At 45.8% G+C, this 72,089-nt stretch overlaps 1 protein-coding gene across 1 annotated transcript; it reads left to right on the top strand.

Moving 5' to 3' along the window:
- Positions 1–31,763: 31,763 nt before the first annotated feature.
- On the top strand, positions 31,764–58,112 carry LOC125461376 (large ribosomal subunit protein P1-like). The gene is made up of 4 exons (XM_059652707.1): positions 31,764–31,888; positions 50,697–50,771; positions 52,932–53,052; positions 56,237–58,112. Exons 1-4 carry the CDS (start codon positions 31,817–31,819, stop codon positions 56,314–56,316), a joined length of 348 nt encoding a protein of 115 aa, XP_059508690.1. The 5' UTR covers positions 31,764–31,816; the 3' UTR covers positions 56,317–58,112.
- The last annotated feature ends 13,977 nt before the right edge of the window (positions 58,113–72,089 follow it).

The following is a 72,089-nucleotide window of genomic DNA, read 5'->3' as shown; positions in this document are numbered from 1 at the left end:
TTTTAAAACAGCACCTTTCCCATTTCAGACCCCAATCAAAAACAAAATTATATGGTCTTTAAAATACAAATAAGCAGATATCATAATTAGGTAACACTGTAATTACCTTATCTTTCTGTTTGACACCATTTGCCATTTTCCATTTTTCTGTTAAACACATACAAAGGGAAAATAGTCAATAGCAGACGGATGAGAAATTCTGTTTAAAAGGCAAAGTTTGCTTAACATTAAATTACATTATCACTTCTGTCAGAAACAATTGAACCATAAATGTCAGACTTTGTGCCTTAACTAAAGGGGAAGTAGAAAATAAATAGAAATTTCAACTCTGAGAAACAAAAGCAAATAAGCTTGAATCAGAAATATACACTTTGTAGCAGAAGAGTTAATTTCGTGGAATATTCCATTTCCTGAAACATCAAAACTTGATTTTCAGTTGTTGCTTTGGTATTTTTACGTACTTTTCTTGCACAATTTAAAGTCATGTTAAAACTCTGTCAGTAATGTTGCTAAAAATATCTTCAGGTGTTTAGAAAGAGGGTTATGATGTGGAATTCTTGGTGATAAAGTGATAATTAAGTTTTTTGTGTTCTGATGATGCACTTGGACGAGATTAGGAACACAAGTTCAACAGTGCAATGTGTCAGCAGCACCTGAGTGAGTAGTTAGGGTCTGCTTTGCTAGTATATGTGCCAACAGCTCATAATTGTTTACGTCTATTTAATTGTAAAGAGTAGTAATCATAGTTCAGTACAGATACCTGGTCTTCGCTGTCTGTCAACTTGTGTCTGAAAGACAGGCAAATTGGCGAATTTTGCGTCCTTCTATAAAATCTTTAACTTTTGTGACAACTTCGAGATAGTGCAGCTTGGTTTCCAGGGGCTACACAAGTGGTGAGAAACAAATGTTTTGTTTTGATATTAAACCAATAATTATGTTGATAAGAAATTTGGTTGATGGGTCTTGTTGTTTAAAATCTGATTTGGATAAAGTGCTTAATTTATCATCTTGGTAACTGGAAAATGTTCTTTCATTTCACACCGTGGATCAGTGGGATTGGAGCAATGGTGAGACTTGGTCATTATAGCTTTTTCTAAAACAAAATCAATTAATTAATTTTATTTCAAAATATTGAATGCACTCAAATTTTCCTTCCTGTTCCACCATCCTTATAACCTGTGGGGAAAAAAAGAGATTGGATATTAGAAAGACATTCTGTGCCTTTGTAACATTTCAGTGTTATGTGATGGGAAATTCCAAGCCTATCCAGGTGTACGTAGTGTGCCTCTGAACTTCTCCAAAATTATCTGTTTGTCATGTAATGTCAACCTGATCTTTTCCTTTATCATTCCAATATCATGTACTTAAATTCAATGCTATACTAAACAGGACAGTATTCATTCTCAACGAGGAATTAATGGACTGATGAACAAAAATCTGAACAAAGTAGCCCCCTGCTGCCACCTTCCAACCAAAACACCACAGATCAATTTGACCCATCCAGAGGTCCACCCAGTTGAACTCATCATGATTGGGAAGGAGTGTATCAAAGGCAATTAAACAATTTTGACTGTTTTCTTGAATGCTGATTTACGTCTAGAACCAATCGGACTGCCTTCCTCCCCCTCGGTCTCGTCTCCCTTGAGGCTAGGCGCCAGCATGGACTGGGTCATAAAGACTGATATTCCGGACTTTTTATTTCTGTATTCACTGCTTAAGGGAAGTGAAAGCCTTGTGGTATTATCACCGGACTGTTAATCCAGAGATCCAAGCAATGTTCTCGGGACCCAGATTCAAATTACCCTGGCAATGGTGGAATTTGACTTCAATTAAAATAATTTGGAATTAGGATTCTAATGATGACATGAACCCATTGCTGACTGTTGGAAAACCCCATCTGGTTCACTAATGTCCTTTAGGGAAGGAAACTGCCATCCTTACCTGGTCCGGCCTACATGTGACTCCAGGCCCACAGCAATGGGGTTGACACTGGACAATTAAGGATGGGCAATAAATGCTGCCCTAGCCAGCAACCCCCACATCCCATGAATGAATTAAAACAAAATGATAATTTATTCCTATGGCCTTTCATCCTGGACTACTTTATTTTATTACTTCTCTAATTTTTGTTTGATCTTTAAGTGTCTGTATCCAGGTACCTTTGAACCTTTGCTCTGATGAAGGGTCTAGGCCCGAAACGTCAGCTTTTGTGCTCCTGAGATGCTGCTTGGCCTGCTGTGTTCATCCAGCCTCACATTTTATTATCTTGGAATTCTCCAGCATCTGCAGTTCCCATTATCTCTGATACCTTTGAACCTAAGATGGTATTGTAATGCAGTGACTGTAAACTTTTCACTGTATTCATTTGAGTACATGTGACAGTAAAGCTAATTCAATTCAATTCACATACAACTTGAAGATTCTTAATTCTGGGGTTTATTAATGAGATTAGGAAATGACTGAAGAGGTGTCTTAGTGTGGGACACCAGGATGGAAACTCTGTGAAACTTCATTCAATCCACCCCAGCCTCAAGGGGAAAACAAACCATTCATCAAAACCACCATCAGTTCACAATCCAACCAAATAACTTCTCATTAGTATCTGAACATTTTTCTCCCTCAAGGCCATGTAAGGAGAATCTAAATTAAAATCTGAACATCTGTGTGAATTGTATTTGGCATTGCATTTATGTAACACCTTCCCACATCTGTCAGTGACCTTCAGAAGTTCCACTCATAACACGAATTACTCTAGAGGAATGGAGTTAATTTAAAAAAGGCAAATTACACAATCAATTAATGCACAACAATCATCCCACACAAAAGAACTCTGAAGGACTTAACAATCTGTTTTGGTTGTGATAATGAGGACATAAATAACCAACTCCTTCTCTCACAGATGTATCAACACTTCATTGCCATCCAATTGCACGCAATTTTGTTCAGTCTGATTCTTTGCAATCTGTGTTCCAATCTGCAGCCCCAGGGCCAACCTGTTCAACGTCCAAACAATCTATGAGAGTCTTCACTGCCGTCCCCAACTCCCACTTCCCTTCTTGACTATTCTAGTACTTTCTACACTGCCAAGTACTCCACGTTTTCACAAACACCATTTCATTAAGTACTTCTCCTGTACTGCTACCACTTTTTTAAGGGAGGCAATGGTCAAGTGGTATTATTGCTGGACCATTAATCTAAAGACCCAAGTAATGTTCTGAGAACCTGGGTTCAAATCCTGCCACGGTATATTGTGGAATTTAAATTCACTAAAAGTATGGAATTAAAAGCCTAATGATGACCAATGTTGATTGTCAGGGGCAAATAAAAACCCACCTGGCTCACTAATGCCCTTTACGGAAGGAAACTGCCACCCTTACCTGGTCTGGCCTCCATGTGACTCCAGGCCCACAGCAATGTGGTTGACTCTTAACTGCCCTCTATGCAAGTGGGAATGGGCAATAACTGCTGCCTGACCAGCAACTAGACCATCCCATGAATGAATAGAAGTTAATTTCACACTATTAGCTTTTCTTTCCGTGCTTCTCTAGCTTCTGCTTAATGCCTGAAACATTCTCTCTGGCTATGTGTTCTACTTTCTAACACTCTCATAAAAAGAAAGAAATTTGCATTTACAATGCACACCTCAACCACAGGGAGGGCCAGAATTCTTCACAGTAAATTTGAAGGGCATTGTTGTAATGTAATGTACAACATTAAAGCTCAAAATTGGATTTCTTTTTGACTATCGTACATTTGTGTTTCCTTTCTATTTTTTATTCTCTTCCATTCAAACACTAATCCTCCTCTTAAACATATCTGGATGAGCACATAACATTGTAACATTCAGGGCTATGGGACAAGTGCTGGTAAATGGGATCAGGTTGAAGGTCAGGTGTTTCTGAAAAGTTGGTGCAGACCCGATGGGCTGAAGGGCCTCTTTTGCATTGTATGATTCTATGATTCATCATCTGGAGGCAATTTCATGGCAATATCTTTTGTAAATCGGGGTTTCAGCCACCACATAGAACCCATGACACCTAGTATGCCTTTTCTGCTGTCACCAATGATTCTGCAACTATTACAGCTCTTTGTCTAACTATCAGAAATAAATCAACATGTCCAATGTCTCCAACTCAAAAACCATTCTGTTAGCACTTTACCAGATTTACATGCTACAGCCCACTATTCACACTCCTGAGACAGTTCATTCTCACGGTACAGGATATCACATTCCCTCTAATCTTGAATTAAGTATTTTATCCCACAAATGAACCAATTCCGAATCTCCAGTTTTTCCTTTCTGCCACATTACGATTTAATGGGTCAATTTCACCTCTTTCCCTGTTGACATCTTCACCCAGTAGCTCAACAATCACATATTCAAACGCTTTCCTCACTAGCCTACGTTAATAAACATCAGCTGATGCAGAAGCCTGCAATGGAAATCCATCCCACACAAACCATTGGAAATCGATCCCACACAAAGCATTGGAAATCCATCCCACACAAAGTATTGGAAATCCATCCCACACAAACCATTGGAAATCGATCCCACACAAAGTATTGGAAATCCATCCCACACAAACCATTGGAAATCCATCCCACACAAAGCATTGAAAATCGATCCCACACAAACCATTGGAAATCCATCCCACACAAAGCATTGGAAATCCATCCCACACAAAGCATTAGAAATCCATCCCACACAAAGTATTGGAAATCCATCCCAAACAAACCATTGGAAATCGATCCCACACAAAGTATTGGAAATCGATCCCACACAAAGCATTGGAAATCGATCACACACAAAGCATTGGAAATCCATCCCACACAAACCATTGGAAATCCATCCCACACAAAGCATTGGAAATCGATCCCACACAAAGTATTGGAAATCGATCCCACACAAAGCATTGGAAATCCATCCCACACAAAGCATTGGAAATCCATCCCACACAAAGCATTGGAAATCGATCCCACACAAACCATTGGAAATCCATCCCACACAAAGCATTGGAAATCGATCCCACACAAACCATTGGAAATCCATCCCACACAAAGCATTGGAAATCGATCCCACACAAAGCATTGGAAATCCATCCCACACAAAGCATTGGAAATCCATCCCACACAAAGCATTGGAAATCGATCCCACACAAACCATTGGAAATCCATCCCACACAAAGCATTGGAAATCCATCCCACACAAAGCATTGGAAATCCATCCCACACAAACCATTGGAAATCGATCCCACACAAAGTATTGGAAATGCATCCCACACAAACCATTGGAAATCCATCCCACACAAAGCATTGGAAATCGATCCCACACAAACCATTGGAAATCCATCCCACACAAAGCATTGGAAATCCATCCCACACAAAGTATTGGAAATCCATCCCACACAAAGCATTGGAAATCGATCCCACACAAAGCATTGGAAATCCATCCCACACAAAGCATTGGAAATCGATCCCACACAAAGTATTAGAAATCGATCCCACACAAACCATTGGAAATCCATCCCACACAAAGCATTGGAAATCCATCCCACACAAAGCATTGGAAATCGATCCCACACAAACCATTGGAAATCTATCCCACGCAAAGCATTGGAAATCCATCCCACACAAACCATTGGAAATCGATCCCACACAAACCATTGGAAATCGATCCCACACAAAGCATTGGAAATCCATCCCACACAAAGCATTGGAAATCGATCCCACACAAAGTATTGGAAATCCATCCCACACAAAGTATTGGAAATCGATCCCACACAAACCATTGGAAATCGATCCCACACAAAGCATTGGAAATCCATCCCACACAAAGTATTGGAAATCGATCCCACACAAAGTATTGGAAATCCATCCCACACAAAGTATTGGAAATCCATCCCACACAAACCATTGGAAATCGATCCCACACAAAGCATTGTAAATCGATCCCACACAAAGTATTGGAAATCGATCCCACACAAAGTATTGGAAATCGATCCCACACAAAGTATTGGAAATCGATCCCACACAAACCATTGGAAATCGATCCCACACAAAGCATTGGAAATCTATCCCACACAAAGCATTGGAAATCGATCCCACACAAAGTATTGGAAATCGATCCCACACAAAGCACTGGAAATCAATCCCACACAAAGCATTGGAAATCCATCCCACACAAAGCATTGGAAATCGATCCCACACAAAGTATTGGAAATCGATCCCACACAAACCATTGGAAATCGATCCCACACAAAGCATTGGAAATCTATCCCATACAAAGCATTGGAAATCGATCCCACACAAAGTATTGGAAATCCATCCTTTCAGTTGGTTCCAGTCTTTGCAAGAAAATTCCCACAGAACTGCGGTACTTTAGTTTAAAAATCCTCTTCAGCCTCGTCTCACAAACTGCATGGTGAACTCCCAACAAAAGCCTGGCCCCAACTTCTTCCCGATCCCTCGCTGTTCACCGTTGGATATCAATCATTCACCCATGATACACCTATCCTTCAACATTTCTCCATTCTGCTATATTTCTCTTCACTGTAGGAAAGTATAATTCTGGACCAGTTTTATGCGCTTAGATGTTGTGAGAATGTTGTGTTGAATGTTGGGTCTTGAGTACAAATCACTGGTGGCTTGTTGTTGAGGATGTTCATTAGTATTCATTACTGCCAATGCTCCTTGTGATGCTGAGCCAAGGCATCTGTCTTATTAGTAGTGATGGAGGATATGCTACCAGAGAGTCTTCACATGGGGAAGAAATTTTCTGTTTACTACAAAAAATACAAAGAACTGTGAATGCTAGAAATCAGAAACAAAAACAGTAATTGCTGGAAAAACTCAGCATGTCTGGCAGGATCTGTAGAGTGAAAGAGGGTTAGCATTTCAGGTCTGTTCTGAAGAAGCATCACTGGACCCGAAATGTTAATTCTGCTGCCAGGCCTGCTGAGTTCCTCCAGCAATTTTCATTTTTATTTCTGAAGTTTATTGCATTTTAACAAGAGATACAAATAATATCGACATTTAAGGGAGAACTTTTACTATCAGGCGCCAGAGATGACATGCCTATCCCCATTGGAACCTTGTACTGTACTCTCTGATTGTCCTCCTGAAGATGTGTCGCATTGTCAGGTTGGGTGGAGCTAATGCAACCTCTACATTACCTCTTTTAGTACTATTTACCTTATACCACAGGGGTCATTAAGTACCAGGCTAGGTTGCACAGTCATGCCTCCGTGGTTCCAATAGCTGGTGAATACTCAGGCCTCCAGCTTCCACACAACCACTGCCCAAATATCTGTTTAATCTGAGCAAGATAAAATGAGATCACACGAAATGAGCTGTGTCTATAAGTGAAATACAATGGAGCATCTGCCTTCTTTTCCATGACTTCAATTGTCCATTCAGGAAAAGTAGTCTCCATCCAAATTACTGCTGGGTCAAAATGGCGACTATCCACCAAATGCACTCGATCATGGATCTTCTTAGTGTTGCTCCCTGAAACTCAGGCACAAGGGCATGATGGGCTCACAATTTCAGCCCTGCCTCCAGCGACCATTAGCCAACTCTGTCTGACCCAGACCTCACTCTCCTCTGGCTGCTGCAATTACATTAACTTCAATCAATTGATCTGATCACCTCTGCTGGAGATCAATTAGTCTGAAAAATGCCTCATTTCCTGGCAATCCCACCTGGGCATGTGATGCTGGGCGATGTCATCCTCCAGTCACACATTGATTACATTCAATTATTTTGCTTCTTAGTGCTGATTCATAGAAGATTTTATGTTCATGCTGATCGACATTGTGCAAAATAGAACCAAAACTTCAGAGTTAACTTCACCTCGACAATGCTAGCATCCTGCCCTGTATGTTCTGTGTGAACCACGCTGAGTACAGACCAAGCAGCTCACAAAATTATAGCTCAGGATGAGTTTGGGTTGAGAAACCGCTTGGGTACTGTAGATTAAGGAACAGTCCTCAGGACAAACTAATCACTTCAGGGACGACAGCAGTCAGATAGAAACTAGCAACTATCATCAATTGTACTGTCATAGAGAAATTGATCCTGCAGTCCAACTCATCCATGTCAACCAGGTCCCTTTTTTTATTCAGTCACAGGATGTGGGCATCGCTGGCCGGGCCCATCCCTAACTGTCAATCACAATGCTGTGGGTCTGGAATCACACATAAACCAGAATGGCAATTTCCTTCCTTAAAGAGCATTAGTGAGCCAGACAGATTATTCTCCTGACAATCAGCAATAGATTCACGGTCATCATTAGACTCTTAACTCCAGATATTTTCTTGAATTCAAATTCCACTATTTGCTGTGCTGGGATTCAAACCCAGGCCCCCAGAACATTACCAGGGTCTCTGGATTAACAGTCCAGTGATAATACCACTAGGCCATTGCCTCCCTTGTGATATGTCCAATATAAATCTAGACCGATTTGCCAGCATATGGCCCATATCCCTCTAAACCCTCTCTGTTCATACACCCATCCCAATGCCTTTTAAATGTTGTAATTGTACCAGCCTCCACCACTTCCTCTGGCAGCTCATTCCATGCGTGCACCATCCTGTGTGAAAAACCTGCCCTCAGGTCCCTTTTAAGTCTTTCCCCTCTCACCTTAAACCTATGCCCTCTAGTTTTGAACTCCCCTACCCTGGGGAAAAGATCTTGTCCATTCACCCTATCCATGTCCCTTATGCTTTTATAAGCCTCTATAAGGTCACCCCTCATCCTCCGGCACTCCAGGGAAAATAGCCCCAGCCTATTCAGCCTCTCCCTATTGCTCAAACCCTCCGACCCTGGCAACATCCTTGTAAATCTTTTCTGAACCCTTTCAAGTTTCACAACATCCTTCCTATAGGAGGGAGAACACAATGGCACTTGTAATCCAAAGATAATGTTCAGAAATTGGATCTAAATGTTTTTTGATTGTGTCATTTCACCACAGTCTGAAAAGTATCCTCTAATGTTTTACCATTGAGATAAAGAAACTTAAAGATCTGTAATCATAGCAAACCTTTCACAACCTCCAGACATTCCAAAGAATTTTAAAGACAATGATATACTTTAGAAGTGCGATCACTGTTGTAACGTAGGGAACATGGCAGTAAATTTCTGCCAGGAAGCTCCTGTAGTCAGCACAATGAACTGTTTTGGTAATATTGGATGAGGGATTATGATTACCCCAACCACTAGATGAATGTCCTTCAAACAGTGCTGTTTTGAGTCCACTTGCAAGGGTAGACTAGGCCATGGTTCAACATTTCACCAAGAGGTGGCACCTCTGGCATGCAGCACTCACTCAGCACTGGGTATCAGGCTCAAAACACTACAATAGACCATGTCCCCTCAATACGCTGACTCAGAGTGGACCCCACTGAGTCTCAGATAGGACACATTTTCACTGACGTTGTCACACACACCCAAAGCACAACAGGTATAGCTCAGTAGTAGAGCATTTAACAGCACATCAAGAGGTCCCTGGCTCGGATATGGAGGAGGCCCTGTTGTGGTGAGGTGGTAGTGCTCCTACCCCCGAGATCAAGAGGTGTGGGCTGATGTTCCACCAGCCCCAGAGGGTATAATAACATCCCTGATTAGGAAAAATAGATTAATTTTTAAAAAAATGCAAATCCAACTGTGTCAATCATTGTAATATAATGCATCACAGTCAACAATTAACTAAAACAGTGATATTATGTTTGGAGACAACGGAGTGCGGAGCTGGAGGAACACAGCAGGACAGGCAGCATCAGATGAGCAGGAAAGTTAACATTTTGGGTCAGGATCCTTCTTCAGAGATGGGGCGGGGGGAAGGGAGCTCTGAAATAAATAGAGAGGAGGGGTGAGACTGGGGAAAGTAGGAGGGTTGGTGATTGGTGAGTGCAGGGAGGCAGTTGAGGGGATTGGTCAGTGAGGTGGGAGGAGCGAATAGGTGGGAGAGGAGATGGGCAGGCTGTGTCAGGTCAAGAAGACTGGGGTGAGAGGGAGGGTTGGACATGGGATGAGGCCAGGGGTGGGGAGATTTTAAAACTGGAGAATTCAATGTTTAGGCCATTGGGCTGTAGGCTGCTCAGGTAGAATACAAGGTGCTGCTCCTCCAGTTTGTGGTTTGTGTCATTGTGGCACTGGAGGAGGCCCAGGATGGCCATGCTGCCCGTGGAGTGGGAGGGGGAGTTAAATTGGTTGGCGACTGGATGGTGTTGTCGTTTATCATGAACAGAGCGTAGATACTCTACGAAATGGTTTCTGAGTCTGTGCTTGGTCTCACCGATGTAGAGGAGGCCACATTGGGAACAAGAAATACAGTAGACCACATTGCGGATGTGTAGGTGAACCCCTGTCTAATGTGGAAGGTTTGTTTTGTGCCTTGAATAGAGGTGAGGGGGGAGGGGTAGTACTTCCTGTGGTTGCAGGGGAAGGTGCCGGGGGTTGGGGGCTAGGGGGGTGTATGGAGCAGATGAGAGAGTCATGGAGAGAGCAGTCCCTCTGGAAGGCAGATAGGGGTGGGGAGGGAAATATACCCTTGGTTGTGGGGTCGGATTGTTGGTAGCAGAAGGGGCAGAGAATGATACACTGAATCCGAAGGTTAGTGGAGTGGTATGTGAGGATTGGGGGATGTTTTTATTGCAGGGAGGGTCTGTGAGGGCAGAGATGCGGGAAACACAAGAGATGCAGTCGTGAGTGTTTTCAACCACTGAGGGGGGAGAAGTTGCGGTCCTTGAAATAAGAGGGCATCTGGGATGTGTGGGAGTGGAAGGCCCCATCTGGAAGCAGCTGCAGTGGAGGAAGAGGAATTGGGAATGGGGAATGGCATTCTTGCAGGAGGGTAAGTGAGAGGAGGCGATGTTCCAGGTAGCTGTGGGAGTCGGTTGGCTTGAAATAGATATCTGTTTCAAGCTCCCTTCCCCCTCCCCATTTCTGAAGAAGGGTCCTGACTTGAAATGTCAACTTTCCTGCTCCTCTGATGCTGCTCGGCCTGCTGCGTTCCTCCAGCTCCACACTGTGTTATCTCTGACTCCAGCATCGGTAGCTCTCACTGTCTCTGAGTGATATTATGACTGGAATTGCTTCTCAGTTGCAGAACAACCCCAGTGTCAACAGCCATCTATCATCAGACGTCAAATATATTGTATTTTTTACTGATCTCTGAAGTAAGTGTGAAAACACTCTCAGTACAACACATCAATGAATCCAATGTGTTCATTGCTGGATAAATGGGAACACGTTCAAACAGTTAACTGCACTGTGGGACATTACATTGAGCTGCCTAACTCTCTTAAAGATAGTGGAATCAAGGGTTATGGGGATAAGGCAGGAACAGGATACTGATTGTGGATGATCAGCCATGATCATAATGAATGGTGGTGCTGGCTCGAACGGCCGAATGGCCTACTCCAGCACCTATGGTCTATTGTCTATTGTCTTTCCCAATACAATAAACAAACCTATAACCCTGTACACAAAAGGAGCACACTGCGGAAGCTGGGAATCTGAAACAGCACAAAACACTGGAAATACTCAGCTGGTCTGGCAGCATCTGTGGAGAGAGAAACAGAGTTAACGTTTCAGATCAATGATCTTTCAGAAACTCATTCTGATGAGATGGCATGACCTGAAATGTTAACTCACTTCCTCTCCTCCATCGATTCTTCCAGAACTGCTATTTCCAGCACCTTTATTTTTATTTTATAACAGAACATAACTTTTCTTTAGTTACTTCAGGCGACATGATTTGAAACAGTTTGAAGCCTTGCATTTGCAGACGGTCTTTGGGGAGCTGATGTTGTGGCATTTTTGGAGTTATTAATGGACTTAGTGAAAATATTTCTCACTTGCAGAACAAATGAGGACTAATCCCTACAGAAAGTGTCCCTAGAGAACATTACTGGGACATTTCTGCATTCAGTCTGGTCTCTAATAAATGTAGCTATTTATCCTGGGCCCCTGAAGACACACACACTCACACTCTCTCTCACACGCTCACACATACTCTCACAAACACTCTCTCTCACCCTCACAAACACTCTCACACTCTCTCAAAGCACTCTCTAACTCACTCACACACACTCTTACGCATGTATACACTCTTTCACTCTCTCCTCACTATCACACTCACCATCACATGCACTCACTCTCTCTCTCAACCTTTCTCTGACACTCGTACTCTCTCTCTCGCTCTCACACAAGATGGTGCTGTCAGCACAGTAGGTAGTGTTAGGGCTGAGCCCATCTGCTCCAGGCTGGCCACATTCTTTTTCTCTCTCTCCTTTTCATCTTTTTCTTTCTTCTTTTCTTCATCTTCCTGACATGCCAGGTAGGCCAGAGCAGTGTCGGTGGCGACTCCTGGTTCGAGGGCCCAATGCGTGGGACAACAACTGCATCAAAGGTGGGTTGGGGGCTCCTGGGCCTGCCACAGCCAGAACAGGGACCTTGCAGAAGACTAGAGCTGTGTTTGGGGACCCCAGCTGATAAAGATGAACTCGAAGTACTTCCCTTTTATTTCTCTTGTTACCTCAAAATGGTGCCAGAATGTGGTGACAGAACACTCTCTGTATCTCCCAAGATATATGTGACAACAAACCATTCACACACTCTGTCACTTTCACACACACTCTAACATTCACTCTCTCTCGTGCTCACACTCTCTCTCACTCATACATACTCTCATTCTCTTTTTCTCTCTCTCTCACACACACACACACACACACACACACATCCACACACACACACACACACACACACACACACTCACACACACACACACACACACACAATTAGCAGATCTCACTGGAGTAGACAGGTAGAGCTGACAAACACAGATGATATAGAAAAGTTGGCTTCAGCAGTGAATTTAAACCCAAATCTGAGTATGTTTATTCATTTCAGACTACAACCATTTGGCCAAGAGGAGATAGTCTAAGTGCAGTGACTCAGGAAGCTTTCAGTTATGAAATAATATTAATCAAAGCAGGGTACTGACAGTTCTTGCTTTCCAGCTCAGCTCAGGGCTACCAGGCACACTCAGTCCTTGTTCTCTCCCCAACATTCCAGGGTGTCTTTCTTTCAGCTCCACAGCAGACCCCTGCCCCCCGCCGACTCCAGGTTCAAACTTGGCGCAAATGTCAGCATCTGAAAGCTACTGCTCCTTAACTCTTTCCACTCTTGTAAATGAAGGGTGTAAACAGAAAAAAAACCAAGAACCCCTCCACACTGGCACTACTAGACACTCCCAGGTTAGGGGCAGCACAGGGTAAAACACACAGTAAAGCCCACTCTTCTCTTTCCAGACAGAAAATAACCACAGCCCATTGATCAATGGCATTACTAAATTCTGATTGGCCTTAGTGAGGCTCATTTCTCATTGGTTCAAGGGGTGTGCGATCATTCTGTTATTGCCCTTGTGAGTGATGGACATGATCTGGTGTTAACACGCTCCCATATTTCCTGGTTGGCTGAGTAAGGAGTCACTTGTCCATTGGCCTGTGATCTTCATTGCGGTCTCTTTTTTTATTTCTATGATTCCTTGCTAAGGTAGCAGTATATTTTATGATGTCTTCCTTACCTATTTCTTCAGAACGGGGGGGTTAAATGCTGCCATAGAACATAGAACATAGAACAGTACAGCACAGAACAGGCCCTTCAGCCCACAATGTTGTGCCGACCATTGATCCTCATGTATGCACCCTCAAATTTCTGTGACCATATGCATGTCCAGCAGTCTCTTAAAAGACCCCAATGACCTTGCTTCCACAACTGCTGCTGGCAACGCATTCCATGCTCTCACAACTCTCTGTGTAAAGAACCCGCCTCTGACATCCCCTCTATACTTTCCTCCAACCAGCTTAAAACTATGACCCCTCGTGCTAGCCATTTCTGCCCTGGGAAATAGTCTCTGGCTATCAACTCTATCTATGCCTCTCATTATCTTGTATACCTCAATTAGGTCCCCTCTCCTCCTCATTTTCTCCAATGAAAAGAGACCGAGCTCAGTCAACCTCTCTTCATAAGATAAGCCCTCCAGTCCAGGCAGCATCCTGGTAAACCTCCTCTGAACCCTCTCCAAAGCATCCACATCTTTCCTATAATAGGGCGACCACAACTGGATGCAGTATTCCAAGAGCGGTCTAACCAAAGTTTTATAGAGCTGCAACAAGATCTCACGACTCTTAAACTCAATCCCCCTGTTAATGAAAGCCAAAACACCATATGCTTTCTTAACAACCCTGTCCTCTTGGGTGGCCATTTTAAGGGATCTATGTATCTGCACACCAAGATCCCTCTGTTCCTCCACACTGCCAAGAATCCTATCCTTAATCCTGTACTCAGCTTTCAAATTCGACCTTCCAAAATGCATCACCTCGCATTTATCCAGGTTGAACTCCATCTGCCACTTCTCAGCCCATCTCTGCATCCTGTCAATGTCCCGCTGCAGCCTACGATAGCCCTCTATACGGTCAATGACACATCCGACCTTTGTGTCGTCTGCAAACTTGCTGACCTATCCTTCAATCCCCTCATCCAAGTCATTAATAAAAATTACAAACAGTAGAGGCCCAAGGACAGAGCCCTGTGGAATCTCACTCACCATTCACTTCCAGGCAGAATATTTTCCTTCTACTACCACTCGCTGTCTTCTGTTGGCCAGCCAATTCTGTATCCAGGCAGCTAAGTTCCCCTGTATCCCATTCCTCCTGACCTTCTGAATGAGCCTACCATGGGGAACCTTATCAAATGCCTTACTGAAGTCCATATACACCACATCCACAGCTCGACCCTCATCAACTTTTCTAGTCACATCCTCAAAGAACTCGATAAAGTTTGTTTGGCATGACCTGCCCCTCACAAGGCCGTGTTGACTGCATTTGATCAAGCCATGTTCTTCTAGATGGTCATAAATCCTATCCCTCAGAATCCTTTCTAACACCTTACAGACGACAGACGTGAGACTTACTGGTCTGTAATTGCCGGGGATTTCTCTATTTCCTTTCTTGAAGAGAGGAATTACATTTGCCTCTCTCCAGTCCTCAGGTATGACTCCAGTGGAAAGCGAGGATGCAAAGATCTTCGCAAGTGGCGAAGCAATTGCATTTCTCGCTTCCCAAAGCAGCCGAGGACAAATCTGGTCCGGGCCTGGCAACTTGTCAATCTTAATGTTTGACAAAATTTTCAGTACATCAGCTTCCTCTATCTCTATCCATTCCAGCATGCACACCTGCTCTTCAAAGGTTTCATTCACTACAAAGTTCGTTTCTTTCGTAAAGACAGAAGCAAAAAACTCATTTAGGGCTTCCCCTACCTCCTCAGGCTCCACACACAAGTTCCCTATGCTATCCCTGATCGGCCCTACTCTTTCTTTGACCATTCTCTTATTCCTCACATAAGTGTAAAATGCCTTTGTGTTCTCCCTAATTCGTTCTGCCAAGCCTTTCTCGTGCCCCCTCCTGGCTCTCCTCAGACCATTTTTGAGCTCCTTCCTTGCCTGCGTGTAATCCTCTCTAGCTGAACTTGACCCTAGCTTCCTCCACCTTATGTAAGCTACCTTCTTCCTTTTCACAAGAAGCTCCACCGCTCTCGTCATCCAAGGTTCCTTTATCTTACCCCTTCTTGCCTGTCTCAGAGGGACATATTTACTCATCACTCGCAACAACTGTTCCTTAAACAGTCTCCACATGTCTATAGTTCCTTTACCATGGAACAATTGCTCCCAGTCCGTGCTTTCTAACTCATGTCCAATCGCATCATAGTTTCCTCTTCCCCAATTAAATATCCTCCCATTTTGCCTATTCCTCTCCTTCTCCATAGCTATGTAGAATGTGAGGCAGTTATGGTCACTATCACCAAAATGCTCTCCCACCACAAGATCTGATACCTGCCCCGGCTCGTTTCCGAGCACCAAGTCTAGAATGGCCTCTCCCCTCGTCGGCCTGTCAACGTACTGCGTTAGGAAACCCTCCTGAACACACCTTACAAAAACAGCTCCATTCAAATCTTCTGCTCGAAGGAGGTTCCAATCAATATTGGGAAAGTTAAAGTCACCCATTACAACAACCCGACTGCCATGTTCCTGCGATTGACACCCTGAGCTCACCATCTCAGTTTGTGATTAATTGATACAAGTTCCTTGTTAAATCAAACACCTTATTAGAGATAACGAAGTGTGGAGCTGGATGAACACAGCAGGCCAAGCAGCATCTTAGGAGCACAAAAGCTGACATTTCGGGCCTAGATTTCTGATGAAGGGTCTAGGCCCGAAACGTCAGCTTTTGTGCTCCTAAGATGCTGCTCGGCCTGCTGTGTTCATCCAGCTCCACACTTTGTTATCTCGGATTCTCCAGCATCTGCAGTTCCCATTATCTCTGATCACCATTTTAACCTTATCAGGGATAGTTTGTTTTTGGAGGCATTTCATAGTCCACCCTCTTTCTGCAGAAATTAGTGCCTGGACTGGGTTCCTTCAATTTTATAACAGGATCTAATCTGGTGAAAAAGTTGTTTACAAATTTAAAACTATCTGAAACTAAAACAGAAGATCACAATACCAATATAAAAGATTACGAAGTGGATAGTGTATAGAGTGTTTGCAAAACATAAACGAATAATGAACAATGTCTGAATTGTGAGGTATTGAGATAATCTTGTACATTCAGACAATAAATAGCCTTGCATGATGAAAATCTAGAGGAGTATACATCACAAACTTAAAGACACCTTGCTACAAAGTTAAATCGAAGACAAAGAATGCATATGGTCAAACATCATCACTTCTGTTAAGTGAAGTCCATAAAAGAACAAACACAGAAAGGCCATTCAGCCCATCAAGTCTGCTCCACCATTTAATGAGATCAGGCTGATCTGATCATCCCCAACTCCACTTTCCTGTCATTTTCCCATCATCTTGAATTTCCTTCCTGATTAAAATCTGTCTCAGCCTTGAATATACTTAATGACCAGCCTCCACAGCCTTCTGCAGTAAAGAATTCCACAGATTCTCACCTCAGAGAAAAAAATCCTCCTCTTGTCTGTCTTAAGTTATCAGGACACAATGTCGAATGCAGCTGATTCCTTACTCTATTCCTACAGAGTACCCTGCTAGCTTTCCTTTATTGATAACATCACCTTTCAGTTCAGAGTTCCCTTGCTGAGAGGATGTGAGCTGGTGGTATGGAACTGGCTTGGTCATAGAAGACGGAGAGCAGCGGTGGAAAGGTGCTTTTCTGACTAGAGATCAGTGACCAGCGGTGTTCAGCAGGGATCGATTCTGGGAAGCCTGTTGAAATGATTTGGACGAGTGTTCAAGTAGTTTGATTGGTAAACTTGCAGACAACACATAGATTGGTGTTGCTGCAGATAGTGAGGAGGATTGCCAGAGAATACAGCGGGATAGGCTAGAGACTTGGACAGAGAAATGGCAGATGTAACTTAATCCAGAAAAATGCGCGCTGATGTATTTTGAAGGTCTAATGCAGGAGGGAAGGAGATAGTGAATAGCAGAACCCTTAGTTGCATTAATGTAGAGAAGAATTTAAATGTACAGGTCCACAGTTGCCTGAAAGTGGTAAGTGGGTAAGGTGGTAAAGAAGGCATATGACATGCATACCTTCATCAGTCCGGGGGTAGAGTGTAAAAATTGGCAAGTCATGTTGCAGCTGTACGGAACATCATGTAGACCACACATTTGGAATATTGTGTACAGTTCTGGTCACCACACCACCTGAAGAATGTGGAGAATGTAGAGACGATACAGAAAAGGTTTACCTGGATATTGCCTGGTTTTGGAGGGTATCAGCTATGAGGAGAGATTGGAAAAACTTGGTTGGTTTTCACTTGAATGTCAGAGACTGAGGGTCAGAACTGATGCAAGTTTACAAAATTATGAGAGGCAGGGATAGAATGGATAGTCAGAGTCTTTTTCCCAGGATGGAATTATCAATTACTAGGGGACATAGGTTTAAGGTAAAGTGCACAAGTTTAAAGGAGATGTAAGAGGCATGTTTTTTACACAGAGGGTGGTATGTGTCTGGAATATGCTGCTAGAAGAGGTGGTGGAAGCAGATACAATAAGAAACATGTTGACAGATACATGAATAGGCAGGAATTCAGGGATACGGATAGAAGCAAATGGTTTTTAGTTTAGAAAGGCATCATGTGTGAGTGCAGTCTTATTGTCAAAGGTCCTGTCCCTGTGCTGTCCTGCCCCTTGTACATATACACAAGGACTCAAACCCCATAGCTCTCTGTGGCAACACATTCTATAGACTCACAACCCTCTGAGAGAGGAAATTTAACCTCATCTCAGTCTTAAATTGGAGCCCTTTTATTCTGAGACTACGTCCTTTGGTCCTAGAATCTTCCCACGAGGGGAAACATCCTCTCAGCATTTACCCTGTCAAGCCCCTTAAGAATTCTGTATGTCTCAACGAGATCACCTCTCACTCTTCTAAACCCAGGCAGTAGAGTCCCAAACTTTTAGCCTTTGCTCAAAAGACAATCCCTCCATACTAGGGATCATCCCAGTGAACCTTCTCTGAATTGCTTCCAATGAAATGATATCTTTCCTTAAATCAGGGACCAAAACTGCTCACAGTACTCCAGATGTGGTCTCTAAGTTTTGGAGAGAGGGGATGATTTATAGAAAACTGTGTCCACTTGTCAGTGTGTTCACTCAGTGAACAGCATTTACTTACACAACAGAGTCTATTGTATACTGGTCTAACTAAACAGAGAACCATATTAGTCCATTGAAGGCCAGGCAGCATCAGAGGAGCAGGAAAGCTGATGTTTCGGGCCTAGATCCTCCTTCAGAAATGGGGGAGAGGAAGGGGGTTCTGAAATAAATAGGGAGAGAGGAGGAGGTGGATAGAAGATGGGCAGAGGAGAAGATAGGCGGAGAGGAAACAGACAGGTCAAAGAGGCGGGGATGGAGCCAGTAAAGGGGAGTGTAGGTGGGGAGGTAGGGAGGAGATAGGTCAGTCCAGGAAGGACGGACAGGTCAAGGGGATGAGGTTAGTACGTAGGAAATGGGGGTGGGGCTTGAGGTGGGAGGAGGGAACAGGTCAGAGGAAAAACAGGTTAGGGAGGTGGGGATGAGCTGGGCTGGTTTTGAGATGCGGTGGGGGAGGGGAGATTTTGAAGCTGGTGAAGTCCACATTGATACCATTGGGCTACAGGGTTCCCAAGCGGAATATGAGTTGCTGTTCCTGCAACCTTTGGGTGGCATCATTGTGGCACTGCAGGAGGCCCATGATGGACATGTCATTGAAGGAATGGGAGCAGGAGTTGAAATGGTTTGCAACTGGGAGATACAGTCGTTTACTGCGAAACGAGCGGAGGTGTTCTGCAAAGCGGTTCCCAAGCCTCCACTTGGTTTCCCTGATGTAGAAGAAGCCACACCGGGTACAGCAGATGCTGAATACCACACTGGCAGATGTGCAGGTGAACATCTGCTTGATGTGGAAAGCCTTCTTGGGGCCTGGGATGGGGGTGAGGGAGGAGGTGTGGGGGCAAGTGTAGCACTTGCTGCGGTTGCAGGAAAAAGTGCCCGTTGTGGTGGGGCTGGAGGGGAGTGTGGAGCGGACAAGGGAGTCACGGAGAGAGTGGTCTCTCCGGAAAGCAGAAAAGGGTGGGGAGGGAAAAATGTCTTTGGTGGTAGGACAGATTGCAGATGGCGGAAGTGTCGGTGGATGATGCGTTGGATCTGGAGGTTGGTGGAGTGGTATGTGAGGATGCGGGGGATTCTGTTTTGGTTTTTACTGTGGGGAGGGGAGGTTAGGGATGAGTTGCAGGAAGTGCGGGAGACACAGTCGAGGGCGTTCTCGTCCATTAAGGGGGAAAGTTGTGGTCCTTGAAAAATGAGGACATCTGAGATGTTCGGGAGTGAAATGCCTCATCCTGAAAGCAGATGTGGCGGAGGCTAAGGAATTGAGAATTGGGAATGGCATTTTTGCAAGAAGGTGAGTGGGTGGAGGAGTATTCTAGGTAGCTGTGGGAGTCGGTGGGCTTGAATTGGATATCGGTTTCCAGGTGGTTCCGGAAATGGAGACAGAGAAGTCCAGGAAGGAGAGAGAGGTATTAGAGATGGTCCAGGTGAACTTAAGGTTGGGGTGGAAGGTGTTGGTGAAGTGGATGAACTGTGGGAGCACAAGGTGGCACCGATACAGTCATCAATGTAACGGAGGAAGAGGTGGGGTTTCAGGCCAGCATAGGTGCGGAAGGGGGATTGTTCCATGTAACCTACAAAGAGGAAGGCATAGCTTGGGCCCATGTGGGTGCCCATGGCCACCTCCTTTGTCCGTAGGAACTGGGAGGAATCGAAAGAGGAGTTGTTGAGGGTGAGGATGAGTTCGGCTAGACGGATGAGGGTGTCAGTGGAGGGGAACTGGTCGGGCCTGTGGGACAGGAAGAAGCGGAGGGCCTTTAGGCCATCTGCATGGGGAATGCAGGTGTATAGGGACTGGACGTCCATGGTAAAGATGACGTGTTGGTGACCGGGCAGTTGGAAGTCCTGGAGTAGGTGGTGGCGTGGGTGTCGTCACGGATGTAGGTAGGGAGTTCCTGGACCAACGGGGAGAAATTGGAGTCCAGATGGGTGGAGATAAGTTCAGTGGGCAGGAGCAGGCAGAGACAATGGGTCGACCAGGGCAGGTGGGTTTGTGGATTTTGGGAAGGAGATAGAAGCGGGCAGTGCGGGGTTGGGGACCGATGAGGTTAGAGGCTGTGGGTAGGAGGTCACCTGAAGTGATGAGGTTGTGGATGGTTTGGGAGATGATGGTTTGGTGCTCGGGGGTGGGGTCATGATCCAGGGGATGGCAGGAGGAGGTGTTGGAGAGTTGGTGCCTGGCCTCAGCAATGTAGAGGTCAGTGCGCCATACTACCACTGCACCACCCTTGTCTTTTGGTTTGATGGTGAGGTTGGGGTTGAAGCAGAGGGAGCGGGCGGCTGCCCATTCTGCGGGGGAGAGGTTGGAGTGGGTGAGAGGGGTGGAGAAGTTGAGGCGGTTAATGTCTCGACGGCAGTTGGAGATGAAGAGGTCAAGGGAGGGTAGGAGGCCTTGGGGTGGTGTTCAGGAGGAGGGGTGCGTTGGAGGTGGGAGAAGGGGTTAATCCCAAAACTAGCCCAGCTTATCCCCACCTCCCTAACCTATCCTTCCTCCCACCTATCCCCTCCTCCCAACTCAAGCCCCACCCCCATCTCCTATCTACTAACCTCATCCCACCCCCTTGATCTGTCCCTCCTCCCTGGACTGACCTCTCTCCTCCCTACCTCCCCACCTACACACACCTCTACTGGCTCCATCCCCACCTCTTTGACTGGTCTGTCCCCTCTCCACCTATCTTCTCCTCTATCCATCTTCTGTCCGCTTCCCCCTCTCTCCGTTTATTTTAGAACCGCCTCCACCGCCCACATTTCTCATGAAGGGTCTAGGCCCGAAACATCAGCTTTCCTGCTCCTAAGATGCTGCTTGACCTGTTGTGTTCATCCAGCTCTATACTTTGTTATCTCAGATTCTCCAGCATCTGCCGTTCCTACTATCTCTGAAACAGTCTACTGAATCTGTTTAAATATGGCACCCAACTCCAGGCAAGCAGTGAAATGACACCTACATCTCCCAGTAAAAGTGGTATTATTTTAGGACCATTGGAACATGAGTAGGCCTTTCAACCCCTTGAGCCAAATTTTATAATCTAAATGAGTGCATCAAACTCTTACATCATGCAGATTAAATGCGAAATGTCAATTCAGTCACTTAAGCAATGTGGTCTCAGCATGATTCAGAGGTGAAATTGTTTAATCATCCCTGGACTTCATGGTGTTCAAAAATGCAGCAACTTTCGACAGCACAGATTTTCCTCAACCAGGAATTGCTCTGTCATTGAGCTCAGGTCTGAGGAAAATAATGGAGAGCCTTGAGCTATATTATTACAACACTGACGACACCTCAACACTACTGGAACCAACATCCTGAGGATGTGAAGATTGCTGCACAAATGCATGTGGTTGCGAGTGATATTGAGTTCAGTGAAAAGATATCAATCAAGTAGATTGATCCATCCTGGATAGTGATGAGCTTCCTGAATATACTCACAGCTTCACACATCCAGATATGTTGCACCATCACTTCAAAATTAAACTTTGTAGGTGATGCAGAATCTTTGGGAGGGCAGTGTTGGAACCAGTTGTGATTATAATGTGGTCAGTCAGCTGGATCTCCTAGAATATGAGTTCGCTGATTGAGGCTGTTAATCTGGTCCAATCGGGGAGCCCTGGCTGACAGATACATGCAGGAGTGTATTGACGTTCTGTTCACTGTGAGAGCTGGCTCTGGGGAAGCTAGACCAGTGACAAGGACTCTCCACCTGTAAATAAAGAGTGACTTGGTGATGGGATACCGGTCTCTGTGGGTTACTTCACCAGTTGTCACATCTTATCTCTCCTCTGTCCTTGTAGCTGTAGTGTTGATAATGGCTGGTGCAATCCAGCTTCTAACCCCTGGTGTCTCCCAAGTTACAAGACTAATGTCTCACAAATTCGCTGGTTGTTCAAAAGTAGAAGAAGCTGATGGGAGGACAGATGGCAGATAACAACAGGATAATGGTCCAAGTGGAGGTACACGGGGTGAGGCTGGTACTGATGAGGTGGGCTGAATGGTCTTCCGTGTGTGCCCCAAGCTTTCTATGTTTCTGTGTTCATGTGAAACTCTACATCAGTAAGTTGGGGCTAACGTGAACAACTCAAAACAGTCGTATGGGAAAGGGGCTCGGGTTTAGCAAGCCTGTACAAGGAAGGACAAAGCAGCACATTAATCCCACAGGTTCACATGCTGGCTGTCTGTATTAGAGACTGAAACACAGTCTGCTCAGAGATTGGGCCACAAATGATATTATGGTTGGTCTGATAATCCTCAAATCCACTTTTCTGCCTTTTCCCTCTAACCCTTGAATTCTCCGTTAGTGATCAAAAATCTGTCCATCTCAGCCTTGGATATATTTAACACCCATCTTCCACAGCTCTCTGTGGTAAATAATTCCATAGATTCACTACCTTCTGAGAGAACATATTCCTCCTCATCTCTATGCTGATGGGTGACTCCTCATTCTAAGGTTATATTCTCTGGTCCTAGACACCCCTAAAATTGAAAACAACTTTTCCACATCCGACCTGTCAAATTTGTTAACATTCCACTATGTTTCGACAAGGGTGCCTCTCAAGCATCACGTGTGTCGGCACAGATTTGGTGGGCCGAAGGGTCTGTTCCTGTGCTGTAACATTTTGTGACCTTTATTTTCATTCTTCTAAATGCTATTGAGTGTAGACTCCACCTCTCCATGTCAGACAGTTCACCATTCTGGGAATCAGCCCAGTGAACCTTCTCCAGACTGTCTCCAAACAAAAGTCACCAGCTCAGGCAACATTTTCAGAGCCGGCAGCCACGCCACTAAAATTTTGGTTGACTATGACAGATTTAATTTTTGATATTTAAAACAGATATCCAGACTACCTGAGTTCTGAGGAAGGGTCATCGGATCTGAAATGTTGACTCTGATTTTACTGCTAGACCTCCTGAGCTTTTCCAGCAACTTCTGTTTTTGTTCCAGACTATCTCTCTCCAATTAACCCCAAATATATCTAGAGTACTCCCATGATGCAAACACTTCTGGGCCATTTGCCAAACGCATGATGACCTGTTCACAGGAAAAATTAAATGACAAGCTTAGAATTCAATGCAGAGTGGGTTACTATGAAGAAATACCACTGATCTACATTGTTTATCCACTGCAAGACACTATAGGAGATGGACGGATTGAAAATGGTCAACAACAAAAAAAAACAGAAATTGCTGGAAAATCTCAGCAGGTCTGGCAGCATCCGTGGAGAGAAATTGGAGCTAACGTTTCGAGTCCTGTGGTCTTCTTTCAGAACTCGGGTTGATTGAAGTGCAGGTGAAGTGCTGCTTCACCTGCAAGGTATGTTTGGGCCCTTGGATACTGAGGAAGGAGGAGATAAATGGGCAGGTGTTGGACTTTTGGTCATTGCAGGGGAAGGTGCCATGGGGCTGTGGGGGTGGCAGTGTTGGAAGAGTGGACCAGGGTTGGAGGGAACAGTCCCTGCGGAAGGCGGACAAGGGAGGGGAGGGGAATATGTGTCTCAATGTGGAAGTACATGATTGCACCAGAGGGGTTTCAGAGATTCACCAGAATGTTATTTGGGATGGAGCACTTCAGTGATGGTTGTGTTAAGCTCAGGTTGTTTTTCTTTGGGAGCCGAAAAGTCTGAGAGGGACTTGATAGAGATGCATGAGGTTACGAGGGGCATGGACAGAGTGAACAGAAAGCAGCTGTTCTCCTCAGTCGAAGGGTCAAGAACTTTTAAAGTGAAAGGCAAGACATTTAATGGGGACTTGAGGAAAAGTGTTTTCACCCAGAGAGTGGTGGGAATCTGGAATGCCCTGCCTGGGGGGAGGGGGGGGTAATTTCTTTAATCATTTGGGTGTTGCTGGCTGGGTCAGCATTTATTGCCCATCTCTAGTTGCCCTTGAGAAGTTGGGGGTGAACCGCTGCAGTCCGTATGCTGTAGGTACAAAGGACGTAGAACAGTATAGCACAGGCCCTTTGGCCCACGTTGCTGGGCAGATCTACTATCCTATTAAGATCAAACTACCCCGCATACCCTACATTTTACTATCCTCCCTATGCCTATCAAAGAGTCGCTTAAAAGTCTGTAAGGTATCTGACTCCACTACCACTGCCGGCAGCGCAGTCCACACGCCCACCACTCTCTGTGTGAGGAACCTACCTCTGACATCTCCCTTATACCTTCCTCCAATCACCTTAAAATTATGCCCCCTCGCAATAGTCATTTCCGTCCTGGGAAAAAGTCTCTGGCTATCTGTGCCTCTCATCGTCTTGAACACCTCTATCAAGTCACCTCTCACCCTTCTTTGCTCCAATAAGAAAAGCCCTAGCTCCCTCAACCTTTCCTCATAAGACCTGCCCTCCAGTGCAGGCAGCATCCTGGTAAATCTCCTCTGCACTCTCTCTAAAGCTTCCACGTCCTTCCTATAATGAGGTGTCCAAAACTGAACGCAATATTCCAAGTGTGGTCTAACCAGAGTTTTATGGAGCTGCAGCATAGCCTCATGGCTCTTAAACTCCATTCCCCTGACAATGAAAGCCAACACACCAGCTTTACAACCCTATCAACTTGGGTAGCAACTTTTAGGGGTCTATGGACGTGGATCCCAGGATCCCTCTGTTCCTCCACATTGCTATGAATCCTGCCATTAACTCTGTATTTTGAATTCAAATTCAACATTCCAAATGAATCACTTCACACTTTTCTGGGTTGAATTCCATCTGCCGCTTCTTAGCCCAGCTCTACAGCCTGTCAACGTCCTGTTGCTACCTACAACAGCCCTCCAAGCTGCCCACAACTCCATCAACCTTCACATCATCAGCAAACTTACTAACCCACCCTTCCACTTCCTGATAAAGATCACAAACAGCAGAGGCCCCAGAACAGACCCCTGCGGAACACCACTGGTCACCGAGCGTCAGACTGAATATTTTCCATCTACTACCAGCCTCTGTCTTCTATTGGACAGCCAGTTCTGTACCCAGACAGCCAAATTTCCCTGAATTCCATGCCTCCCTACTCTTTGAATGAGCCGACTATGTAGAACCTGATCAATGCCTTGTTAAAATCCATATAAAACAAAGCCATTCTGACTATTTTGAATCAAATTGTGCTTTTCCAAATAATCATAAATACAATCTCTCAGAATCCTCTCCAATGATTTGCCCACCACAGAAGAAAGACTGATTGGTCTGTAATTCCCAGGATTATCCCTATTCCCTTACTTGAACAAGGGATTTGTTCACCCTCCAATCATCTGGTACTACTCCAGTGGACAGTGAGGTTGCAAACATCATTGCCAAAGGGGCAGCAATCTCTTCCCTCGCTTCCCGTAGGAACCTTGTGTATAATCTGTCTGGTACAGGAGACTTATCTATCCTCATGTTTTCCAAAATTTCTAGCACATCCCCCTTCCGAATATCAACCTGTTTGAGAATTTCTGCTTGTTTCATGCTGTCCTCACAAACGTCAATGTCCCTCTCACTGGCGAATACTGAAGCAAAGTATTCATTAAGGACCTCTCCTACCTTCTCTGACTCCGTGCACAATTTCCCTCCACTGTCACTGATTGACCCTACCCTCACTCTGGCCATCCTCTTGTACCTCACTTAAGTATAGAATGCCTTGGGGTTTTCCAATCCTACCCGCCAAGGTTTTCTCATACCCCCTTCTAGATCTCCTGAGTCCATTCTTCACTTCCTTCCTGGCTACCCTGTAGATCACTTAGAGCCCTGTCCAATCCTTGTTTCCTCAACCTTAAGTAAATTTCTTTCTTCCTCTTGACTAGGTGTTCCACATATTTTGTCATCCAAGGTTCCGTCACCTTACCATCCTTTCCTTGCCTCAGTGGGACTAACCTATCCGGCAGTCATGACAACTGCTCCGTAAACAACCTCCACATTTCTATCGTGCATTTCCCTGAGAACATCTGATCCCACTTTACGCTCCATAGCTTTTGCCTAAAAGCATTGTAATTCCCCGTCCCCAATTAAATACTTTGCCGTACCGTATACTCTTATCCCTCTCCATGACTAAAGGTCAGGGAGTTGTGATCACTATCACCGAAATGCTCTCCCACCGAGACATCTGACACCTGACCTGGTTCATTGCCAAGCGCCAAATCCAATATGGCCTCCCCTCTAGTTGGCCTATCTACATATTGAGTCAGAAATCCTTCCTGGACACACCTGACAAAATCTGCTCCATCCAAACTATTTGCACTTTGGAGGTTCCAGTCCATATCGGGGAAGTTGAAGTCACTCATGACAACAACCTATTACTTGTGCGCCTTTCCAAAAATCTGCCTCCCAATCTGTTCCTCAGTGTCTCAAAAATGAACTTGGGTGGGTCTTAAGCACACAACCTTTAAAGCCCAATTCTTTGGGAATTTAATGTGCTTTCCATTATGCCACAGAGCAGCACACAATGGCAGACCTACAATGCCCTTAGGGAGGATATTCCAGGATTGTGACTCAGTGACACTGAAGGAACGGTGATATATTTTCAAGTCAGGATGGTGAATGGCTTGGAGGGGTACTTGAAGATGGTGGTGCAGAGGAAGGACACCTCACAATCTTTAAAAAGTACTTGCATGAGCCTTGAAATGTCATAGAATTCAAGGTATGGGCCAAGGGCTGGAAACAGGGATTAGCATAGGCAAGTGATGGCCCTTTCTCTTTTGCTGGTGCAGAATCAATGAGCTGATTGGCATATACTCTGTGACTCTGTGAATATCACCAGCAAGGCCAGGAGTTTGTGATTCTTTAGTTTTGATGGTGCTGGTGAGTGGTTTTTAGGAACCTCTGCAGTCTGTGTGGTGAAGCTGTTCTCTTGATATCTCTCATCAGTTTAATGGCCTTCCATCATCCAGCCCTCCCTCACTCGACCATCCACATCCCACCTAAAACCTATGTCTCCTAGTAATTAACATTTCTACCATGCAAAAAAGACTGTAACCAATCATTCTCCAGTTGGGAAGTCATGTTGTGACTGTACAGGACATTGGTAAGGCCACTATTGGAATACCACATTCAGTTCTGGTCTCCCTAGCAGAGGAAAGCTGTTGTGAAACTTCAGAGGGTGCAGAAAAGATTTAGAAGGATGTTATCAGGGTTGGAGGGTGTGAGCTACAGAGAGAGGCTGAGTAGGCTGGGGCTATTTTCCCTGGAGCGTCAGAGGCTGAGGGCTGACCTTACAGAGGTTTATCAAATCATGAGGGGCATGGATATGGCAAATAGACAAGGTATTTTCCAAGGGGTGGGGAATCCAAAACAAGAGGGCATTGGTTTAAGGTGAGAGGGGAAAGATTTAAAAGGGATCTAAAGGACAACTTTTTCACCCAGAGGGTGGTGCGTGCATGGAATGATGTGCCAGAAGAAGTGGTGGAGGCTGGTACAATTACAACATTTAAAGGCATTTGGATGGGTACATGAATAGTTAGGTTTAGAGGGATATGGGCCAAACGCTGGCAAATGGGCCTTGTCAGTATGGATGGGCTGGGCCGAAGGGTCTGTTTCCATGCTGTACACCTTTATGACTGTACGCTGGTACCTCTCATAATTGTGTAAACGTGTATCATCACTGAACCTAAAAACCAACTGTAAAAAAACAAAGTTTGTGCAATCTCTCCTCTTGGCTAATTCCCTCCGAACAAGGCAACATCCTGGTAAAGCATTTCCAATAAGACCATAAGACATAGGAGTGGAAGTAAGGCCATTCGGCCCATCAAGTTCACTCTGTCATTTAAATCATGGCTGATGGGCATTTCAACTCCACTTCCCTGCACTCTCCCTGTAGCCCTTGATTCCTTCTATAAGACCATAAGACATAGGAGTGGAAGTAAGGCCATTCGGCCCAAAACCTCTCCACATCTTTCACATCTTCCGCTAGTGCAGTGACCAGAACTGTATACAATATTTCAAATGTGGCAAATCACTCTGTCTCTGTCTCCACCACTCCCTCAATCATTCCATCACTCTCTCCACGCTGCATCAATCACTCCATCACTCCCTGAATCACTCCATCCCTCTCTCCATCACTCCATCATTCTCTCCACGCTCCCTTAATCACTCTATCACTCACTCAATCACTCTCTCCACTACTCCATCACTCTCTCCATCAATCACTCCATCCATCTCTTCACAGTCCCTCACTCACTCCATCCCTCTCTCCACACTCTGTCAATCACTCCATCACTCTCTGAATCTCTCAATCACTCCATCACTCTCTCAATCACTCCATCACTCTCTCTGTCACTCCATCACTCCCTGAATCACTCCATCCCTCTCTCCATCACTCCATCATTCTCTCCACGCTCCCTTAATCACTCTATCACTCACTCAATCACTCTCTCCACTACTCCATCACTCTCTCCATCAATCACTCCATCCATCTCTTCACAGTCCCTCACTCACTCCATCACTCTCTCCACGCTGCATCAATCACTCCATCACTCCCTGAATCACTCCATCCCTCTCTCCATCACTCCATCATTCTCTCCACGCTCCCTTAATCACTCTATCACTCACTCAATCACTCTCTCCACTACTCCATCACTCTCTCCATCAATCACTCCATCCATCTCTTCACAGTCCCTCACTCACTCCATCCCTCTCTCCACACTCTGTCAATCACTCCATCACTCTCTGAATCTCTCAATCACTCCATCACTCTCTCAATCACTCCATCACTCTCTCTGTCACTCCATCACTCCCTGAATCACTCCATCACTCGCTCAACCACTCCCTCAATCACTCCATCACTCCCTCAATTACTGCATCCCTCTCTCCACACTCCCTCAATCACTCCATCCCTCTCTCTACACTCCCTCAATCACTCCATCACTCCCTCAATCAGTCCATCCCTCTCTCCATCACTCCATCATTCTCTCCACGCTCCCTTAATCACTCTATCACTCACTCAATCACTGTCTCCACTACTCCATCACTCTCTCCATCAATCACTCCATCCATCTCTTCACAGTCCCTCACTCACTCCATCTCTCCCTAAATCACTCCATCCCTCTCTCCACACTCTGTCAATCACTCCATCACTCTCTGAATCTCTCAATCACTCTCTCAATCACTCCATCACTCCCTCAATCACTGCATCCCTCTCTCCACACTCCCTCAATCACTCTCTCCACAGTCCCTCAATCACTCCATCCCTCTCTCTACACTCCCTCAATCACTCCATCACTCTCTCTACACTCCCTCAATCACTCCATCACTCCCTCAATCAGTCCATCCCTCTCTCCACAGTCCCTCAATCACTCCGTCCCTCTCTCCACACTCCCTCAATCACTCCATCCCTCTCTCCATCACTCCATCATTCTCTCCACACTCCCTTAATCACTCCGTCACTCACTCTCTCCACTACTCCATCACTCTCTCCATCAATCACTCCATTCATCTCTTCACAGTCCCTCAATCACTCCATCACTCCCTAAATCACTCCATCCCTCTCTCCACACTCTGTCAATCACTCCATCACTCTCTGAATCTCTCAATCACTCCATCACTCTCTCAATCACTCCATCACTCTCTCAATCACTCCATCACTCTCTCTGTCACTCCATCACTCCCTGAATCACTCCATCACTCGCTCAACCACTCCCTCAATCACTCCATCACTCCCTCAATCACTGCATCCCTCTCTCCACACTCCCTCAATCACTCTCTCCACAGTCCCTCAATCACTCCATCCCTCTCTCTACACTCCCTCAATCACTCCATCACTCTCTCTACACTCCCTCAATCACTCCATCACTCCCTCAATCAGTCCATCCCTCTCTCCACAGTCCCTCAATCACTCCGTCCCTCTCTCCACACTCCCTCAATCACTCCATCACTCCATCCCTCTCTCCATCACTCCATCATTCTCTCCACACTCCCTTAATCACTCCGTCACTCACTCAATCACTCTCTCCACTACTCCATCACTCTCTCCATCAATCACTCCATCCATCTCTTCGCAGTCCCTCAATCACTCCATCACTCCCTAAATCACTCCATCCCTCTCTCCACACTCCGTCAATCACTCCATCACTCTCTCCATCACTCCCTGAATCTTTCCATCACTCCCTGAATCACTCCATCACTCTCTCTACACTCCCTCAATCATTCCATCACTCCCTCAATCAGTCCATCCCTCTCTCCACACTCCCTCAATCACTCCATCCCTCTCTCCATCCCTCCCTCAATCACTCCATCCCTCTCTCCACACTCCTCAATTACTCCATCACTCCCTCAATCACTCCATCCCTCTCTCCACAGTCCCTCAATCACTCCATCCCTCTCTCTACACTCCTTCAATCACTCCATCCCTCTCTCTACACTCCCTCAATCTCTCCATCACTCCCTCAATCAGTCCATCCCTCTCTCCACACTCCCTCAATCACTCCATCCCTCTCTCCACACTCCGTCAATCATTCCATCCCTCTCTCCACACTCCCTCAATCACTCCATCCCTCTCTCCACACTCCCTCAATCACTCTCTCCACAGTCCCTCAATCACTCCATCCCTCTCTCCACAGTCCCTCAATCACTCCATCCCTCTCTCCATACTCCCTCAATCACTCCATCCCTCTCTCCACACTCCCTCAATCACTCCATCTCTCTCTCCACACTCCCTCAATCACTCTATCCCTCTCTCCATACTCCCTCAATCACTCCATCACTCCCTCAATCACTCCATCCCTCTCTCCACACTCCCTCAATCACTCCATCCCTCTCTCCACACTCCCTCAATCACTCCATCACTCCCTCAATCACTCCATCCCTCTCTCCACACTCCCTCAATCACTCCATCACTCCCTCAATCACTCCATCCCTCTCTCCACACTCCCTCCACGCTCCCTCCACGCTCCCTGTATCAATCAATTCCTCTTTCATTCACTCCCTCAGTGGCTCCATCCCTCTGTGTCCATGAGTCTGTGCCTCCACTCTGCCATTCCCACTCACTGTTTATCCCTCTTCCCCGATTCCACAGACTGAACACATCTCCCCAATGTTATGCCCCGCAGAGCTGCCTCTCCCGCTCACCAGAGAGACCCGTACAAACATGGCGCCGGGTCCGGCCGGTCCGGCTTCCGGTCCGGCCGGGTTCCGCGGCACGGGATTTCCGTTCCGGGGAGTCGAGTTGCTGGCGGTGCGCTGCGTCATGGCTTCCGAGTCCGAGCTGGCGTGTATCTACAGCGCCCTGATCCTATTCGACGATGAGGTGTCCATCACCGTGAGTGAGGGGGTCCGGAGGTACCGGGGGGTGTGTGGAGGGAGAGGGATACGGGGGGAGGGAGAGGGATACGGGGGGAGGGAGAGGGAGGGGGATACGGTTGGGGCGGGGGGTGGAGGGAGGTAGACACGGGGGGAGGGGGGGAAGAGGGAGAGTCTGGGGGGAGGGGGGTGGGTAGGGAGATAGTGGGGGGAGGGACGTAATGGGGGGTGGTATACGGGGTGGTGTGGGAGATACTGCGGGGGGAGATACCGGGGGACAAGGAGGGAGATACCCGGGGTGGGGGGGTGTAGGGAGATACCGGGCGGGGGATACAGGGGGAGGGGGCGTCGGGAGATACGGGGGTGGGTAGGGAGATACTGGGGCGGGGGATACGGGGGGAGGAGGGGTAGAGAGATATGGGGGTGGTGGGAGATACCGGGTGGGGGGGGATAGGGAGATACCCGTGGGGGGGTGGTGATGCCAGGGTGGGGGGGGGGATCAGTGCTGAGGGAGCGCCGCATTGTCGGAGGGTCGGTGCTGAGGAACTCCACAATTCATAGTCTGTCTGATCTGATGGTAAATTTAATGGTGCGTGTCAGAAAAGAGAGAGAATGCGCCTCTACACCATCTTCCCGTTGTCTATACTTTGCAAAGAGATTTACATTTAACCAAACAATATTGAAATGGCTTCATGCTTGTAAGGAATCTAGCATTTGCTCTGCACTTGAGGTTCCCAGAACTCTGCTGATGTTTCCCACATACCGCAGTGGCATCTCTCATGTTTCCTTGAAATAGCAGGCAGGAGCTCTCTTTAACACAACAAAAATGGAAATTGCTGGACAAGCTCAAAAGATCCACTAGCATTGAATGCTGCCAGACATGCTGAACCTTTCCAGCAAATTCTACGTTCGTTTTTGATTTACAGTATCTGCAGTTCTTAGCTCAGTTTAACATGTCTGAAAGACAGCATCACTGGCCATGCTGCACGATCTCAGTCCTGTCCAGGGCTATAAGGTAAAGTCTGACAGTGGCCCCCCTCGCACGACCTGCTAAACATGTAGTCTGGAGCACTGCCGCTGAGCCTTGAGTGGACCCTGAAGCATTCCTCATATTGCTGACTTGGTGATGAGTGTGTCATTGTTTTGTAATTATGTCACAGCGTCAGGGAGAAAAATATTTGCACAGATGGTTAATGGACCATAAAATACATTTCCTTAGGAAAAGTTTTGAGCCATCTGCATCTCTTGAAGGAAAGCAGTTGTAAAATCAAAACATAGCTGGAGGAAGGACCAGTGTTGGTCAGTGAGTACATGGTTGATAAATAAATGGGACTGGGTGAGAGTCCAGCCCCGGGCAGTGGAGGTTTGAGTGACTGGAATCTCCAGCTCTGTATCTTTCTGAGCCTGAACTGTAGGTGAGCAGTGCTTGAGTCACCAATGAGGTCCTGTTTAATTGAAGTTCCCTGGCTTTTGTCTACGGCCTTATTGGTGAGGAAGCTTCAAGAGTGATTAGTGAGCTCGTTTTCCAATAAATAGGAAATAAAAAGCTGTTTACCTGTCACATTTTGGGAGTTCTTTTGCTGAATTGAGGAAAGGAGGATTTTAATGTAACTTATTTTCATTTGATGTTGTGATTTTGTTTTCGTTGAATTGAAGTTAATTTCAATCTTTGTTCTCAAAAATTTAACAGTTCATGATGAGACTCTGGTCAAAGGACCACTTTGAGAAAGTATTCTTTTCTTTTTGTTCATTTGTAGGGACTGGGTGTCATTGGCTAGGGCAGCATTTATTACCCATCAACAATTGCCCAAAACATTACCCTCTAAGTACCCTTTATTAACACTTAGCAGAGAAGGAACTGGAGAGAATGCTAGAATAGAATGCTCGAGGGCCGAACGGCCTTATCCTGTTCATCTTTCTTATTGTTGATAGTGTTATTGACTCAGTCGAAAGGTAGGTAAAGAAACACTTTTCTGAGAAAGAGTAATTTTGGACTCGAAACATTAACTCTGCCAGACCTGCTGAGTTTCTCGAGCACTTCCTATTTCCATTTCAGATTTCCAGCATCAACAAGATGCTTTTCATTCAATATGGATGGGAAAATTCTCAGCATTGGCCAATTGCTGGTTTGAATGGCAGCTCAAATAACCAATCCTGCGATAGCGTGTGCCACGGAGGGACAGGGTGTCAGAGGTTAAGCATCTGATTTCCTGCATTTCTGACAGAGAGAGAGAGAGTTACAATAAAGGAAACCTGAGAAAGGGAGGGAGAGTTAGTTGGTGAAAATTGAGATAGAGAGAAACGGGAATTAATGATTCCCTCCTCCATTGTAGAGCTGACTAGGCTCAGGAAGGACAATAATTGGAGGTAATAGGAAATGCAGATGCTGTAGAATCTGAGTAATTGGAGGTGTTTTGTTTTTATTCCCGACACACAGTGTTCCGTAATAAGAAAAAAAATCATTTTAAAGATTGTGCCAGTGATTTAGATATTGATTATATTTTAAAAACCAGCTTGTTGTTTAGTTACAAACCTTGTCTTGCTGGAGTGTTCACCAGTTCACTGTTCAGGGAGAAGTGTGTGAGGTTTGACTACTTAATTCTCACAGCAAAAGACTTCCAAAATCACGTATATTATACAAGTTGAGTACTGTAAATATGAACTGTATTAGGAGATTGTTTGAGATTGTTTTGGAGGAACGTCGGACAGTATGTAAGGATATGGTGGAAGAAAAGCCAGACTTGCATTTATATAATACCTTTTATGACCCCAGAATCTCTTAAACTTCACAAACAATGAAGTGTACTCGCTATTGTGATGTAGGAAGTGCCACAACCAATTTGGGCACAGCATGTTCCAAGATACAGCAACGTGACACCGAGAAACAATCTATTGGTGACGTGGTTTGAAGAATAAAGCTCAATCAGGATACCAGGGAGACTCCCCTCCTCTTCTTTGAACAACTGCCAAAGAATCTTTTACATCTGCCTCACCTTAAAGGCAGTGCCGTCAGCAATGCAGCGCTCTCCTGCACCTGGACTGTTAACCTACAATTTGTGCTCCAGTCCCAAGTGCGATTTGAGTCCATTATCTCCTGACTCAGAGGCGAGATTGCCACCCACTGAACAGCACTGACTGGTGTTGTATCAGAGATGATAGGAACTGCAGATGCTGGAGAATCCGAGATAACAAAGTGTAGAACTGGATGAACACAGCAGGCCAAGCAGCATCTTAGGAGCAGGAAGGCTGAAGTTTCGGGCCTAGACCCTTCATCAGAAATGGGGGAGGGGAAGAGGGTTCTGAAATAAATAGGGAGAGATGGGGACCCACACCCTACCCCTCCTCCAGAACATCCAATTCCCCGGTCTCTAATGCCCCATTTTCACCATGGACGTCCAGTTCCTATATGCCTGTATTCCCCATGCAGATGGCCTGAAGGCCCTCTGCTTCTTCCTGTCCTGCAGGCCCGACCAGTCCCCTTTTACCGACACCCTCATCCGCCTACCCGAACTCGTCCTCACCCTCAACAACTTCTCTTAGAATTCCTCCCACTTCCTACAGACAAAGCGGGTGAATGGGCCCAAGCCATGCCTGTCTCTTTGTAGGTTACGTGGAACAATCCCTTTTCCACATGTATACTGGCCCCAAACCCCACCTCTTCCTCCATTACATTGATGACTGTATCGGCACCACCTCGTACTCCCAAGTGGAGCTTGAACATCCACTTCACCAACACCTCCCACCCCAACCTTCAGTTCACCTGGACCATCTCTAATACCTCTCTCACCTTCCTGGTTCTCTCTGTCTCCATCTCCGGCAACCACCTAGAAACTGATATCCATTTCAAGCCCACCGACTCCCACAGCTACCAAAAATACACCTCCTCCCAACTACCTTCCTGCAAAAATGCCATCCCTTATTCCCAATTCCTTCACCGTCACCGCATCTGCTCCCAGGATGTGGCATTCCACTCCCATACATCCCAGATGTCCTCGTTTTTCAAGGACTGCAGATTCCTCCCCCCGCCGCAGTGGCTGAGAACGCCCTCAACTGTGTCTCCCGCATTTCCTGCAACACATCCCTCACACCCCGCCCCCGCCACAACCGCCCTAAAAGATTCCCCCTCGTCCTCACATACCACCCCACCAACCTCCGGATACAACGCATCATCCTGCGACACTTCTGCCATCTACAATCCAACCCCACCACCCAAGACATTTTTCCCACCCCACCCTTGTCTGCTTTCCGGAGAGACAACTCTCTCCATGACTCCCTGGTCCGCTCCACACTCCCCTCCAACCCCACCACACCCAGCACCTTCCCCTGAAACCGCAGGAAGTGCTACACTTGCCCCCACACCTACTCCCTCACCCCCATCCCAGGCCCCAAGATGACTTTCCACATCAAGCAGGTGTTCACCTGCGCATCTGCCAATGTGATCTACTGCATCTGCTGTACCTGGTGTGGCTCCCTCTACATTGGGGAAACCAAGCGGAGGTGTGGGGACCGCTTTGCAGAACACCTCCGCTCGGTTCGCAGGAAACATCTGCACCTCCCAGTCGCAAACCGTTTTAACTCCCCCTCCCATTCTTTAGACGACATGTCCATCATGGGCCTCCTGCAGTGCCACAAGGATGTCACCCGAAGGTTGCGGGAACAGCAACTCATATTCCACTTGGGAACCCTGCAGCCCAATGGTATCAATGTGAATTTCACAAGTTTCAAAATCTCCCCTTCCCTCACTGCATCCCAAAACCAGCCCAGCTCGTCCTGGCCTCCCTAACCTGTTCTTCCTCTCAACTATCCCCTCCTCCCACCTCAAGTCTCGCCTCCATCTCCTGCCTACTAACCTCATCCCACCCCCTTGACCTGGCCATCCTCCCTGGACTGACCTATCTCCTCCCTACCTCCCCACCTACACATCTTTATTGGCTCCATCCCCACTTGTCTGTCTCCTCTCCACCTATCTTCTCCTCTATCCATCTTCAATCCACCTCCCCGTCTCTCCCTATTTATTTCAGAGCCCTCTTCCCCTTCCCCATTTCTGAAGAAGGGTCTAGGCCCAAAACATCAGCCTTCCTGCTCCAGAGATGCTGCTTGGCCAGCTCCACAGCTTGTCATCTAGCACTGACTGGTATTGTAATGCTTCAAGGAGCAAAGCAATAACATACTGCCCTTGAAACACATTACACCATCCAATACAAGCAATGATGCTGCTTTATCTTCAGCAGCAGCCTTGATTTTATTTAAAGCTGGTAGATTGGGGTGTCAAGGAACAACTCGGAGCTTTGGATAATATCGCATCTGCAGCAAGCCTTTGCCTTTGAAATGTACTGTCTCTTTTAAAGTGATTCTTGTTCTGAGCTCAGCTTACCCCTGCCTGAATCATTTAAAATATTCATACCCTGTTTCATATTCAGGTCTTCATGTTTTCTCTGAACAAAAGACAACTCTTTGAAAAGCTTGTGCCCTTTTGACACCACCATCCAAAGCATGAAATGAGGAATAATCTCAGAAAAGTTGACAAATGGAACAGAAGAACTAGAGTCTGAACTGACCAGATGTTTAGATCTTGCATATTGGATCATGTGGAAGGCAACCTTGAACTGACTTTTCCATTGACAGTCTGATGAAGAGTCTTATCAGATGCAAAACATGAATACTGTTTTATTTTCTCTGTGTCTCTCGCTCTCCCTTGCTCTCGCTCTCTGTCTCTCACTCTCTCTCTCCGCGCCCCCACCACAGATGCTCTCAGACCTGCTGAGTTTCTCCAGCACTTGTTTTTACATCAAGCCTCAAAATCCAGGCAGAAGTCAATAATTTTCACAGATGGATGTTTGAGCTGGGTGCCTTCATAGTTTAAATTGTAGCTTTGTGCTTAGCCAGCATACTCGGGCAGGGAGCTGGAAAGATGGAACCCAAGGAAAATTAATACAGCTTTTGCTCTGGAGACAAAAACAAACTTTGTTTTTGCATCTGCAGTTCTTTTGGTTTTTATTTTGCTCTGGGGATGTGTCTTGGACAAGGAAAAGTCAGTGTTAAATGAAAACGAAGCCCAAAGATAGGGATAAAAACCATAAGATAACCAAAAGATAGGGATGGTTGATAGCAGGGTGGAAATCTCTCACAGAGAGCAGTAAAGTGGAATTTCAAATCTGAGTTGTGTGAAGTTTGTTTTTATTAAGGGTAGTGAGTCCAGTTAGATCATAGCTAACCTTATGTAATGAAATAGCAGAACAGCCTGAGTCACTTCTTCCTATTCCAATACTCTAAGCACCCAACCCACCTAAATCTCTCATACTATGGTAAAATGTCACAGATATTTTATTGGGTTTGGAGGGATTGGCTTATCAGGAGAGATTGAATAAGTTGGATTTGTATTCATTGGAATTTAGAAGAATTAGGAGAGCTCAGATTCTTAGGAGACTTGACAGTGTAGGTGCAGTGAGGTTGTTTGTCCTGTGGAAGAGCTTCGGACCAGAGAACATTATCTCAGAATAAGGGTCGCCCATTTATGTACGAGATAAGGAGCAATTTCTTCTCAGGTGGGAGTGAATCTGTGAAATTCATTGCTGCGGAGGGCGTTGAAGCTAGGTCATCAAGTATATTTAAGGCATTCATAGGCTGTATTTATCAGTAAGGGAATTGAGAGTTATGGGGAAAAGACAGGAAAATGGAGTTGTAGGTGATCAGATCAGCCATGTTCTTCTAGAATGGCAGAACAGATTTGATGGGCTGAATGGTCTATTTCTGCTCCTACATAATATGTTCTTATTAAATCTCTAATACTGAGGCAAAATATAATGGATGCTGGTAATCTGTTAAACGTAAAATGCTAGAAATATTGCATAGGCCATTGAACATCTTTGAAGCATTCCAGAGTTAACATTTTGGATCTGAAAGTGGTTTAGATGAATGGTTATAAACGTAAAATGCTAGCTCTGTCTCTCTCTCCGCCCCCTCTGCTGCCAGACCTGCTAAGTATTTCCAACATTTTCTGTTTTGACTCTACGTAATGTTGTGCTACTCATCATTTCACCCTGTTTTTCCCCACTGGGTGGCACTCTACCATTGGATTGTCAATGCAGAAATGAAGAATTTATCTGACATACACTTGGAAAGAGGATGTAAGAAGCTGTTGTTTAATGGAACGTTGTATAAAAGGGAAGTGGTGGCCTGTCTGACTTTGAAAAGAATCTCAGCCAGGTCTTCTTTTGCTGTTAAAATGATGGGAGGTTGTGCTTTAATATTCTTGAGTAGATCTGTAGTGCAGGTTGTGGATGCTGTGGTTGGTTCTGTCGCCGAGCTGGTTCGTTAGATCGCAGATGTTTCATTACCCTGCTGGGTAACATGGTCATTGCAGCCTCGATGAAGCGCTGTTGTGTTTTCCTGCCTGGTATTTAAACTCTGGGATCTATTGGATCTGATTACCTCATTTCCGGTTTTTCTTTGCAGTGGTGTGTATATAGGGTCAAATTCTATGTGTTTGTTGATTGCCTTCTTGGTGGAGAACCAGGCCTCCAGGAATTCCCGTGCTTGTCTCTGTTTGGCCTGTCCTCAGATCCTGACGTTGTCCCAATCAAACTGGTGGTTCTCCTTATTCATGTATACGGAGACGAGTGAGTATCAGTATTAGGGCTGCACGGTGGCTCAGTGGTTAGCACTGCAGCCTCACAGCGCCAGGGACCTGGGTTCGATTCCAGCCTCAGGTGACTGTCTGTGTGGAGTTTGCACATTCTCCCCGTGTCTGCGTGGGTTTCCTCAGGGTGCTCTGGTTTCCTCCCACAGTCCAAAGATGTGCAGGCTAGGTGGATTGGCCATGCTAAATTGCCCGTGGTGTTCAGGGGTGTGTGGGTTATAGGGGGATGGGTCTGGGTGGGATGCCCTAAGGGGCAGTGTGGACTTGTTGGGCCGAAGGTCCTGTTTCCACACTGTAGGGAATCTAATCTAATCAGTCATGTCTTTTTGTTGCTCGTCGGTGTCCAGTGTCTGCACAACAGGAAGAAAGCTGGCTATTAGAATACATGAATACCAACTGTATCCTCTCGACTTTAGGGTCAGCCATGATGTAATTGAAACAGGTTAGATCCTGAGGGGTCTTGACTATGTGGATGTGGAAAGGATGTTTCCTCTTGTGGGAGAATCTAGAACAAGGGGTCAGATATTAAAATAAGGGAACGCCCATTTGAAACAGAAAGGAGAAAACAATATTTGCCTCAAGAGAGTTGTGAGTCATTGGAATTCCCTTTCTCAAAAAGCTGTGAATACAAAATCATGAAATATTTTTTAAGGCAGAAGTAAATAGATTCTTGATTACTTAAAGGTTATTAGGGGCATACAGGAATGTAGAGTTTGAGGTTAGAATCAGCTTGGTTATGATCTTATCGATTTGTGGAGCAGGCTGAAAGAGCCAAGTGGCCTACGATTCTTCCTTGGTCACATAGATTCTTTGGTTGTGATCTAACAAAAATCACTGGAGTCAGGGAAAGTCCCAGCTGATTGGAAAATTGCTGTTGTAACCCCCTTGATTAAGAAAGGATCAAGGCAAAAGATGGAAAATTATAGGCAGATTAGCCTAACCTCGGTAGTTGGTAAAATTCTAGAATCCATTGTTAAGGATGGGATTTCGAAGTGCAGGGTCAGATTAGAACAAGTCAGCATGGATTTAGTAAGGGGAGGTCGTGCCTGACAAACCAGTTAGAATTCTTTGAAGAGGTAACAAGTAGGTTAGACCAGGGAAATCCAGTGGATGTGCTTTGGTAGGAGTAACCGGAAGGCAAAGTACAGGGCTAATGGTAAGATTCTTAGTAGTGTAGATGAGCAGAGAGATCTCGGTGTCCATGTACACAGATCCTTGAAAGTTGCCACCCAGGTTGACAGGGCTGTTAAGCAGGCATACAGTGTTTTAGCTTTTATTAATAGAGGCATTGAGTTCCGGACCCATGAGGTTATGCTGCAGCTGTACAAAACTCTGGTGCGGCCGCACTTGGAGTATTGCGTACAGTTCTGGTCACCGCATTATAAGAAGGATGTGGAAGCTTTGGAAAGGGTGCAGAGGAGATTTACTAGGATGCTGCCTGGTATGGAGGGAAGGTCTTACGAGGAAAGGCTGAGGGAGTTGAGGCTGTTTTCATTAGAGAGAAGAAGGTTGAGAGGTGACTTAATTGAAACATATAAAATAATCAGAGGGTTAGATAGGGTGGATAGGGAGAGCCTTTTTCCTCGGATGGTGATGACGAGCACAAGGGGGCATAGCTTTAATTTGAGGGGTGAAAGATATAGGACAGATGCCAGAGGTAGTTTCTTTACTCAGAGAGTAGTAAGGGAATGGAATGCTTTGCCTGCAATGGTAGTAGATTCGCCAACTTTGGGTACATTTAAGCCGTCATTGGATAAGCATATGGACGTACATGGAATAGTGTAGGTTAGATGGGCTTGAGATCGGTATGACAGGTCGGCACAACATCGAGGGCCCAAGGGCCTGTACTGTGCTGTAATGTTCTGTGTTCTAGACTTCCAAAAGGCCTTTGATACAGTGCCTCACGGGAGGCTGCTGAGCAAGGTGATGAGAGCCCAGGGTGTTTGAGGTGAGCTACTGGCTTGGATTGAGGATTGGCTGTCTGACAGAAGGCAGAGAGTTGGGATAAAAGGCTCTTTTTTGGAATGGTAACCGGTGACGAGTGCTGTCCCGCAGGGTTCAGTGTTGGGGCCACGGCTGTTCACTTTATATATTAATGATCTGGATGAAGGGACTGGGGGCATTCTGGCGAAGTTTGCCAATGATACGAAGATAGGTGGACAGGCAGATAGTACTGAGGAGGTAGGGAGGCTGCAGAAAGACTTAGACAGTTTAGGAGAGTGGTCCAGGAAATGGCTGAAATTCAATGTGAGCAAATGCGAGGTTTTGCACTTTGGAAAAAAGAATACAGGATGGACTCTCTTCTAAACGGTGAGAAAATTCGTAAAGCAGAAATACAAAAGGAGCTGGGAGTGTTGGTCCAGGATTCTCTAAAAGTTAACTTGCAGATAGAGTCCATGATTAAGAAAGCGAATGTAATGTTGTCTTTTATCTCAAGAGGGTTGGAATATAAAAGCAGCGATGTGCTTCTGAGGCTTTTTAAAGCTCTAGTTAGGCCCCATTTAGAATACTGTGTCCAATTTTGGGCCCCACACCTTAGGAAGGACATACTGGCCCTGGAGCGTGTCCAGCGGAGATTCACACGGATGATCCCTGGGATGGTAGGTTTAACATACGATGAATGACTAAGGATCCTGGGATTGTGCTCATTAGAGTTTAGAAGGTTGAGGGGAGACCTAATAGAAACTTGCAAGATAATGTATGGCTTAGAAGGGGTGGACGCTGGGAGGTTGTTTCCATTAGGCGGGGAGACTAGGACCCATGGGCACAGCCTTAAAATTAGAGGGGGTAAATTTAAAACGGAAATGAGGAGACATTTCTTTAGCCAGAGAGTGGTGGGCTTGTGGAATTCATTGCCACAGAGTGTAGTGGAGGCCGGGACGTTGGATGCCTTCAAGGCAGAGATTGATAAATTCTCGAACTCAGAAGGAATGAAGGGCTACAGGGAGAGTGCAGGGAAGTGGTGTTGAAATGCCCATCAGCCATGATTTAAATGGCAGAGTGGACTCAATGGACTGAATGGCCTTTCTTCCATTCTAATGTCATATAATCTTATGGGTCTTATGGACTCCACTACCCTGGAGAAAAGACCCTGTCTGTTTACCCTACCCATGCCCCTCATGATTTTATAAACGTCTATAAGGTCACCCCTCACCCTCTGACGCTCCAGGGAAAATAGCCCCAGCCTACTCAGCCTCTCTCCCAAATAGCTCAAATCCTCCAACCCTGGCAACATCCTTGTAAATCTTTTCTGAACCCTTTCAAGTTTCACAACATCCTTCCTATAGTAGGGAGACCAGAATTGTACGCATTATTCCAAAAGTTGCCTAATCAATGTCCTGTACAGCTGCAACATGACCTCCCAACTCCCATGCTCAATGCGCTGACCAATAAAGGCAAATGTACCTGAATGCCTTCTTCACTATCTTGTCCACCTGGGACTCCACGTTCAAGGAGCTCTGAGCATACTGTCCCAGATCTTTGTTCAGCAACACTCCCCAGGACCTTACCATTAAGTGTATAAATTCTGCCCTGATTTGCCTTTCTAAAATGCAGCTCCTCATATTTATTTAAATTAAGCTCTATCTGCCACCTATCAGGCCACCTGCTCAAGGCCCCATAGTACTCTAGATCACCTTCTTCACTGTCCACTACCCAAACATCTGCAAACTTCAATGTTAGATCAGAAGTGGGGATCCTGAACAGGGTTTATATATTCTCCTTACCCCAATACCCATGATTAATATTCAGTTATTGTCCTTACTGCTGCTCTGTATATTTATTTCCTGCCCCAGGAAGATGATCAGATTTGATGTATTATCGTCATATGTACTGAGATAGTGGAGTATTGTTTTGCGAGCTAACCAAACAAATCATACCTTACGTACGTACATCAGGGTAATAAGAACATTATGCAGAATATAGCGTTTCAGCTACAGAGCAGGTGTGGAGAAAGGTAAATGTAAGAGGCAAGTCTGTAAGTCTGACAATGGCAGGAAGAAGCTGCTCTTAAATTGTTTGCTGTGTGTTTTCAAATGTTGGTATCTCCTGGCTGATGGAAGAGTGTCAGTGAGGGTATAATTGGGGTGGGAGGGGTATTTGATTTTATTGGTTACTTTCCCAAGGCACTGGAATGTGTAGACGGAGTCAATGGATGGAAAGCTGGTTTGTGTGATGGACTGAGCCGTGTTTACAATCCTTTGTAATTTCTTGTGATCTTGGGTAGAGCAGTTGTCGTACCAGGCTGTGATGCGTCTGGGTAGGATGCTTTCTATGGTGCATCTAGAAAAATTGATGAATCATTTGTGAACGTGCTGCATTTCCTTGTACTTTTGGGGAGGTGTTGTTGTACTTTCTTGCCTGTAGCGTAAATGTGGATGGACCAAGAGAGATTGGTGATATTACTCCTGGGAACTTGATGCTCTTAACCATTTTCATCTCAGCATGTTTGATACAGACAGGGGTGTCCACTCCATTTCCTGTAGTCAGTGAGCAGCTCTTTCATTTTTGCTGACACTGAAGGAGAGATTATTGTCTTTAACACCGCACCACTAAGCTGTCTATCTCTCTCCTGTAACTCTGTCTCGTCATTATTTGAGATCCAACTCACTATGGTGATGTCATCAGAAAATTTGTTGGAGTTAGAGCTGAATGTGGGCACACGGTTGTGAGTGTATTGGAATTATAGTAAGCGGCTGAGTACACAACCTAGCAAGGTACTAGTCTTGAGTATTATTGTGGAGGTGGGAGTTATCACCTGTTCTTAAACGGCGTCTGTCAGTCAGGAGGTCGAGGATCTGTTTGCAGAGTGGGGAGCAGAGTCCGAAATCTGAGTTTGGAGTTGAGTTTTGGTTTCTCATTGGCAAACCATTGCTAACAATGTGTTTAAAGCCTGGAGTCATTCATACAGCCAGCACGACCAAGATCATAGGCTTCTAACCCAAAGGACTGTAGTGAACACGGTGAGTTTTTATGACTTCTGTGAACACCTGCCATCTTTTTATTTCCAGGACATTTTCAGCTGAATTGAAATTCTGCATTTGGAAACCTGAGCTCAAATCCCCTCGGTTCTTTATCTCATAGTCTAAATTATACGCTGCCATGCTGTTGAGATTTGACTGAGTGCTGCATCACGTGGTGCATTGATCTAGTGTTTGCAAACTCTTTCCCAGTGATTTTTGTGACCAAATTTCCTACCGTTTTCACTGTTGCTGTCTGCCCTGTGAGCTAAGTGGTGTTTGCAGGCTTCGTGGCCCAGCTACCTCCCACAACAAGGTGAAGTTTGAGCCTCACACCTTAAAAATCAGGGAAGCACCTCCTTTAAAGCGGACGTATTGTGTTGAACCAGGTTTCCATGGGGTTTAAATAGTATTAGAAATAATGGGAACTGCAGATGCTGGAGATTCCAAGATAATAAAATGTGAGGCTGGATGAACACAGCAGGCCAAGCAGCATCTCAGGAGCACAAAAGCTGACGTTTCGGGCCTAGACCCTTCATCAGAGAGGGGGATGGGGGGAGGGAACTGGAATAAATAGGGAGAGAGGGGGAGGCGGACCGAAGATGGAGAGTAAAGAAGATAGGTGGAGAGAGTGTAGGTGGGGAGGTAGGGAGGGGATAGGTCAGTCCAGGGAAGACGGACAGGTCAAGGAGGTGGGATGAGGTTAGTAGGTAGCTGGGGGTGCGGCTTGGGGTGGGAGGAAGGGATGGGTGAGAGGAAGAACCAGTTAGGGAGGCAGAGACAGGTTGGACTGGTTTTGGGATGCAGTGGGTGGGGGGGAAGAGCTGGGCTGGTTGTGTGGTGCAGTGGGGGGAGGGGATGAACTGGGCTGGTTTAGGGATGCAGTAGGGGAAGGGGAGATTTTGAAACTGGTGAAGTCCACATTGATACCATATGGCTGCAGGGTTCCCAGGCGGAATATGAGTTGCTGTTCCTGCAACCTTCGGGTGGCATCATTGTGGCAGTGCAGGAGGCTCATGATGGACATGTCATCAAGAGAATGGGAGGGGGAGTGGAAATGGTTTGCGACTGGGAGGTGCAGTTGTTTGTTGCGAACTGAGCGGAGGTGTTCTGCAAAGCGGTCCCCAATCCTCCGCTTGTTTTCCCCAATGTAGAGGAAGCCGCACCGGGTACAGTGGATGCAGTATACCACATTGGCAGGTGTGCAGGTGAACCTCTGCTTAATGTGGAATGTCATCTTGGGGCCTGGGATGGGGGTGAGGGAGGAGGTGTGGGGACAAGTGTAGCATTTCCTGCGGTTGCAGGGGAAGGTGCCGGGTGTGGTGGGGTTGGAGGGCAGTGTGGAGCGAACAAGGGAGTCACGGAGAGAGTGGTCTTTCCGGAAAGCAGACAGGGGTGGGGATGGAAAAATGTCTTGGGTGGTGGGGTCGGATTGTAAATGGCGGAAGTGTCGGAGGATAATGCGTTGTATCCGGAGGTTGGTAGGGTGGTGTGTGAGAACGAGGGGGATCCTCTTGGGGCGGTTGTGGCGGGGGCGGGGTGTGAGGGATGTGTCGCGGGAAATGCGGGAGACGCGGTCAAGGGCGTTCTCGATCACCGTGGGGGGAAAGTTGCGGTCCTTAAAGAACTTGGACATCTGGGATGTGCGGGAGTGGAATGTCTTATCGTGGGAGCAGATGCGGCGGAGGCGGAGGAATTGGGAATAGGGGATGGAATTTTTGCAGGAGGGTGGGTGGGAGGAGGTGTATTCTAGGTAGCTGTGGGAGTCGGTGGGCTTGAAATGGACATCAGTTACAAGCTGGTTGCCTGAGATGGAGACTGAGAGGTCCAGGAAGGTGAGGGATGTGCTGGAGATGGCCCAGGTGAACTGAAGGTTGGGGTGGAAGGTGTTGGTGAAGTGGATGAACTGTTCGAGCTCCTCTGGGGAGCAAGAGGCGGCGCCGATACAGTCATCAATGTACCGGAGGAAGAGGTGGGGTTTGGGGCTCCTGTTTTTACACTGTCATTGCCACATACAAAGTGTTATTTTTTGGATTGTTACATTATCTTTTCAACTCAGAAGCAGGTTATTTAACCCAGATGTCCATACAGGTGTTCATGTTTCAAATGTAATTTCTACTTTATCTCTTCATCCCTCTGTCTCAGCATAACCTTCTGTTTCTTCTTTTGTTGTGTATATCCCCTGCGCAGACATGTTTTTTTCCCCCACACGCCCTCACACCCACACACACATACACCCCACCACTTCCCTCCCACACACATGCACACCTACACACACACCTCTGCACCCCCACGCACACCTGCACACAGTGGGAGGCAGTGGCCGAGTGGTATTATGGCTGGACTGTTAATCCAGAGACCAAGATAATGTTCTTGAGGCCTGGGTTTGAATCCCGCCACGGCAGATGGTAGAATTTGAATCCAATAAACTATCTGGAATTAACAATCTAATGATGACCATGAATACATTGTCGATTGTTGGAAAAACCCATCAGATTCACTAATGTCCTTTAGGGAAGGAAACTGCCATCCTTTCCCATTCTGGCCTATATGTGACTCCAGACCCACAGAAATGTGGTTGACTCTCAACTGCCCTCTGGGCAATTAATGCTGCCTAGCCAGTGATGCCCACATCCCATTAATGAATAAAGAAAAAGAAATGACCTCTGCCCACACAACCCTCACACACGAACCCTGCACACACACATACCCACACCTAAACACTCCCACTGACGCATCCCCAGCCACACCCACACATGCACCTCAAACCACAGGCAGGCAGCCACGGTCTTAGTGTCCCCCCCACGCGCACACACACCCACATACATCCCTGCACACACCCCCACACGTACACCTGCGCAGACCCATACACCTCCCTCCACCCACACACAACCCAACACACAGCTACATGCACCCTCCCCCACACACACCCATGCAAATGTATCTCTAAAGCAGCATGTGATGAGCAGATGTGTTAAATATGAGCAGAAACAGAAATTGAAATAATAGGCTACCAATGCAATATGTTTTGAAATAGTTAGCAAAATCATTTTACATATTTGCAAAAGAAAGCTCTATATTGCCGAAACAGTGCCTTCAAAATACAGCAGAATGTGGCTGTCTCTGCCATTTATTCTCCAACCTCTGACAGTTATTTTTCTGTCTGATTTTTCTCACATTTGATGTAAGATGAAGGATTAGTAGGATTGCAGTTTTTATTTTGCTAAGATTAAATTTGCTGCAGAGGAACGAGGGTTACTGGAATCTGTTTCCTTCTGAAAGTGCTGACTTCTGTTCAAACAGAGTGCCACTACTCCAACAAATGATTGCTCACTGTGTGCATGTCAAATACGCAGTCAGCAGGCAACTCAGTGAGTGAACTCCAGTCTGATGTTGCACATTACTCATCACCCATACACAGACGTGCCCTGAGTAATAGGACAGTAAGTGGTCACTGAAATGCTGCGTACTTTCTCTGGCCGTCAGTCACAATTATCTTGTCAGGCTGTTGCCCTGTATTTTCCGAAACACACCCTTTCTCTTGTTTCCCTCTGACTCTGTCCTCAAACTCTTGCACCTTCTGGTGTGGTCACCTGATCCCACTGTTCCCTCAGCCCTGCCAAGTTCACTTGAAGGATTGACGAGGGATAAAACTGAGAGACTCCTTCAAATGAAATGCAAATGATTGAGTTTTGCTTCTTTGAGTGCCTTTGAATATGCTCGGGCTTTGAGGATGGGGGCGGGGTGGGTAGCCAGTACAATGCTTGGTAGGCAGTACATCATCATGGCTTTTCCAAACACAAGAGGCAGTATATACAAAGCAAGATCCCAGCTTTTGGTGTGTTTGTTTCTTGGGACACTTAACAATGTCAAAGGGGCTGCAATAATTCCAAGTTCTATTTAAAACTCAAACAAGAAACTCAAGAATAAATTGCAGAGTGTCATGAAAGATAGTACAAAGGATATGAGTGCAATAACACATCAGCTGCCAGATATACACACATCATATATTTAAAGAAGGCTGCACTGTCGGAGGGTCAGCGCTGAGGAGGCACTGTGCTGTCAGAGGATCAGTGCTGAGCGAGTGTCACACTCTTGGTATATCTGTACTGAATGGAGTGATCAGGACACTATATAGCACATAATTCTTGTTATTCTTCTCCTGCAAGATAACAGCTCAGTGTGAGAGCTTGTTCAGAATGTACTCAATCTTGCAAGCATTGAGACCTCAGTCTACTTTCACTTCAGTAAGTCATTTCCTGTTTCGATGTGTGAATTGTATCCGAGAAACTGCAATGCTACCTGTGTGCCGTGAAAATAGTGCTGTGTACATTGAGGATAATTGTGTGTCATCGGGGCTAATGTATCCCCACGTAACCCTTTCCTTCCTCTTCTCATCTGCACCAAGATTGGGTAGATGAAAGCAATTGGTCAGTGCAGAGACTGCAGCAGGAGAAACAATGCTGCTTCTATCAGCTTTATTAGAATGACAGGCCATCATTACCCACTCCTAACACTGAAGCTGTACTGTCTGATGGAAGCTCAAAGAGGTGCTAAACACTTGGCTTACACAAAAACGCAGTTAGATTCCCCTTTTCAATCAAGGAAGCATCTCAACAGATCTACGCTACCAGCTTTTCACATAGCCCGTAAGCGTAAATGTATATTCCAACAAAATCCCAAGCCAGCAACACATCCAAAACTCAATCATTTGCATTATCCTGACCTACTTGGAGCAGATCAGCTTTGACCATTGCTTATGGATCAACAGAACCCTAACAAATACTCTTGATAATAACTATGGCTTTCCTGGCTTCAAAGAACAAAAAAGCGAGGTCTGTTTGTCTGCAGCTGCTTCATTGCAGATCTTCGCTCCATTAATAGATCATTTGGGGTGTTTGTTGATTGCAAGGAGCTCAACTCCATTTACAATTCCTTGAATAAGTAACCAATCCATGGCCACATGCTCAACACCTCAACAATATCCAGGCTTAGGCCTGACACCATCCATAACATAGCAGCACATCAGCATCACATTTCCTGCTAAGACATTCGCTCCCGCCACCCCCTATGGCAGCTGTGTGTACCATTTACAAGATGCACTACAGCCATTCACCAAAGTTACTTCCAAAGCTGTGACCTTTACCGCCCAGAAAGACAAGAGCAGCCAGTATATGAGGAAATCACCATGCTGCAAATTCCTCTCCAAGGACCGGTTGCTCAGTGGCTAGCACTGAGCCAGGGACTCGGGCGACTGTCTATGTGGCGTTTTCACATTCTCCCTGTGTCTGCGTGAATTTCCTTCCACAGTCCAAATGATGTACAGGTTAGGTGGATTAGTCATGGGAAATGCAAGGGTTGGAGGGGACGTGGGTCTGGGCGTGATCCTCTTCTGAGGTTCAGTGTAGACCCAGTGGGCCAAATGGCCTGCTGTAGGGATTCTATGAAATCTCTGTGTTCAGTTGAATACATATTGCTATTATTTCATTGTGGCTGGGCCGTTCTTTTGGAACTCCCTCATGCGCATACTGTTGCAGTAGTACAACCCACTCACTGACATCTCAGGGGAGAATGGTGATCTGTATTAAATACATAGTTGCCAGTATCATCTGTATTCTAAGAGTGAAAGTCTGTCCTTTCTGCTCAGATACTTCGCAGTGGCGGTGGTGGTGGGGGAGGAGAGGAGGCGGGTCCAGCGGTTAGTTGGAGATAATCTCATTTAAAAAGATAGATTCATCATCGTCCTACTATAGGCCTGTTCGCTCATTAGAAGGAGGGACAATTGTGGTAACCTCAGCTGGTATGGGAATTGAACCATCACTGTTGACTTGCAAACTAGCCAACTGAGCTAACCTCTCTCATTAAGATGTTTAAAATAATTGTTAATCTAACAGGCTGGATGGAACCAATTTTCTCTGAGCAAACCCAGATAAAGAGGCTTAGTCATGGAATGAGAATCGAATCATTTAGGAATTACACCATCCAGACAAAGTGTAAAATGGAACTGGCCAGGAATGGGTGGAAAAAAGCTGAGTCTAGAGATAAAACAATTTGGACGAGGGATTCAGCGGCACAGAAATTGAGGGTGGGGATGGAACCTGGTGATGTTATGGAGATGAACGCAGAAGAACTGAGACTGTTCCGGTTCTAAGGCTCTGCGTAACTCAGGTATTCTGCTTCGGACATCTTCGTAGTTTTGTTTTCAGCAGTTTGTCTTGTTCTTTTAACAGGAGGACAAGCTCAATGCTTTGATAAAAGCGGCAGGTGTTACAGTGGAACCATTTTGGCCAAGCCTGTTTGCAAAGGTATTGTGCTGGATAATTCACTAATTTTTTTAATCAATCTGTAGAAATTTGCACTCTTAAAAAAACTTAGCTTAAGTGGGAGTCTTCACTTCCTCAAGGGCTCAGGGATCAATCAAATCAACTTGAAATCATAGGAGGTAAAAGGCAGGAAATCTGGTGGGAGAATAGTTTGGGATGTTCATCAATGATCAAAGATTTTAAATGTTAAAAGTACTTTTTTTACTTTTTTTTAGAGAAATCTAATGCTACTTTTGTATAAAAAAGATCTCGGTGCTGGAAATTGAAAGTAAAATCAAGATTGAGATGTAGATTGGCATTTTTCCCTTTTAGCTATTTGTGGCATCAGCCTGTCGCTAGAAAGGCCAACATTTGCTGCCCATCCCTAATTGCGACCCGACAGACTGCATGCAAAGTGGTATGTCTGTACTGATGATAGTGTGATGTTAAAGAGGTAATACAAAGATTGGAAGCTGAACTGGGGTGGCTCGGTGGCTCAGTGATTAGCACTGCAGCCTCACAGCACCAGGGACCCAGGTTCAATTCCCACCTCAGGCTGAGGAGTTTGCACATTCTCCCCGTGTCTGTGTGGGTTTCCTCCGGGTGCTCTGGTTTCCTCCTCAGCCCAAAGATGTGCAGGTTAGGTGGATCGGCCATGCTAAATTGCCCATCGTGTTCAGGGGTTTGTGGGTTATAGGAGGATGGGGATGGGCCTGGGCGGGATGCTTCAAGGGGCAGTGTGGACTTGTTGGGCTGAAGGGCCTGTTTCCACACTGGAGGGAATCTAATCTGAACTTGATTGTCAAGGACATGGAGACAAGAACACTGTTCCTTGGCAGTCAGCAACATTACCATCGCTGAATCCTCTTTAGCAATGCCCTAGACCAGCAAATGAACTGACCCTTCTGTGTAAGCACAGTGGCTACACCATCATTGCTGAGGATTCTGGGGCAAGGAACTCACCTCCTGACTCCCCAAAGCCTGTCACCAGCTACAAGGCACAAGTCAGGAGTGTGCTGGAGTGCTCCCCACTTGCCTGGATGCAACAACATGAAGAAGTTCATCCAAGACAACGCACCCTACACCCAACCACAACCTTCAAGACTTGCTCCCTTCACAACTAACATTCAGTGGTAACAGCGAATGCAGTCCAGAAGTGGGGAGTATTCTATTACATTCCTGACCTTTTCCCCTGTATCTGGTGAACAGGCTTTGAGGAGTCAGGATGGGAGTTGCACATTCAAGGATTCCTTCTGATCTGGTGTAGGCACAGTACTATCTGGTCTAGTTCAGTTTCTAGTCAATGGTAACCCCCAGAATACAGATAGTGATGGATTAAGTGATGTTAATACCATTGAATGTCAAAGGGTGATGGTTAGGTTCTCTCTTGTTGGAGATAACCATTGCCTGTCTGTTGTGTGGTTATTTGCAAATGTTGCTTGCCACATGCCAGTTCAAACCTGGATACTGCCCTGGTCAAGCTGTTTTTGAGCACAGAACTGCTTCAGTATCAAAGGAGTCACAAATGGTGCTGAACATTGTGCAATCATCGGCAAACCTCCCCACTTGTGACCTATGATGGAGGGATGGCCTTTAAAGCAGCTGATGATTTTGAGGCCAGGACACCATGCAGCAAAACTCCTGCAGAGCTGTGATGACACACCCATTTTCCTGGTGCCAGTTATGACTTCAGCTAGCAAAGAGAGGTTCCCCAGATTCTCATTGACTCTAATTTTGCTGGGGCTCCTTGATGACACACTTGTTAACTGAGGCCAATTAACTCAAAGGCTGTCACTTTCACCTCACCTCTGGAATTGAGTTCTCTTGTCCGTTTGAATCAAGGCTCTGATGAGGTCCTGAGGGGATCAGGGGCTCGTCTGATGAAGTGAAATGAACCACAATGGGAGAAGGCTTAGAAGGAAATCAGTCAGTAGCATGGACCAGTTGGGATGAATGTCCTGTTTCTGTGCAGTAGATTGCAAGTAAAATTAGGAAGTTCCTGGAGGATGTAACTCATCATAGACTTGCAAATGGGCTTGCTGTGGGTGTGAAGCAGCAATGAAGCAGAGGAATCTGAGCTTATGTAGTCTGCCTGATTCCTGGTGGGATCCTGTCTGGTCAGAATTGCATTAATTGAGCTGTGCCATTCCATGTTACCCACAGGCCTTGAGCAACGTGAACATTGGGAACCTGATCTGTAACATTGGGGCTGGAGGCCCCTTACCTATGGCTTCCACATCTGGTGGGACAACAGCTTCTGGTGCCACTGCTGTAGTTACTGATGGTAAGTGGAGGGTAATTAGGAATGGCCAACAAATGCTGACCTTGCTGGAGACACAAATCTCACAAAGGAGTGAAATTAGGAATGTAACTCATGGAAGCATTCTTGCTATAGAGTCGCAGTCATCGAGCCATACAGAAACAGACCCTTCGATCTGACCAGTCCATATAGGCCATAATCCCAAATTTATCTAGTCTCACTGCGTGTGCCTGACCCATCTCCCTCCAAATATTTCTTATTCATGAACTTGTCCAGATTTCTTTTAAACGTTGTAACTCTACCTGCATCCGTCTCTTCCTCCGGAAGTTCATCCCACTCATGAGCTCTGTACAAAGAAAATTGCCCCTCATGTTGTTTTAAAATCTTTCTCTTCTCACCTTTAAAAATGTGCCCCCAATCCTGAAATCCCCCCAACCTCAGGAAAAGACACCTGCCTATTCACCGTGTCGATGACCCCTCACTGTGTCGATGACCCCTCACTGTGTCGATGACCCCTCACTGTGTCGATGACCCCTCACTGTGTCGATGACCCCTCACTGTGTCGATGACCCCTCACCGTGTCGATGACCCCTCACCATTTTATAAACCTCTGTAAAGTCACTTCTTAACCTCTTACGCTCCAGTGGCAAAAGTCCCAGCCTATCCAGTCTTTCTTTCTAACTCAAACCCTCCATTCCCAACAACATCCCGGTCAATCTTTTATGAACCCTCTGTTTGTGAATGTGATCATTGGGTGTCAGCAGCAATTTGATGGGGAGCACTCTGTCTCAGGAGGAGGGCCTGAGTTCAAATCCCACCACAGAGAGGAGCCCACAGAATTCATTCTGACACCCTGAATGCAGTACTAGGGCAGCAGTGTTCCAGGATCAAGGCAGGGCTGTTGCCGGAGCAACAGTTTTGGAAAGCCTTGCGCTGACAGACAGGCACTATTGAGGGAGCTGCTGGCAGTACCATCTTTTGCATGAGTTAGTAAATTGAAGCCCCCTCTGCCTCCTTAGCTGGATTTCAAAGAGGAGTAGCAAAGTTCTTCTCTGACCAGCATTCATCTCCAAATCAACATCACTGAAACAGATTACCCGGCACACTGCTGGGAGCTTCCTGTGTACAGATTAGCTTCCATGTTCCTTGACATTCAGGCATTGATGATAGGTGCAAAGTATTTCATTGCCTCTAAAGAACTTTGTGGCATTCTGGTAGGCGCTATAAAAATGCAACTTCCTTCTTTCCAGTTATCACTTATTGAGTAAAAACTAAAAGAAGTGCGGATGCTTTAAATCAGGAGCAAAAACAAAGTTGCTGGAAAAGCTCAGTAGGTCTGGCAGCATCTGTGAAGGAGAAAACAGTTATCGTTTCAGGATAATAAAATGTGAGGCTGGATGAACACAGCAGGCCAAGCAGCATCTCAGGAGCACAAAAGCTGACGTTTCGGGCCTAGACCCTTCATCAGAGACTCTGATGAAGGGTCTAGGCCCGAAACGTCAGCTTTTGTGCTCCTGAGATGCTGCTGGGCCTGCTGTGTTCATCCAGCCTCACATTTTATTATCTTGGAATCTCCAGCATCTGCAGTTCCCATTATCTCTAGTTACCGTTTCAGGTCTGGTGACCCTTCGGCTGCCATCAGTTCTGAGGAAGGGTCACCAGACCCAAAACAGCAACATTTTTGTTTTCTTCACAGGTGCTGCCGTACCTTGCTGAGCTTTTCCAGCAACTTTGCTTTTGTCCCACTCATTGAGTGTCCATTTACCCAGTATCACAGACTAAAAATACCCAGCTGCCTCAGGCAGCAACCCTTTATAATACGTAAATCAGCCCAGTGATATCATATAGAATCATGGAGTGTTGTACAACAGGCAGGTTCCATCCAGCTACAGATGAGGATCTCATTAAGGAAGCCATTAGTTTTCAAGAGGCCAGGAAGGATTGTAGTGCCTCACTAAGTGGTGCCACTCCCATGAAACCTATAAATTTCTAACTGGACCAGACAGAGTAAATGCAGGAAGGGTGTTTCTGATGATTGAGAGAGTCAGAACCAGGGGTCACCACCTAAGGATACAGGGTAGGCCATTTAAGACTGCAGTGATGATAAATGTCTTCACCAGAGAGTGGGGAGACTGTGGAATTCTCTGCCACATAAAGTAGTTGAGGCCAAAGCATTGAATGTTTTCAAGAAGGAGTTAGGTATAGTTCTTGGGGCTGAGGGGATCAAGCCTATGGGGAGAAAGCGGGAACAGGTGACTGAGTTGAATGATCAAACATGATCATTATTGAATAGTGGTGAGAGCTCAAAGGGCTGAATGGCTTACTCCTGCTAATTTTTCTTTGTTTCTGTGAATAATCACCTGTTAGACCCATAGCTAACATTTTCTGCTCACCTTGGCCTCTTCGAGTGACAGTCTGTCCTCCTACAGTGTGTGCCAGTGTATAGTGATGTGGCGTCAGCCCCATTTGTAACACTGACACGCTGCACTCGGTTACCTTTCAGTCAAGACCAAGATCTCCGTCTTGCTGTGCTCATTCACAAGGTAGTCTCATCAAGTGCTGTTACCAGTGATCAAGGGAGAGGGTTGCACTGCAAATACAGGTGGGTGGTGTTTCTCAATTCTGGAAGGGCGAGCTAAACTAATTGCTGACAGAGGCAGATACTGTATCACACAATTGGTAAAAGTATCCATCAGAACATTTGAATTAGAAGCAGGAGAAGGCCGTTCAGCAGGTTGTGCATTGCCATTCAATATCCCTGCACAATCCCCATCTCCCTAATCTCCGTAGTGTCCAGAACAAATCTGCCAATCAGTCTTGAATATATGTAAAAATCCAGCATCCGCAGTTCCCTGGGGGAAGGAATTCCAAAGCCTCATGGTCATCTGACGGATGACTGTTGGTCTCATCTCAATCTTAAAAACCAATGTTAGTATAAGGCACATGGTCTCTTTCACCTCCTGGACTACTTCTGAAAGGCCTGAGAGGATCAATGAGGATTTGCCCCCCTTATTGACTGTGACCTTCTGGCCTTTCCAAAGGGATGAGATTGTCGGTGGGAAGCGGGTAGTAGGAGACACTTTGTCACATAGTCCCAGCAAGTGTGAGGCTGGGTGGATACACCAGCTGTATGTACTCCATTCTTTCTGCCTTCTGCACAGAAACCTTGATATTGCTGTCAAATATAATCTGTATTTCATCTTCACAGCTGAAGAGAAGAAAACTGAGGTTAAAGAGGAAACCGACGAGTCTGATGAAGATATGGGTTTCGGGCTGTTCGATGATTAGCCTGTGTAGTCCTCCTTGCGTAAATATTTATTGAAGAACTTCTTATAAAAAGCAAGAATAGCAACAAAACTCCATGCCAAAAACGGAGCTCACAAAATGGATGGAAAAGGTGAAGGGAGACACATTTAGTCATTTCTTTGATAAAATTAATGCTTCAACTAACCAGGTACCTTTTGTATAAGGCCCTCCCAAGTTCCATCTGACACCCATCCTAAATTTGTGGAGACCCTGCCCTGGTAAACCTGAGCTTGCTCCCTGCAGCCGTCACGCCAGGCGCCAACACTGGCCCAAGTCAGATTTAGCTGAGATTTGGGAGTTGGAACCTTCCTGTTGCAGCTCTTGCAGGACTGATCTGCTGTCACGTGCAAGCTCTGACATCAGCTCCCTCAAAACCAGTGAAAATAACTTCTCTCCCCCATCGCACACTGCCCCTGCATTTTGAAATAATGCTAGAGACGGAGGCACTGGGGATTTTAGATTGAGAGAGGGGTTGAGGGGGAAAGTGAAGACAGTATATACTACAACTTACCCCCTCCACTGTCACCACTCAAAATGCACTATTCCAGAGTAGGAGAATCTGGGGCAGTATAAGCTGCACCATTTTATTGTGAATTCCACTTCTTGAGCTTATATATAGTTTTATTTTTCATAAGAGCTTGAATTAATTTATAAGATAATATAATGTAAGATGTCCTCATGTCTGTCCATTTGAAAATGTTGCACTGAGAATGCCTGTTTTATGCATCATCTTGAACCATATCCTTGCACCTATCTCATAAGGAGGTGAGGGAAACTCGACTTGTTGTGATGGAGAGGTGGAATTTTGCATTCTTTTGTTGTATGTTGCACTCACTGACTTAAAATCACTGTGGTTTACTGTTTATTTCTGAAATGACATTGTTGCCTGCTGAAGCATCTCGTGGGGGGTTCTGCCAGACTTTACAAAGATCTAATACAAACCATCTCTTCCTAACACCCCTTCCGAATGTTGCTGCACTTTATTTCTACACTCCCATCCACTTCAGGAGTTGAAAACTAACAATGCTGGAAGTCACAGTGGCTCAGGCAGCATCAGTGGAGAGAGAGCAAGCTAACATTTTGAGTCTGGACGACTCTTCATCATTAGCTTGCCTTCTCTCTACATGGATGCTGCCTAACCCGCTGTGATCTCCAGCATTTTTCTGTTTTCAGTACAGCTTTCAGCATAGAACATAGAACATTGCAGCAAAGTACAGGCCCTTCGGCCCTCGATGTTGTGCCGACCTGTCATACCGATCTGAAGCCCATCTAACCTACTCTATTCCATGTACGTCCATATGCTTATCCAATGATGACTTAAATGTACCTAAAGTTGGTGAATCTACTACCGTTGCAGGCAAAGCGTTCCATTCCTTTACTACTCTCTGAGTAAAGAAACTACCTCTGACATCTGCCCTATATCTTTCACTCCTCAATTTAAAGCTATAAAGCATCAGTAATAATTTGTTCCAACATTCCAGGAGTTGAACGCTTTCAAATATAGCTTTAAGAAATAGTAAGTATGTCTCCTTTAAAGGGCAAAAATTGTTTTGTTTTGAAAATCAGGAACTAATAATTCAATGCAGTGGCTAAAGACATTATTGTGATATTTTTGACTGTGCTTGTGGTATCCTGAATGTAAGAAATTATATCCAGATAAAGAGGTCGTGGCTGAAAATGTGTGCAATCCTGTACTACAACTGTGTGTGGAAATACAAAAGTTGCAATAATTTTAAATGTATCTTGCTTTTAGTCTTAGTAAAAAGATAATTCAATAATCCTGTGTCATTATTTCATTTGGTTGGGAGCATTGTCTTTGGGTAATTGGATAATGTCATAGGACCGACCATCTTCAATTGCTTCATCAATGACCTTCCTTCCATCATAAGGTCAAAAGTGGGGATGTTCACTTATGAATGCATAATGTTCAGCACCATTCATGACTCCTTAGATACTGAAGCAGCCCATGTCCAAATGAAGTAAGTTTGAGCTGACAAGTGGCGAGTGACATTTGCATTATATAAGACCACGTCCAACAAGAGAGAATCTAACCTTCACCCCTTTGGCTTCAATGGTGTCATCTTCACGGAATCCTCTGCTATCAACATTCAGGGAGATACCATTTATCCAAAAGGAATAGACCAACTATATAAATACAGGAGCTGGAAGAGCTGGTCATAGACTAGGAATCCTGTAATGAATAACTCAACTCCTGTCTCTGCAAAGCCTGCCCATCATCTGCAAGGCACACAGCAAGAATGTGATGGAATATCTCCATTTGCCTGGATGAGTGCAGCTTCAGCAACACTCATGAAGCTTGGCACCATCCAGGATAAAGCAGGACTCTTGACTGGGACTACATCTGCAAACATTTACTCCCTCCACCCACTAATGCTCTATAGCAGCAGTGTGTACTATCTACAAGATGCACTGTGGAAATTTACCAAGGCTCACCATCCAAGTCCATGACCACTTCCATCTAGAAGGATAAGTGCAGCAGATACATGGAACGCCACCCCCTGCAAGTTCCCCTCTGAGCCACTCATCATCCTGATTTGGAAATATATTGCCGTTCCTTCAGTGTTGCTGGGTCAAAATTGTATAATTCTCTCCCAAGGGCATTGTGAGTTGATCTACAGCACGTGGGCCTCAGCAGGTTAAGAAGGCAGCTCACCTCCACTTTCTTTAGGACAATCAGGGATGGACAATAAATGCTGGCCCAGCTAGCAAATCCCACATCCCATAAATGAATGAAAGAGTTAATTGACCACGCATGGTATTCCATTAAAATGTTCTCATGTCCAATGCTCAGATGGAGCTACTGTCTGGTGGACCACAACCAATTCTTTTAAGGTTTATATTTGAGGTGGTCTCCGATTCTTCAATTGTAATTTTCTACCATGTAATAATACTCAGATATTGATTCTGATTCAATTTCTCAGTAGGTCTTCGAAGAATTCATTTACTCTTGTTGCAAAGTTGGGTACAGTACATGTGAACAGGAAGGCAGGGTGTTAGAATTTGGTGTTTGTAAACTGTTGGAGTGTGTAAAATCCTACGGAGAAGGCAGTGTTTGGTCCCTTCAAATGATTATGTACTTTTTCCTATACTTAGAAATTCACAAAGGATGTCTGTGTGTTTGCAGGTGCACAGACCGCCTGAATTGAAACATTTATATCAAAATACCAGACTGTTAGCAGGCAAAGCAGCATTTTTAGCGTGGGCCGAGGCCAGAAACGTCAGCTTTTGTGCTCCTAAGATGCTTCCTGGCCTGCTGTGTTCATCCAGCTCCACACTTTGTTATTTTTACCACATCAGCAGGTTTTTAAATTTGGCCAATCAATTTAAACCAGGTTCTTAGATACTAAAAAAACCAATTAAATTTAAATCTAGTCGTTTGACAATACAGGGCCAGTGGTATTCTAAGCAATTGATATTATCAAGGGTATAAAAGATGGGAGCATTTGGAAAATCGGAGAGAGCCAACTGCCATCTGCCAAGAGACAGCCCTCAGCTCTAAAGGAAAGAATTGCTGACCCTCCTAGAATTCTCTGAGCCTTAGAGTAAGCTCCATCTAAATTAGAGGTACCTACAGCACAAATAGTTAATGTTCCTGACACAAAGGAATTCAGTGAAAAAGGCGTTCCTGACAGAAGAAATCATCCGAGAAGAAACAGAATATTCTGGAAAATGTAACCTGGCTGAAATTTCGAGAGACTAAAGACTAATTTATTTTGTTTTAGTTTATGTAAGTGTGACATATTTATTGGAATAGCATACCATTAGAACAAGATAATAAAATGTGAGGCTGGACGAACACAGCAGGCCAAGCAGCATCTCAGGAGCACAAAAGCTGACGTTTCGGGCCTAGACCCTTCATCAGAGAGGGGGATGGGGGGAGGGAACTGGAATAAATAGGGAGAGAGGGGGAGGCGGACCGAAGATGGAGAGTAAAGAAGATAGGTGGAGAGAGTGTAGGTGGGGAGGTAGGGAGGGGATAGGTCAGTCCAGGGAAGACGGACAGGTCAAGGAGGTGGGATGAGGTTAGTAGGTAGCTGGGGGTGCGGCTTGGGGTGGGAGGAAGGGATGGGTGAGAGGAAGAACCGGTTAGGGAGGCAGAGACAGGTTGGACTGGTTTTGGGATGCAGTGGGTGGGGGGGGGAAGAGCTGGGCTGGTTGTGTGGTGCAGTGGGGGGAGGGGACGAACTGGGCTGGTTTAGGGATGCAGTGGGGGAAGGGGAGATTTTGAAACTGGTGAAGTCCACATTGATACCATATGGCTGCAGGGTTCCCAGGCGGAATATGAGTTGCTGTTCCTGCAACCTTCGGGTGGCATCATTGTGGCAGTGCAGGAGGCCCATGATGGACATGTCATCAAGAGAATGGGAGGGGGAGTGGAAATGGTTTGCGACTGGGAGGTGCAGTTGTTTTTTGCGAACTGAGCGGAGGTGTTCTGCAAAGCGGTCCCCAAGCCTCCGCTTGGTTTCCCCAATGTAGAGGAAGCCGCACCGGGTACAGTGGATGCAGTATACCACATTGGCAGATGTGCAGGTGAACCTCTGCTTGATGTGGAATGTCATCTTGGGGCCTGGGATGGGGGTGAGGGAGGAGGTGTGGGGGCAAGTGTAGCATTTCCTGCGGTTGCATTAGAACAATCCTGTTTTATTTGGGAATAGTTAATAGTTAGAAGGGATTTATTTTGTTTGTTCATACTTTAGTTAATTTGCTCACCGTTAGAGTTAGATAAATAAATTGTTACTTGTATATTTTAAAGTGAGTGTCAGGGGTTTATTTTATTTAACCACTTCTTTATGACAGGCTGGGGGCTGTTTTAACAGACTACAGGGCAAGGTGTGCCTCTCTGCGTGTTTCGATTTTAGTGATAGAAAAGACATATGAGAGTGGTGAACCTCCATTTTATTACCGACTGTGGGCTTGGGTCAGGGATCTGGCCAGTTCAGGTCTGGGGTGTGGACGGATGTGGACAGATCTGAATGGATTTGGATGGATCTGGACAGATTTAGAGGACGAAAGGTCCCAGCAGATTTAAACAAAATTGGGGATTAGTGCCTTAGATCTTTAAATAAAACTTGAGTGCGATGTGGAAAATCCGTTTAATTTTGGTTGTATGTTGTTGGTTAAATCAGAAGTGGGGAAATTGCTCTTAACATTGCTAAAGAGGTTCTGGGGGTCAAAGACACTTCCAAATTAGCCAAGAAAGTTTTTAGAAGGACAGAAAAAGGGGAACCTTTTAGAATTAGCAGACAGACTAGAATTGGGTTTAACTAAGGATAATAAGAAAGCTGAAATTGTAACGGAGTTAGTCAGGCATTTAGGTATTTCAGAGAAACCATCAAGTGCAGTGAAGTTAGAAAAAAAATTGCAAATAAGAAAACTGGAGTTAGAGAATGAAAGGGAACTGAAACAATTCGAGTTACGGTTTCAACCAGAGAAAAGAGAAAAAGAGAGTTTGAACTTCAGAAGTTGCAAATTAAAACCAATTAAATTTAAATCCGGTGGTTTTGACAATGTAGCACCAGTCCTATGGCTGACTTAAAACAGTGGAAATGATGGTAGAAGATAGGTTTAGTGAGGAGGAGGGTGATAATGTGCAAACCCATTGTAGCCAAAGATCTGGTAGGGATATATGCAAATATGTCAAAACATTACCAAAATTCGATGAAACAGATATAGAAGCCTGTTTCATTCCCTTTGAGAAACTGGCTAGGCAGATGAATTGGCCAGGTGATGTTAGTTCAGACCAAGTTGGTAGGCAGGGCTAGCGAGGTGTTTACAGCCTGTCAGGGGAGGTGCTAGGGCAATATGAAAAAGTAAAACAGGTTATTCGGAGTGCCTACAAATCGGTACCAGAAGCACATGGGCTACGGTTCAGAAATCCAAGAAAGGAGATCGGAGATAATGGGAACTGCAGATACTGGAGAATCCGAGATAACAAAATGTGGAGCTGGATGAACGCAGCAGGGCAAGCAGCATCTTAGGAGCACCAGCCAGGTCAGACTTATATTAAGTTTGAAAAGTCAAATGAGGAGTTTAAAAACTCACTTCCAGAAGTGAAAGGAACTCATGTTGAGGAGCAAAAAGCTAAAACAGCGAGAGGAACTGCAGAGATAGTGGATGAATACGCTTTGGTGCACAAACCGAAATCTAGCTTCTGACACAGTTTTGTTCCATGAGGGATAGAAATAAGGAAAGAAATTGGGAAATCCTTCAATGAGAAATATCTGGTGTAAAAAGAAACCCAGGAGGGTGGAAAAGAGGTGAAAGACCTCTGGTGGTTTCATTGCAATAAGGTGGGACACACAAAGTCACTGCTGTCGGATTAAGGGAGGCACTGGGAAGGGGGATGTGGTAAAGAGGCTAAACCACTGGGATTACTTGAGGTAGTGAAGGAAATCCCAAAGAAAAGTCAAAGAGCTGCAGGAGAGAGCACAGCCTAGTCAAGGGCTGGATAGTAACATAGTGCCCGATCTTTTCAAAAACTTCACCTGTGTGGGTAAGGTTTAGTCAGGTAGAAGAGGGGCAGTAGGTAAAGAAGTTGGCATTTCTAGAGATATGGGAGCTATTCAGTCTCTAATAGCAAGAGGTGAAAATATTTGCTGTCTTTATGAAATGTTGCCTGAGACATTGATAATCTATGGAATAAATGGAGAGCGGATTCATGTTCCCCTGTGTGAGATAAAGCTAGAAAGTCCAGTCAAGACTGGGGAAGTGATAGTGGGAATAACTGAAACAGTGGCTACTCCAGGAATACAGTTTGTTCCTGGAAACAATATCAGCAGATCGAAGGCGAGAGTGATGCCCATTGTAACGGAGAGGCCGGAAAAAAAAACAGGGAACGAAAGTGTTAAAGGAAAATACCCTGAAATTTTCCCTTTCACTTCTGGAAGTGAGTTTTTAAACTCCTCATTTGACTTTTCAAACTTAATATAAATCTGACCTGGCTGGTGCTCCTAAGATGCTGCTTGGCCTGCTGCGTTCATCCAGCTCCACGTTTTGTTATCTTGGACTGTGTGGTTACAAGATCCCACAGACAAAAGATAAAACAGGAAGGGAGAACAAGAAAGAAAGTTGAAAGAGTTGGGGTCCAGTTAGCTGTCACCTTGTTTGATGAAATGGCAAAGGAAAGTTTTAAGGTGGAAATGGAGACCTCGGCAGGTTAGTGCAGAGGAGAAATGGGGGGAGTTTTACCAGATTATGTTGCCGGTAGTGTACAGGCAGGAGGCATTGTGGGTAGCACACACATTACCCCTCGGAGGTCATCCAAGAGTCAGGAAGACTCAAGCTAAGATATAGAAGTGTTTCTATTGGCCTGGATTACATAAAGATGTGGTTGGATGTTGCCGTCATGCGTGTCAGACGGTAGGAAAGCTTTGGGCAGCAATAAATCCAACGCCTTTGATACCAATTCCCACATTTGAAGAACCTTTCATGTGGGTTATAATTGATGGTGTAGGTCCCTCCCTAAAACCAAAAGCGGGAACCAGTATTTCCTAATCTTAATGGATGTGTCTACCAGGTTCCTGGAGGGAATTCCATTGTGGAATATCAAGGCAAAAAGGTTATGGAGGAGTTTCTTACTTTCTTTACCCAGCATGGCCTGCCCAGGCAGATGCAGTCAGACCAAGGGTCCAATTTTACTGCCAAATTATTTAGGGAGGTCATGAATAGTTTAGACATAAAGCAGTTTAAATCTAGTGCATACCATCCTGAATCCCAGGAACCATTGGAAAGATGGCATCAGACCCTAAAGACAATGCTGAGGGCTTATTGCCCAGAGTAATGTATGGGATAAAGGTATCCCATTTATATTGTTTCCCATTAGAGATGCTTCAAATGAATTGACTCAGTTTACTCATTTGAATTAATATTCAGACACGAAGTAAGAAGGCCTTTAAAATGAAAGAAAAGTTGATCAGTCTGAAGTCAGAGACCACACAGTTGGATTATGTATCTGAGATGAGAGAAGGATTAAACAGTGTAGCCGGATTAGCGAGACAACATTTGAAGGTGGCACAGTACCTAATGAAGCAAGAAGCAAATAATAAATCTAAAACTTTTCATTTGCCCACCGGGATAAAGTATTGATGCTGTTACCAGCGGTAGGAGATCCCTTCAAAGCAAGGTTTAGTGGTCCCTGTCAGATTGAGAAGAAGCTAAGTCAGGTGAATTATCTGGTAAAGATTCCACATAGGAAAATAATTATCAGGTATGATGTGAACATGTTGAAACCTTACTGTGATAGGGAGAGGGAACTGGAGAAACAGGTATTAGCTATTGCTGTTCAGAATGAGGAATCAAATCCAGATGATGTGAATTTTGATGTGCCTCAGAAAAGAGTGAATAATGAAGAAGCCCTGAAAGAATGGGGTAAGGCAGTGAGATATCTGTCTCAGGAACAGAGAATTGAATTGAAAGACTTGTTACGGTGCTGTGGGGATATATGTAGAAATAGAAATAGAATTAGCACATGAGGTTGACGTAGCGAATGTTGTTCCGATAAAACAACACCCCTACAGGCTTAATCCTCTCAAAGCAGCACAGGTTCAGAAGGAAGTGGAAGTAATGCTCCAAGAAGGCATCATAGAGCCGAGCCAAAGCAAGTGGGGTTCACTGATCATGTTGGTTTCCAAACCTGATGGTACTCAACAATTCTGTGTAGATTATCGGAAGGTCAACACTGTGACCAAACCTGACCCATACATCATCTGAAGCTGGAGAATTGCATGGAAAATGTAGGACAAACTATTTATATCACAAAGTTGGACTTACTTCACAATTACTGGTAAGAGAGAGCGAAAGAAGTTTCTGCTTTTGTAACCGCAAATGGGCTGCATCAATTTGAAGTAATGCCCTTTGGAATGAAAAACTCACCAGCCACATTTCACGGGCTTATGAACAGAGTTGCGACAGGATTGTGCCATCAATACAGGTGACTTAGTGATCTTTAGTCATTCAATAGACAATAGACAATAGGTGCAGGAGCAGGCCATTTGGCCCTTCGAACCAGCACCACCATTCATTATGATCATGGCTGATCATCCACAGTCAGTATCCTGTTCCTGCCTTATCCCCATAACCCTTGATTCCACTATCTTTAAGAGCTCTGTCTATCTCTTTCTTGAAAGTATCCAGAGAGTTGGCCTCCACTGCCTTCTGGGGCAGAGCATTCCATATATTCACCACTCTCTGGGTGAAGAAGTTTTTCCTCAACTCTGTTCTAAATGGCCTACCCCTTATTTTTAAACTGTGTCCTCTGGTTCTGGACTCACCCATCAGTGGAAACATGCTTCCTGCCTCCACAGTGTCCAATCCCTTAATAATCTTATACGTCTCAATCAGATCCCCTCTCATCCTTCTAAACTCAAGTATATACAAGCCCAGTCACTCCAATCTTTCAACATATGATAGTCCCGCCATTCCGGGAATTGACCTTGTGAACCTACGCTGCACTCCCTCAATAACCAGAATGTCCTTCCGCAAATTGGGAGACCAAAACCGCACACAGTACTCAAGTGCGGTCTCACCAGGGCCCTGTACAGCTGCAGAAGGACCTCTTTGCTCCTATACTCAATTCCTCTTGTGATGAAGGCCAGCATGCTATTAGCTTTCTTCACTGCCTGCTGTACCTGCATGCTTGCCTTCATTGACTGATGTACAAGAACACCTAGATCTCGTTGTGCCTCCCCTTTACCTAACTTGACTCCATTGAGATAGTAATCTGCGTTCCTGTTCTTGCCACCAAAGTGGATAACCACTGGTTCTCCACTGGTTCTCCCTTATCCGTTTTCATAGATACATCCTCAAAAAATTCCAGAAGATTAGTCAAGCACGATTTCCAGTTCTTAAATCCATGCTGACTCTGACCTATCCTGTTACTGCTATCCAAATGAATCGTAATTTCATCTTTTATAATTGACTCCAGCATCTTTCCCACCACTGACGTCAGGCTAACCGGTCTATAATTCCCTGATTTCTCTCTCCCTCCTTTCTTGAAAAGTGGGACAACATTTGCCACCCTCCAATCCGCAGGAACTGATCCGGAATCTATAGAACCTTGGAAAATAATTACCAACGCGTCCACAATTTCTAGAGCCACCTCCTTAAGTACCCTGGGATGCAGACCATCAGGTCCCGGGGACTTATCAGCCTTCAGACCTAACAGTCTATCCAACACCATTTCCTGCCTAATATAAATACCCTTCAGTTCGTCCATTACCCTCGGTCCTTTAGCCACTACTGCATCTGGGAGATTGCTTGTGTCTTCCCTAGTGAAGACAGATCCAAAGTACCTATTCAACTCTTCTGTCATTTCCTTGTTCCCCATAATAAATCCACCCGTTTCTGTCTTCAAGGGCCCAATTTTAGTCTTAATAATTTTTTTCTCTTTTCACATACCTAAAAAAGCTTTTACTATCCTCCTTTATATTTTTGGCCAGTTTTCCTTCATACCTCATTTTTTCTCTGTGTATTGCCTTTTTCGTTATCCTCTGTTGCTCTTTAAAAGCTTCCCAGTCCTCCGGCTTCCCGCTCATCTTTGCTGTGTTATACTTCTTTTCTTTTATCTTTATACAGTCCTTAACTTCCCTCGTCAGCCACGGCTGCCCCTGCCTCCCCTTAGGATCTTTCTTGCTCTTTGGTATGAACTGATCCTGCACCTTCTGCATTATATCCAGAAATACCTGCCATTGTTGTTCCACTGCCATCCCTGATAGGGTATTGAACCATTGAACTTTGGCCAGCTCCTCTCTCATCGCTCCATAGTTCCCTTTGTTCAACTGCAATACTGACACTTCCGATTCTCCCTTCTCCCTCTCAAACTGCAGATTAAAACTTATCATATTATGGTCACTACCTCCTAATGGCTCCTTTACTTCGAGGTCCCTGATCAAATCCGGTTCGTTGCACAACACCAGATCCAGAATTGCCTTCTCTCTGGTAGGCTCCAGTACCAGCTGTTCTAAGAATCCATCTCGGAGGCACTCCACAAACTCCCTTTCTGGGGTCCAGTACTATGCTGATGCTCCCAGTCTACCCGCATGTTGAAATCTCCCGTAACAACTGTAGTGATACCTTTGTGACAGGCCAATTTCAACTCTTGCTTCAACCTGCACCCTACCTCCTGACTACTGTTTGGGGGCCTGTAGATAACTCCCATTAGGGTCTTTCTACCCTTAGAATTCCTCAGCTCTATCCATACTGACTCTACATCTCCTGATTCTATGTCCACCCTGCAAGGGACCGAATATCATTCCTCACCAACAGGGCTACCCCACCCCCTCTGCCCACCAGTCTGTCCTTTCGATAGCACGTATAGCCTTGAATATTCATTTCCCAGGCCCTGTCCGCTTGAAGCCATGTCTCAGTTATCCCCACAACATCATACTTGCCAACTTCCAACTGAGCCTCAAGCTCATCCACCTTATTTCTTTTGCTTCGTGCATTATATATAATATTTTTAATTTATTTCTCCCCTCACCCTTTCTATCATTCCCTATTTCACTTGGCCATACTGTACGATCCCTTCTAAAGTTTTCTGCTCTGATTCTGTTGTCCTCCTTAACCTCTCTCATTCTCACTTTCCCTTTAACTTCATTCTTAAATTTCCAGTTTGGCCCCTTCCCCCACTACTTAGTTTAAACACACCTGTGTTGCAGTGGCAAACCTGCCTGCCAGAAAGCTGGTCCCCCGATTATTAAGATGCAAACCGTCCCTCCTGTACAATTTGTTCTTACCCCAAAACATACCCCAGTGATCCATGAATTTAAATCCTTGCTTCCGGCACCAGTCCCTCAGCCACGCGTTCGAGTCCATTATCTCTGTTCCTGCCCTCTCCAGCCCGAGGAACTGGAAGCAAACGGGAGATAACCACCCTGGAAGTCCTGCTTTTCAGCCTTCTTCCGAGTTCGCTGAAGTCCCGCTGTAGAATGCTTCTCCTTTTCTTCCCGACGTCATTTGTGCCGACATGCACCATCACCTCTGGGTCTTCACCTTCACCCTCGAGGATTCTCTGCACTCTGTCAGTGACGTCCTGGATCCTGGCACCAGGAAGGCAACACACCATCCTCAAGTCTCACCTGTTGCTGCAGAAACCCCTTTCAGTCCCTCTCACTATGGAGACCCCTATTACCACGGCTCTCCGTGATGTCTGACTTCTCGGCTCTGCCTCTACAGCAATTTTTGACTCGCAGACCTGTCCACCTCTTGGACTTGCAGTGTCATCTGTCTTAACAGTTTCCAAGACAGTCAGCCTGTTTACAATAGGTGCTTCCCCTGGGGTCTCTTGTACTTCATTCATGTCTTCCTTCGTCATCGACATCCCCCTTCTCTCTTCAGGTATCCTCGGTGTAGTGACCTTGCTGAAGGTCCTGTCCAGAAAATTCTCATTCTCTCAGATGAGCCTGAGGTCTTCTAGTTCTTTCTTCAGGGCTGCAACAACCTCCTTCAGAAGCTGAATGTGTACACACTTACCACAGCTATAGGAGCCAGAAACATCATCAGTGTCCCTGACCTCCCACATCATGCACGCAGCACACTGAATCAACTCGGCAGTCATGTCTTCACCCTCGTCAACAGTAGCCTCTTCACCGAAAACTCGCACTTTACTCACCAGGCACTTCGCTCAGCCCTTGTGTGTTTGCTGTGAGTCTGTGGACTCTTAATTAGGTTAGAGGAGGAGGGTGGGAGGGAGGCCCTACCGTGTAGGACCTGGGGCCGAGAACACACCCACTTAAATAGCACTCACTTACCTTCCCAACTGCCTCTCTGCTCCAACCTCATGTCGGCCCAGCTCCCGCCGCTCTCTACTGCACTATTTGTTGAATGATCACATGGAGCATTTGGCAGAGCTATTTGAGAGGTTATGAAAAACAAAGTCTGTCACAAACTTGGCAAAAACAGAATTTGTGATGGCAGAAGTGATGTTCTTGTGGCATAAAATCAGACACAGACGGATGACACCGAGGAACATGAAGGTAAAGGCCATTGAGGAATTTCCAAGACCATCTTCAAAGAAGGAAGAGCTACAATTTTAGGTTTGAGTGAACTCTACAGGAAATTTGCACCAGACATTAGTAGTGAGGTAACAAAGTGTGAAGCTGGATGAACACAGCAGGCCAAGCAGCATCTCAGGAGCACAAAAGCTGACGTTTCGGGCCTAGACCATTCATCAGAGAGGGGGATGGGGTGAGGGTTCTGGAATAAATAGGGAGAGAGGGGGAGGTGGAGAGAAAAGAAGATAGGTGGAGAGTAGAGTATAGGTGGGGAGGTAGGGAGGGGATAGGTCAGTCCAGGGAAGATGGACAGGTCATGGGGGCGGGATGAGGTTAGTAGGTAGGAAATGGAGGTGTGGCTTGAGGTGGGAGGAAGGGATGGGTGAGAGGAAGAACAGGTGAGGGAGGCAGAGACAGGTTGGACTGGTTTTGGGATGCAGTGGGTGGAGGGGAAGAGCTGGGCTGGTTTTGGGATACAGTGGGGGGAGGGGACGAGCTGGGCTGGTTTTGGGATGCGGTGGGGGAAGGGGAGATTTTGATGCTTGTGAAGTCCACATTTTGATACCATTGGGCTGCAGGGTTCCCAAGCGGAATATGAGTTGCTGTTCCTGCAACCTTCGGGTGGCATCATTGTGGCCCTGCAGGAGGGCCACGATGGACATGTTGTTTGAGGAATGGGAGGGGGAGTTGAAATGGTTCGCGACTGGGAGGTGCAGTTGTTTATTGTGAACAGAGCGGAGGTGTTCTGCAAAGCGGTCCCCAAGCCTCCACTTGGTTTCCCCAATGTAGAGGAGGCCACATCGGGTACAATGGATACAGTATACCACATTGGCAGATGTGCAGGTGAACATCTGCTTGATGTGGAAAGTCGTCTTGGGGCCTGGGATGGGCGTGAGGGAGGAGGTGTGGGGGCAAGTGTAGCACTTCCTGCGGTTGCAGGGGAAAGTGCCAGGTGTGGGGTTGGAAGGGAATGTGGAGCGGACAAGGGAGTCACGGAGAGAGTGGTCTCTCCGGAAGGCAGGCAAGGGTAGGATAGAAAAAAGACTTGGGTGGTGGGGTCGGATTGTAGATGGAGGAAGTGTCGGAGGATGATGCGTTGTATCCGGAGGTTGGTGGGGTGGTGTGTGAGAACGAGGGGGATCCACTTGGGGCGGTTGTGGTGGGGCCGGGGTGTGAGGGATGTGTTGCGTGATTGTATGTGTAAGGGATGTGTTGCGGGATTAGTAGCATGGTGGCAGTTTTGTTTAAAAAAGAAAGAAATTCCAGTGAAAAGAACAATGTCAGGAGGTATTTCAGATAATAAAAGCAGCGTTAAGCACCGTAGCATTTTAGCCACGCTAGATTTTATGAAACCCTTTATTGTCACCATCAACACAAGCGATGAGGGATTGGAGCTGTGCTGTTACAGAGGGATGTCCGGGTTGGAGCTTTGTTGTTACAGGGGGATATAGTGGTTGGAGCTGCGTTGTTACAGGAGAATGTCGGGGATGGAGCTGTGTTGGTACAGGAGGGTGTAGTGGCTGGAACTGTGCTGTTACAGGGGGATGTAGGGGTTGGAGCTGTCCTGTTACAGAAGGATGCAGGAGTTGGAGCTGTGTTGTTACAAGGGGATGTAGGAGTTGGAGCTGTGTTGTGACAGGGGGATATAATGGCTGGAGTTGCGTTGTTACAGGAGAATGTCAGGGGTGGAGCTGTGTTGTTACAGGAGAATGTAGGGGGTGGAGCTGTGTTGTTACAGGAGAATGTCGGGGGTGGAGCTGTGTTGTTACAGGAGAATGTCGGGGGTGGAGCTGTGTTGTTACAGGTTGATGTAGGGGTTGGAGCTGTGTTGTAACAGGTGGATGCAGGGGTTGGAGCTGTGTTGTTACAGGTGGATGTAGGGGTTCGAGCTGTGTTGTAACAGGTGGATGCAGGGGTTGGAGCTGTGTTGTTACAGGTGGATGTAGGGGTTCGAGCTGTGTGGTTACAGGGGGATGTAGGGTTTGGAGATGTTTTGTTCAAGGGGGATGTAGGGGTTCGAGCTGTGTTGTTACAGGGGGATGTAAGGTTTGGAGCTGTGTTGTTTCAGGAGGGTGTAGTGGTTGGAGCTGTGTTTTTACAGGGGGATGTAGGGTTTGGAGCTGTGTTGTTACGGGAGGATGTGGGGGTGGGAGCAGTGTTGTTACAGGGAGATCCAGAGGCTGGAGCTGTGTTGTTATTGGAGAATGTAGGGGTTGGAGCTGTGTTGTTACAGGAGGATGTCAGTGCTGGAGCTGTGTTGTTTCAGGTGGATGTAGTGGGTGGAACTGTGTTGTTACAGGAGAATGTAGGGGTTGGAGCTGTGTTGTTACAGGGGGATGTAGTGGGTGGAACTGTGTTGTTACAGGAGAATGTAGGGGTTGGAACTGTGCTGTTACAGGGGGATGTAGGGGTTGGAGCTGTCCTGCTACAGAAGGATGCAGGAGTTGGAGCTGTGTTGGTTCAGGGGGATGTCGTGGTTGGAGCTTTATTGTTCCAGGGGGATGTAGACGTTGGAGCTGTGTTGATACAGGGGGTTGTCGGGGTTGGAGCTGTGCTGTTTCAGGAGGATGTCGGGGTTGGTGCTGTGTTGTTACAGGAGAATGTCAGGTTTGGAGCTGTGTTGTTATTGGGGGATGTAGCGGTTGGAGCTGTGTTGTTACAGGGGAATGTACTGGTTGGAGCTGTGTTGTTACAGGGGTGTGCAGGGGCTGGAGCTGTGTTGATACAGGGGGATGTGCTGGCTGG

The sequence above is a fragment of the Stegostoma tigrinum genome, chromosome 19, assembly GCF_030684315.1.
Source record: "Stegostoma tigrinum isolate sSteTig4 chromosome 19, sSteTig4.hap1, whole genome shotgun sequence".
NCBI lineage: Eukaryota > Metazoa > Chordata > Chondrichthyes > Orectolobiformes > Stegostomatidae > Stegostoma > Stegostoma tigrinum.
This window is presented reverse-complemented; position numbering and strand designations above follow the sequence as displayed.

Excerpts from the sequence above, each read along its gene's own strand:
- LOC125461376 (XM_059652707.1), top strand. The coding sequence starts at position 31,817 with ATGGCTTCCGAGTCCGAGCTGGCGTGTATCTACAGCGCCCTGATCCTA. Across the intron at positions 31,889-50,696 it reads ACGATGAGGTGTCCATCACC|GAGGACAAGCTCAATGCTTT; the intron begins GTGAGTGAGGGG and ends TTCTTTTAACAG. Across the intron at positions 53,053-56,236 it reads CACTGCTGTAGTTACTGATG|CTGAAGAGAAGAAAACTGAG; the intron begins GTAAGTGGAGGG and ends TCATCTTCACAG.